Source organism: Crocodylus siamensis, chromosome 7, assembly GCF_052110815.1.
Source record: "Crocodylus siamensis isolate JL-2025a chromosome 7, ASM5211081v1, whole genome shotgun sequence".
NCBI lineage: Eukaryota > Metazoa > Chordata > Crocodylia > Crocodylidae > Crocodylus > Crocodylus siamensis.
Window position 1 is genome coordinate 81,533,492 of NC_143401.1, and position 71,406 is coordinate 81,604,897.

The window sequence follows — 71,406 nt, forward strand, 5'->3', positions numbered from 1 at the left end:
AAGGAGGTTGGCAGGGCTTCACGAGACACCGGCTTCCTGAAATTTATTCCCAATGTGGGCTGACATCACCCAAATCTAGTGACCTCTAGATGTTCAACATCTTCATCAGTGACTTGGACAAGGGGGTCACCCTGTTCAAATTCTCAGATGACACCAAGATGTGGGGAGAAGCAGGAACGCTAGAAAGGAGGGACAGGCTGCAATTGGACCCAGACAATTATAGGGGTGGGCAGATGAGAATAGGATGGGTTTCAACACTGACTAGTGCAAGGTGCTGCACCTGGGGAGGAAGAACCAGCACCATACCTACAGGCTGGGGAACTCCCTTCTCGTCAGTGCAGAGGCAGAAAAGGATCTTGGAGTCATCACTGATGCCAAGAAGAACATGGGCCGGCAGTGTGGGGAGGCAGTCAGGAAAGCCAACCGCACCTTGTCCTGCATCCACAGATGCATCTCGAGCAGGTCCAAGGAGGTGATCCTCCCCCTCTATGCGGCACTGGTCAGGCCGCAGCTGGAGCACTGCATCCAGTTCTGGGCGCCGCACTTCAAGAGGGATGTGGACAGCATGGAGAGGGTCCAGAGGCGGCCACCCGCATGATCAGGGGACAGCAGGGCAGGCCCTACGAGGAGAGGCTGCGGGACCTGAACCTGTTCAGCCTCCAAAAGAGAAGGCTGAGGGGGGATCTAGTGGCCTGTTACAAACTAGTCAGAGGGGACCAGCAGGCACTGGGGGAGTCCCCGTTCCCCCAAGCACTACCAGGAGTGACAAGAAATAACGGTCACAAGCTGGCAGAGGGTAGATTCAGATTAGACATCAGGGCTGTCAGGGCGGCTCGGGTCTGGAACCAGCTTCCAAGAGAAGTGGTGCAGGCTCCTACCCTGGGGGTGTTTAAGACGAGGCTGGATGAACACCTTGCTGGGGTCGTTTGACCCCAGTACTCTTTCCTGCCATGGCAGGGGGTCGGACTTGATGATCTGCTCAGGTCCCTTCTGACCCAACTAACTATGAAACTATAAGAGAGGATTCAAAACGATAAATGGCTGGAAAGGCATGTTTAAGTGAATAGTGGACTGAGACACTGCCTGGGTTATGTTAATGCAATTATAGCTTTATCAGAGTTTCAGCAGATCTTAGCGTGTCTAGAGCCTCAAATAAGCATCTCCTAGTTATTTAAATCAAAATAAATCTTGGGACAATCAATCAGTCCTACCACAGATTAACACTTATTTTTTTAAAGAATTCCAGGCTTTTTCTATCTGAAGTAACTGCAGTTCAGCACAGATTTCCAGGTTACAGAATACAAAGGTGGCTGATTATAGGCAATAATTTGTACTAGTAGCATGAAGAAGACTCCACGTTCAGTTAAAAGCCTTCTCTGTGTTATACATTACCTTTTCCCTTTGATGTCATCAATAGGTAGCTAACATAGCCATGCCAGTGTTAATGAGTGCACGGCTAACATTGGAAGAATTTAAAAACTTAGCTCTTCCTATTAACATTAAAAAAACAACAAAAAAAACAGCTCTCTGGAAGTAAGGAGACAAGACTGCCACAAAGACCATTTTACCTTTCAGGTTTAATTCACCTGGGATTCTAGCACTGAATGCTTTGGAAGAATGATAGGAAAAATAGCTAGCTAACTAGATAAAGCGGGAAAGCTTGCAACTAATGCTGCGACTCAGATCTTGATTCAGTTCCTGGGTCTTCCACCAGTAATGTGATCTAAAGCAAGTCACTTAAAACCAGATACAATAAATTCCTCCTTAGTCCCACTTTAGATGTGTCAGTCCAAATTTAGACTATCTAGCTGCCACCAAAATCTTGAAGATGTCTAAATCCCTTCTGGGATCTGGCCCTTTATCTCTCAGTTAACTCAGGCCTCATGTAAACAACTGGGGAAATTATAGTCCCCTTCTCCTGTCCTTTGTCAGTCTCATCTCTTTAGCTTGCAAGTTCTTCAGGCAGGTGTTGTCTCCATGTGTTTGTACAGCACTAAGCACCACAGAGCCTTCTGCAATGGGACACATGGAAAGCTTTGATTATTGACTCTAAGGCTGCTGATACATGTTCAGTTATAGGCATGATGCAGTCTGATCCACAATCCAAACAATTGCACTGGGGAAAAAAAATACATGCATGGAAGGACATGCAATTTTGGGATCAGGGATCAGACTCCAATCGCACCATACTTGCCAATACAGGGGGAACCTGGGCCCCTTCTGCGTCAGAAAAGGTGTCTGAAAAATCAGATGATTGACACCTGGCTCCAAGGACCTACTGGGCCAGTTTGAGCCCCTAGAGTCAGCCACCAATCAGCTCCTTGGTGGCTGGCAGGGACAGCACCAAGACCCATTCAAGCCCCACTACAGTCCACCCAGTTACACATTCATTTTAAAATGCAATGGAAACCAGCCACAAAATTATTACACATTTTTGTGTAATCATTTAATAACTGGTTTCACTTTTTGTCAAATCATTAACTGACTGAGTGCATGGCTGAGTTACACTTAAGACGCAGTTAACCAGCTAATCATGTCTTTAAGTGTAATGTCTGCCAGGGGCTTAATTTGATGTTTCCTTATGAATTTCTGTATTCTAGTTCACACAAAAGGGTGTTGCTGCCTATCTAAATATAACTTGGAGTTCATCACTGCAGTCTCTGGTAAAATAATGATGCTCATAAAAAGTTCTTATTCAACTGGAGTCACATTTAAGATTAAATCATTATATGGCCAGTTCCCATTTGTGAACATTTTTTTGATGAAGATGAGTATTGCTGCAAATTGAATGCAGTATCACACAGGAGGCTTAAGTCACAGTATGGATCTGTCATCCTTCTTCTAATATCTTATCCTGTAGTAGCATCTGAGCTACTTGGCCAACTGTCTTTCATTCATTTTTATTTCATGTGAACTGGGTTCTTTAGAATTGTATGCTAAATTGCAGATGTAAAGAAAAGAGGATTTCAAGAACAGTGTGTGTTAAAAAAAAAAAAAACCAGGGGCCTCTTATTTCTCTGCACTTTGAGTACTGTATACTGCAAAATTGAGAAAGACAGAATTTTGAGTTTGAGGGAAAGGTAGGGTAAGAAATTGGAGAAAATCTAATTTAACTGCTCTCTCAATTTTGGAGATTGCAATTTGACAGCAACCCAGTGGACTAGGAAATAAACTTTTATATTTTTGCCTCCAAAGTCACTAGACTGGTGTCATATTGCTTAAGATGAAATAAAGATTGAGATGCAATCATATTTTTCCAGCTCCATTCTCTTGAATTGGGGTCACAGTATTTGGGATCAAGAAGTTATTTATGAAGTTTATTCTCCACAGCACTTCAGCCTCTTCTTACTTTAGCCAGGTAAATGTAGGATTAGATTCAGGACCCTTGCTGTACAAATCTATGCTCCAGTCATTAATACAGTATTGTGATGTTGTAAGGCCTTGATAACTCTGATGCTGATCCTGCAAATCATCTAAATGATGTACTTCAAGTATGCCTATAGTGCCTTTGACTCCAAAGTGTATAAGTCAAGGACATTTCCCAGTTTTGATATTCATGTCTTCATTAGATTGTGGCTGAAATCACATCCTGAGAAGGGTGGAATTTCCTTAATGATAAACCTATTCCAGTGGTCCTCCATAAAAAAGCATTTATTCCTACCATGCACCTCTAGTTCTCCTGGTACTGTGGGAAACAAAGAACAAATCTCAAGAATAAGTGTCCCCAACTGATATTAGAAAGCATCCCCTCAGCATGAAAAGCACAAAAAAAGGGGGGGGGGTGTCATTTTTTCTTTTTTCCTCCTTGAAAGACCCTCAACCACCTACCATACAGTAACAGAAGCGCTACCTCCAAGGACATCCTCCATGACTAGTAGATTTTGAGCTCAGTTTGCCTCCTGCTATAACCTGTGTGGACACACAGTAAAAATTAGTTTCCATTCAGGAGTTGAAGTCACTTGCATTTGATGCAAGAGTAAAAGCTTTATAACAATGCGGAGAAGAATCTATCATCTACCTCCAATATAACGGAGATTATAAAGTGCTTTCCAAAAGAGGCCAGGATCACATTCCTGATTTTTTCAGGAAACTGAGGCACCAAGAAGTGAAGTGACTTGCCCAGGGGTCACCCAGCAAGCAGAGCTGAGAATAGGACCCAAGTCTGAAAACTCTGAGCTCCAAACCATAGCGGAAGTGGAGTTCGTTCAAACAATAGATGTACTGCACTTCACAGTCACCCAGGGAGCTCCTGATCTTTATAAGTTTTTTCTATAAAACTCTTCTTGCTACGTTCTCTAGGAACAATAACGTTTCTGTAGCCCAGGAGACTTTTTGGTACGTGGAGAGACATGCTGCAGAAAATAAACAAAACCACTGATGGAAATAGGAGTCACATGGAAAAACTGCACACGTACAGAATATTTGGTGCCATTCGTGTGCATCATGAAATATGTTAGGAAGAAAGCCTGAGACACCTACGCAGATCACTAACACAGCTATCCAAAATACAGTGGTACAGCTCGCCTTCCTTTAGTCTAAGATTTAAAGTGACCAGTGATTTCCTTGGGCACTTAACAGGTTAAAAAAAAAAAACCAACAAAAAAAACTCTACACGTGTTTTGCCCAAAGGAACAGAATGGTTTGCACAAGGAAAATTTTTCAAAAAAGCACCTAAGTGATTTTCAAGAGGCCTTAGCTTCCTAAGTGCTTAAGACACTTTTGAAAATGAGTCTAAGCTAACGCACTCTGATGCTTTGGAAAATTTTGTCCATGTTTTTCATCACAACCAATATTCTTTTCATAATTTTGCCCAACATTGTTTAATTTAAAAACTATAAGGAAATTAAAATGAAAACCTTATCTGCATAATATTAAAGCCATGATGCAGACAAAAGACAGGAAATTCAAAGTTAAAGCCAATGTTCTCTTTAATTAATGCCACTCTGCATGCTTGTGTTTTTATTTTACTTCATTTTAACGACAGAAAGTGTTCAATATAGTGTCAGTGTTAACTTTGAATTTCCTGGCTTTTATTAGTTCGTTCCACTACTTTAAATGTTATTCAAATTTCAGGGAGGGGGCTCCCTAAATAGCATTTAATTGTATTACAGTATACAAAAAAAAAATAGCCATCTATATGGAAGGGGGGAAGTGTTACTTAACTTCATAAAGATAATTATTTGATATAAAAGCAGCTGACAAGAACATTCTATACTGCACATTATCCAGAAAAATTAAACCTATCTTGCTGCTTCAATACCACCTAATACTAGGAATTGGCAGAAAAGCATCTATTCTATGAATAATAGCCCAACAGTCCCAAAAGACATCAGTACATGAATAAGAAGGAAAAAAATATCAAGCCTTTTCCAAAATGGTGCTAATGCTCCACTGAAACTTAATTTTATAATTTACTGGCAGTCAAGATGGCAGGAAATAAAATAATTTGCTATATTCTGCACAACAAACCCCCTGCTTTTCCTGGGAAGGGTAATTATCCCTAAAAAATATAGAAAAAAAAAAACCGACATCTCATATTAAGCTAAAGTCTCATCAAGAAGAGAAAGAGTGCCTCATTACATGTAATTACCAGAGAATTAGAAACATCATTTAACTAAATGAGCGAATAATGCTCAGGATATTGAAGAAACTTGCCTGCACTTCTGCAGAGCACTCTAAGTCCCATTACAAAAATTGCACCTCTTTAATGGAATAATTTTAGGCCTTGTCTGCCTTGCTTTAAAAATAAAGAGCCTCAGAGAGGCAGAAAGAGGCTGAAACTACCATAAACAACTGTTGAAAAGAGCTGCAGAGTAGGAGTACTCTACTGGATACCATGATTTAAAATGACTCATAATCTAACATAATCATGAAAATTAAACCTGAGGATTTGAGAGGGGAGGTGGGGGAGGAGAGTGAAACGAATTACCCTTTTTAATTGTACATACTCAAAACCACAATGTATTTACAATTCCAGATTACAGTAAAAGATTAAAAATTCTAGGTTAATGGTAAATCTTATAGACTGGGATAACAAAAGCTGCTGCATCAGAAGTTAGCTTAAAAGCAAAACAAATGTTCCTTGCCTGCAGATTGATGTTTACTGCTGTATAATGCAATCATTTTCTAAGTGCACAGAAGTTACCAGGGACTTTAACATTGACTATGGTTTAAGGCAATCCATTAAGTAACTGTCCACCATCATAGACCTGTGATCTTTATTTTAACAGCATTTCATTAATCAGCTAAGCTGACTGTGATGTCATGAAGGTGGCATAATGGACCACATTAGGAAAGGAACATCTGGGAAATATTTTCTGCAGCACTGACAAACGCATCTGTGTGGTACCAGAAGAATCAGGGTTCTCCTTAACGTATATGAAACCTGGTGACAGGAACAGTGTCAAAGGCCAGTTCAAAGGCTGTTGAAATTCAATAAGCAGAGTCCAGTGGGCCTTGGGTCAGGTCCTCAATTCTAGGCCCATGTCACTCTGTGGGGATACAGTCCACTGAAAAGAAAGAAAGCTATCAACTTCATGTACTGAGCAATGCTGTCCAGCTGACACACAGAACAAACGTTTGCTTTTGAGAAGTGCTATCTTGCCAGAGGCAAATGGAAAACAAGGGAAAGGAGAAAAGAAATAAGGAAAGAGACACTGGAGGAGAAAAGATATACATACAAGAGATGAAAAAAATATATACATTTTAGTCAATATCACATTTTCATAACATTTCATTTCCTTTCTTCACTCGATTCAGATTTCTTGATATCTTTCTTCATAAGCAGCCAAAGACTCACAGCACAAAGGAGGCTGGAGTGGTGTGAGCGCTGAAGGGCACAACTGACAGCCCAGAGGTTGCACGCTTGAGGCCACGGCAGACGCACTCGCCATCCGGCCCTGTCAGATTCCCGTGAATCTGTGAAATCTACATTTTAAATGTCTTGTCACATAAGGACATGAAAAAGGAAAAGACAGCACAAAAAGGCTTACACTTACAGGAATAAAAGGAAGGGGCAATGTTTCAGTTCCATAAAAGTTTCTACAAGGTAAATACATAAAAGATGGAAATAAGAGAAATGGGACAAAAGGAAAGGCTAGAAGAAAAGGGAAACCATACCAAGCTATTTCAGCTGGGAAGAAAATGAAAATCATATCCCAGAGATCTGGAACATTAAGACATGAGCAAAATTTTAAGATCTTTATTTTCCCAAAAATCACGTATGTGACTTTTAGAACATTTGTCATTTATTTAGGATTTGCTCTTTGATTTTCAACCAAGATTATGAAAAACCTCTTTATGTCCTGTACAGGACCCAGTCCAGTATGGGTGTTGCGGCAGTTTTACTGGCTTTTTCCATTTCTGAATGTCTGTGTCAATCAAGGGTATTTTCATGAATGTAACATGTATTTGAAAGCTTTTTGATCTCAGAAACATTCACCTTTTATCTCTAGGTGTGAATGGCAATTCTAAGACAAGCAGTTAGATATGAAATGGTGGGGCATCGAGTTTCTATTACTGCTTTGATAACAATGATGATGATTGTTGATGTTGTTGTTAAGGCTATTAGACAGACTTGGACCCAATAAGAAATCAGACATCTAGAAGCTGGGAGAGAAACAAGTACAGCTGTTGATGACTTGAGATTGGGGTATGCATTAAAGTTGGAACAGGATGCAGCTTGAATGGCAAATCATCAGTGAAGCAAGGGTTGCTTTCCTCCCTGCTGGAATAACTGGGTATGGTTTACCTTTTCTTCTCCTTGCCTTTCCTTTTGTACCTTTCCTCTTATTTCCATCTTTTGTGTATTTACATCATGGAAAAATTTTATGATTATGTTTGTTGATGTTGTTGCTGTGATAGCTATTAGACTGACTTGGAAGCAATAAGAAACCAGACCTCTTTAGAAATTGGAAGAGCAGGTGGAACTGCTGGTGACTTGAGATTGGGATATGCATTACATGTTGGAACAGGAAGCAGCTTGAACAGGAAATCACCAGTGAAGGAAGGGTTGGTAGAAGCAAACATCTGAATAAAGGGAAAGGCGTCAGGCTTCTACTACTATCCACATCCAAGTTAAGTCATCTTATTTTGCAATCTTCTGTCTTCACAGAATCATAGAAGTTGGGTCGGAAAGGACCTTGTAGATCTTCAAGTCCGACCCCCTGCCAGGGCAGGAGAAAAAACTGGGCTCAAAGGATCCCAGCTAGGTAAGCATCAAGCCTCCTCTTAAAGACCCGCAGACCCCCCCAGTAAAGACCTACATCTTCACTGATGTAGTCGTTAGATGATTGTTTGCCATTTTAATTGTGGTAACTGAAATACTAAAAACTTGAGAGTGGTGTTTGGTAATTATCAGTCATCAATGTACTACCGTATCAGACTTTATCCTAAGATAAAAGATGGGATATGAATGAAGTGATTGAGTGACATGAAGTAATCTCTAAAGGTAAATATTGTTTTTGTCAAAATGCGTTAAGGAGGAAAATAGCACTTCTTCATTTGAAAAAGAAAAATGAAATTTGCCACAAGATTAAATTGTGCCATTGAATGCCACAGACACCTCCTTCATTTAAACAAATCTTGTCCATCCTCAATATTGCAAACATGGTAAAACCCAAAGTTAGGCCAAGACGGTCCAACTTCAAAGCAGCTGGGGGCCTCACACCACACAGGCAGCTGCAGCAGGGGCAGCATGCCCCGGAGCTGCAGTAGTGCAAGGCCCCTGGACCACTGTATCCCTCAACCACTGCACTGTACATGGGGGCAGTCATGAATGATGCATGCCCCCAGAGGCTGGGGGGGCACAGCGACCGCCCGCAGGTGGTGGTGGTGTGGGGAGCTTCCACAGGTGGCCATGGCAGTGTCGGTGATGGAGGGAGGAAGGGAAGGGGAGAGCAAGAGCTGACCGGTGGTCAGCAACCACCTGCAGATGCCACCAGCAGCATCAGCAGTGCTTCTTTCAGGGGGTGCACTGCCCATCTCAGGGGGCCGCCAATGGGGCCAGTGCCCCCACATTAGCTCCCCAGTTGGAGACTTTCCTACTACATTGCGTCATGGGTTCCCCTAGTCCCGGGGGCTGCACCTCCTTGGCCCTAGGGCTGGAGTAGCAGCAAAAGACAGGGGAAAGGAGAGCCTAGAAAACTCAGCTGCAGAAGCAGCTGGAGTAAAAGGGTAAGCAACAGGGTAGCCCCCAGGTTGCACATTAACCCCTCGCAGGCCACATGCGACTATAAAAGCAATGGAAAGACAAAGACTAGGCAAAAGATAAGACAGTTAAGAGTATTTGATGCTAAAGAAATTACCTTTAATGTAACAGAAAACGGGCAATCAAAAAAAAAAAAAAACCGGAGTAACTGCCCTAGATATGGTCCCCTCCAGACAGATTTCATTTCCTAGGTCTGCTGCTGGCTGCTTCAAGTAAAGAAATACTAGGGGGAAATTAAATCAAAGAACTAAATGAATCAATATTGTTATTAACAAAAAAATGTTAGCTGAACAGTAAAAAGACCTGATAACAGCAACAAGCATTTGTACAGAAAAGCAGTTGTCCTTACTCAAGGTTATTGATTCCTCATGCAAAGAGAAAATCCTGCAGAAGGTAGTGCCTGTGTTACTGAAGATGCCACACAAGCATGCACAATAAAGTGTGGTGCCAGAAGGTCCTTGCCGCTATCTCAGATAACAAAAACGAACTGAAAAAGAGAAGCAAGACTCTTAGTGCAATCATCCTAAACTTCTGGCATAGGGGTGTTCAAGCATACTATTTAAATGTCACTGAGGCAAAAGTAATGGCTAACACAGTGCTAAAGCACACTGTGAGCGTTCAAAATGTCTGCAATCACTCATCCTTATAGCCGCCCGATGGTAAAGGGAAGGTTGATAAGCCAGCTTCAAAATGACCCAAAGGAACTTTCAAAAAGATTGTGGGTGAAGTTCTGGCCCCACTGACCAGCAGGATTGTAGCCATGCTATAGCTTACAGTAACACCATGGGACTTTTCATATACCACCTCTACAATTTGCATTCAGCTCTCATACATATGTCATGTTTTGCCCTGGGTATAAGAATTAATCAAAACATTTTATGCAACAAGAAACTCTGTAGGGAAGGCATTATCCTTACAAAAGTAATTGAGAGAGGCAAAGGCGCTTGGCTTTTTTACCAGCTTTTTCATTATCTGGGCAAATCTATTTTTTTCCAGTCGGGGTTGCACCAGGCAAACTACACAAGAAGGGAAGGAAGAAGAAAAATGAGTGGTGACCCTAGGACTATGAAAGGAATTTGCTGTTAACCTCACTTTGTTTTGCTGTCTCTGGTCTCATGGTCCTCCGTATAAAAGATTTAAAAAAAAACGTAAATCATAATTTTTTCTGGCCCTTTAATCTTACTTTTAATTCCAGTATCCCCTTAATTAGATTTGGGGTGCTTAAAAGTGTTAGTCACATCTTTTGGGAGAGTCTACATTTTAAATCACAATTACATGCTGAATATTTCATGTTATATATCTTTTGTGCATAATAAGGAATAAAAAATTTAGTCCCAAAAAGATGTTTAATAATTTAAACTACCAAGGATATGATTAAAGGCAGGCAGAGATTGGGAGGGAAAGGATTTAATTGTGGCCAAGGGATAAATCCAAAAAGATCAAATACTAGTTTTTATTTTTGAACTGAGTACTATGATAAAAAAACAAAAAATCAGAAAAATTCAAAACAGATCCAGGACTTTTTCCAGGTAAATCACATCCATTCATTCATGAAACAGCGCGTCGAGTTTTGCAGAACAGACCAGATGTTCTCCATTGCAACATCAGAGCCAGATTTTTTCCTGCTTTTCTGCTAAAATGAAGGAGTGGAGGATGGGAGGTAGGGGAGGCGTTTAAGGAAATCAACACATGCTCACACATCAAACTCCCCAGATACTTTTGGAAGTGGAACAGATCCTTTCACCCATCTGCGCTAATTATGTTCTGCTCAGGGACAGGGGGGTTCCTACTCAGCTACTAAAGATCCTGCCAACCTTCATTGGCCAAACTTCCTCAACTGCTGTTGGAAAACTTTCATCTTTCCAAGAAGAGAAATATTGAGGGGACTTGGATTTCTTCTTATTATTGACAGGCATCCTTAACTGATATTATTCTCCACACAGCCCCAAGTGAATGGCATGTGTATCTTTTCAGCAAATTTGCAGCCAAACACAAGCATCCTACAAAGCAAACAGCAGCAGCTACATCAGGGGTTCAAAGCCCAAGACAGCAACTCCAGTAACGCCAACTGACAGCTCTCAAGGCAAAATGTAAACCATTCACACTGTGCTCTGTGGGGTGGGCAAAAAACCATGAACTTCTCACAAGAGACTCCAGAGAACAAGTAACATGATAAGAAACTTCTAAATATTCCCCATCTTTCTGCTGCTTTCTTGTGTCTGCTGTACAGACTATGGCTGTGCAATTTTCTTCAGCTTTACAAAGTGGAATGCGTTGCTATTTAGGTTGAAATGCTCCAGTTAAGATTTTCATCTTAATAATGAGGGTGCTTCCCTGCCCCCCCCCCAATTCTTTGATGGCTTTGTTTTGCAGAGCCCAATATTAATTTCCACCCCCCAAATGGTACCGAATATAACTACACAAAAATAGAAAAGAAAGAACAACGTTTTTCACTTTTAAAAGGTACAGACACTAGGGGATGTTACACTTCGTATTCTCTTCCTTCCCCCACTCATTTCTACAGCAAGTAAACTATGGTAAGTCTTAATTTACTTGTGGTCTAAATGGTCTCTTTTGGTCGTTCTAGAAATACCAACATTGTATACCGACAACATGCATTTAACACAACACCGTCTAACCCAAAACCTCAAAGTGTTTCACAAACATTAAGATTTCAGCCTCATAAATAAGCCCTGTGAGATAAAGGAATTTTAGCATCTTCATTCTACAGATGGAAAAACTAAGGCACAGAGGGCACATCTAGATGCGTCCCTACAGCGCCATTGTTACTGCGCCATCATTTAGTCCTTCCTCTTGGACATACTAAATGACAGCGCAGTAACAGTCTGTACTGCGGAGTCCGCACAGGGCATAGTTATTTTTAGTCGCTGCGGCACTGTAGCGACATGCTATGCCGAGGGAGCGCACTGCTACGGCAGTGTAGCTGCAGCATCGTGGTTTTTACCTGCTGACGCTACATCGCCGTAGTGCGTTGCTACAGCGATATAGCAGCTCATGTAGATGGGTCCAGAAGCAGCATTGGGTCATATAGCAAGAATGAATCAAGATTGGAACCCATTGCATGAACTAACTGGGCCTATTGCATGATTCAGGACTTAGTTCCAGTTCCTGCCTTGGCAGAAAGCTCATGCAATTTTGTGAAACTTGCTCAATTTTTTCTCCATCTCCATTCCTCCATCTGTAAAATAAGATTTCTTTCCCCTTAGTTTGTCTATCCAGATTGTAAATTCTTCCAATCAAAAACTCTTACAATGCAGCCCTGTAATACCTAGCAAACAGGGCCCTGGCGACAGTTATTAGCTATAGGCACCACTGCACTACAAGTAATAAATAAGGTAGTAAAAGAAGGCTTCCAGTCTTTCATATTTTTTCCGTCATAGCTGTTTTGTTTTGGTTTTCTAATTGTCTTGAAAAGAAGAGAAAAACTAAAATTAATAATGTTAAAAAATAATTCAGCATGCCCAATTTTATTGTTTTCATTTAAAAAAGCTTTGGTTGATTTCCCTCTTTGGGCTGCAGGGATGAGCAGGGATTTTAAAAAGCATGCCAAAGGAACGATGAGAGCAAGCTGCAAAAATATGCCCATGTTAAATTCTAGCATAGCATTGCTAGGGCAAGTAGACAGTGTTTCTTCAAAGCCACAAGTAGAAGACCTATTATATTTTATGGGCTGCTTTCAAACGCTATGCATCATTATAGCATGTGTCCCCTTAGAAAAAAGTTATATATAATGTAGTAAAAAGAAAAAGCTACAGCGCATTTCTGTCTCAATCGCAACTATATATTCCACACTAGGTGTCTTAAATAGCGATGATAATTAAGACTGTGTTGAGTCCTTCAAGCATATATATTTGACTCTGGTTTCAAAAAATATATAACTGTGTATTATTAGGTATAATTAAAATACATTATTTTTATACCAAGAAAACCCATCATGTGCCATAGCAAATACCACACTGCATGGGGGTTAGAAGTTATCAAATACACACTGCCTAAACAAACAGTAATGCTGTGGATATAATAATATATTGAACATCACAGTTTAGTGTAAGAAAGGATGACTAGTAAGCAGGAGCAATAGTTTCTATTCTACTATTGACACATCACTTATGCAAAAATTTTCAAGTGTGTCCAGCAAGAGAAATTCCCCGGCTCCTGGGTGCCCAAGTTGAGACGTTTAGGAACTGAGTTTTAGATGTTATGAGGAAGTACACACTAGGCCTGCGCGAAGCAGAAAGTATTTGCTTTGGATTCAGCCGATTCAGAGGGACAGTGATTGAATCTGGTAATTCAAATCACTGTCCTGATTTGATTCGGCCAACTCGGATCTGGAGATTTGGCGCTGATTCAGAGATTCGGCCATAAACTATACAGGCAGCAGCTGGTAAGTCTGTTGTGGTGGGTTGAGAGGGGCCAAAAGAGGCGTGGGGGGCAGGGAGAGATCAACATCCCCACAACAAGGGAGGGATTGGGGCTGAGATTAGCTGCCCAACCGGGGCAGGGGGGCACAGGACTCGGGGTGGGGGGCTCCCACCACTGTGCATCGCCAGTCAAGGAGCTGCTTTTCTGGTGGCTCCTCCAGTGGCTCTTGCTACCAGTCCAGGAGGGCATCGGAGCGGGCATGTGCCCCCAGATCTGCATGGGGTCCGAACTGCGCGCCAAACTAGCAGCAGAAGGTGCTGGGAGTGGGGGCTGTGCCCCCCCGCTGCTCACTCAGCCGGGGCAGGGAGGTGCAGGATGGTGCCACTGTGCTGCCTCAGCCAAGAGGCGCACAGCAGAGGAAGCTGCTCGAGCCTCCCTGTGCTTCCCGGACAAGCCGCGGCTCCACCCTGCCCTGGCTGGGCAAGCAGCAGCAGGACATGGGGGCAGGCACACGCACCCAAATTGGGGTGGGGCCGGCAGCAACGGCTATGGGGAATTTTAGGGTAGCTGCACCCCTCCCCCCATATCCCTCCCTCCACTGTGCTCTGTGGGGTGGGCAGAGCCAGGGCTGCAGCTGGGGCTAGCCTCCCAGAGCGCAGCCTGGCCCAGCTCAGCCCACCATGCACACTAGTGGCACGCCCACTCCCATGCCCTCCCAGGCCGGTGGAGCCACCGAAAGAGCAGGTCCCAGACAGGCAGCGTGCAGTAGCAGAAGCTCCCTCCCCGAGTCCTGCACCTCTCCCTGCCCCGGCAGGACATCTTGTCCCAACCCCAATCCCTCCCTTGTTGTGGGAGCATTGATCTGCACCCCCACAACAGACTTACCAGCTGGAGGCAACTGTGTCCAGCGTGGTTGAGGACTGCTGCCTGTATAGTCTACAGCCGAGTCTCTGAATTGATTCAGACATTTTAATGGGTCTCCTGATTCGATCTGTATTCAGAGGTTCGGCCGCCGAATTGGGCCGAATCTCCTCCAAATTGAAACAGCTACTGAAGCTTCGCACAGCCCTAGTACTCAGCTCCTCCAAATGTAGTCAATCCTTAGCTATTTCACACTGGGAACTCTGAATTAGTGGGCACTTAAAAATTAGAACTTTCTTATGCTACACTTAGGTAAGATGGGGGTAACATCCTTACCTCCCCACCCCCTCGTCCAGCACGTTAATACCACAGCTCTTTCAATGGTATACCAAGCCATCCAGTGTGATGATTTTTCACATTTGAGTTTACAATAGGGATTGTTTTTCCATGCAAGACGCATATCAATACAAACCAAAGCCAGTTTTGTAGACACATTTTATAATTGCAAAAAAGTAGCAAGACAGACCATCGCACATTTGAGAAACAGCAGATCTGCAGGTCTGCACATAGTAACTATACAGTTATTATCCTCAAGCACTAACCAGGAGAAAAAGTACACTTAACAATGTGCTGTTGTAACATTCAGAGCACAGATGCCACTTGGCTTCTAATACCATGGTGTTATGAGACTCTTGTGAGAGACAACCTGTGATATTTTTTCCTGCAAGCAGTCAATGAAGATAGATGATTCTATCACAGTGACGGCTATGACTCCATGTTTTCTGTAAGGCCCTCAACATTCAGCAAGAGGCAATGACTTAAGGAGCTCTCTTAGATTTTAGTTCCTCTGATCAGGAGTCAGTATATTCTCTGCTCAGCTGTTTCTCATATAGGTCAGAGAAGGATTGTTTCATATGATTTCTTTGGCTTCCAAACCTTTACCTTTATCTATATTTCTAGGAGAGAGCTAATAAAAAGAAGATTAATCTCCTCTTTATAAAAGAAATGTCTGTATTCTAACTACATTTTTTCCTGGCTGACACACTGACACAGCTGTTGCCCTGTCCAACTAATGTTTCTCTTCCCTTTCTATGCCAAGTTGCCTTGCTATATTTTCTATGTGCTGCCTTTTTGGGTTTCAAATACCTACATAAAACTTCACCACTTACCTGTTAACAGCTGTTGCCCTACTGTTTTGGAAGTCAACCACAAAATACCATTACAAAATTTCAATTCATAAACAAGTCACTTAAATTCCTCTCATATTTTCTCATCTGCCTCCCATTTCCCCCCACCCCCTCTCCCCAGCTCTTATTTCATTTCTCTTTCTTCACCTATTCATATGTTTTGCACTCTATCTCCCTATTCTTTTGCCTTCCCTTGTTTCTTCTCCATTCCTTTTCCTGCTGGATACTTCCCCCTCCCACGTACCTTTCCCTTTCTTTACACCTCCACTCATGCCTTTTCTCAATCTACCCTGCCCTCTCATTCTAATTAATGTTCCTGTTCACCTCCCTTTTAACGGTCTCCTTTAGTTCTTCATGCTAGGGCCAGTTTTACCTTTTCTGTGGATACATGGCCTAATAGGTTTTTACTGTGGAAACCTCTCTATCCTCCTCTCCTTTATTCTACTCTCTAATGCTGAGAAGAAATGGAGAAACAGAGTAGATATCTGAGTTTGGTTGACAGAGAACAGTCATGTATATAACCACATGGTGGTCAGAAATAGTGAGATCACATGGCTGATATGCCTTTCTGTAGCTGTACACACCACGATTGTGCCATTATAAAACATTGAGGGCAGCACGAATCCTGAGCAAATAGACATCCTTGCCTCTTGTTGCACCATAAATGCCCCAAACTATAAGTGCAATGATTCCTATTAATAGCCTGTGTTGCCTTCTGTGGCAGATGTCTGATCATTTATGCCATGAGAATGCAGGCAGCTGTTCCTGGGACTTGGGCCCAATCCTGTGGGACAACAGTCCTGGATGAAGCCCAGCTAGAAGGCAAACTGGTCATTGACACACACCATCCCAAAGCATATGCCCTTGAGTAGTGGCTCATTACAAAAATTTGTTATGCTAGTATATCACAGGCCTTGTTGGAAGGATGTTCTTTGTCTTTCCTGCTTTGGTACAAAGAGGAAAAACAGGTGCCCTGTGTTTTGGGGAAAGGTAAGCTTTATTTCATCACTGCTGAAACCCGATTTCTGGTGCTTCTGATAGCATCCAAAAGGCACTGACAGGGATTGCTTGCATGAGTCTGCAGGGCTGTGGGCAAACTCCTTGATATTACTTGCTCACCTCCTAGGATCATTCACAACCAGCAGCAACAAAACTGCACTGTCCTGATATGCTGGCAGGAAGAGGAATTATGTCTCTCCTTAAGGAGGAACTGCAGCACCAGATGATGGAAAGAGAAGAGCTCTGGAGGACCAGGAGTGGGCACCCCTCTTCTGAGAACAGGAAACAGTGATGTGGGAGAACCACCAGCAAACCCTCCAGGACTTGTTTGTTGCTGTACTCCCCAAAGGGATACAACTACAGCAGACCCTGAAACTGCGTAAATCTCCAATGTGAACACTAGAAGTGGGTGCTAGTGCATCTTCATCCCTTACAAGAAGACTGCATAGCCTGAGGCATACAACCGCAGGCCTGGGAATGCACAAGTCATTCACTCAAGTCATTTATTCAGGGGATGGATAGCCTTTCTTCTGGGCCTTCACTGCCTTTCATTCCCAACACAGGCACCACCAGAAGTGGAAACAAATCCCTCAATTCTAACCCAAGCTATTCAAAACCTTTTGCTTAAAAGGCCAGCAGGGAGCAGAGCAGAAAAGCTGGTATTACCACCATTAATGCTGCCTGACCCCGACTCCCTGCAACCAGCATCCTACCACCAACCCTGTTCTTTCATTTCCCTGCTGCTCTGAAGTTTATCCACGTTAAATCTCACACCCTTCCTTTTATAGTGCCCTGCTCTACCTGTCTTCAAGGAATCACTTTAACCTTTATATTCCCTGTATATGGTTACCATCTAGCCCCAACAACATACACATACCTTCAACTTGTTTATTTTCTTCATCCGGTCAGTTTATCTTTTCTGCAAATTAATCGTTGCCTGTTTTCATGGTTGTATAATACCTCTTTCAGCCATGTAATGCATCATGCAATGGTGGTCTCACCCCCAAAACCCTTCAAACCAGGTGGCCTGTAACAGTGCATTACTTAAAGCTATAAGCAGACACCACAGGTCAAATACTTTGAGGGAAAGGAAAGCCATCACGGGAAGCACAAACCCTCCCATCATTGGGACACCCTTCCCCCTTCTGCTGCTTAGGGAAGGAAGCAGCACTCACCTTGGATCACATCCCATAACATCAAGGTTTTTTTAATTCAAAGGGGCCTTCATAACCAGAATTGAACATTTCAGAAGCAGTTCAGGGACAAAGTATTTATAGTTTCACAACAGACAAAATGAGTACACCAGATCATTCCTTCCCTCCTCCTGTGACCCAGATATTGGGCAAGGGGCCAAAGATCTCCTGTACCAATTGAGGTATTTTCCAAGGATATCAAAGCTAAAGGGGATCATCTTTAAGAAACAATTGACAAGACTGAATGGTTCAACTTTCAAATTCTAAAGTATGAAATGGACAAGAGGGTGGTTTTGCAATAGCATGAAAATAGCAGAACACTTATCTGGACTTACCTCAGTGAAAATTACAAAACACGTTGCCTATTACGTCCTCATGCAAGGACATGCTCCAAAAACATCTGTAAATGTGGCATCTTTAATTTCCCTGGTTTCCACTAAGCCGGGGCATGAACCATTCATTAGGGTGCCTTCTAGATACATATTTGGTAGTCCAGAGGTCATGGGCCCTGTCATTATAGAATGGCTCACCTCTGACTTCACATGCATTGTGCAGGGCATAGCAGGAGAGAGTGTGCACAAAACAGCGAATGCTGGCATCCAAACAGTTTGCAGGTAGGGCCACCTCCCCTTCCAAATGCACACTCAATGCTCAGAGTCTAAATTAAAGGATCTGTACATCCCCAAAATGTCTGGGTACAGAGATCAAGTCTGGTGGGGCTCCTCATAATACTGGGAGGAACATATGCCCCCCTGACTACCATGTCATTGTAGTGGAGGGGGAATATGGTTGTAGCTTGGCCAATCATGCAACTTCCTCATCATCTTGAAATTCTGGCATCATTCAATCTGGTTTGTTTGGCCAATGTCCATATGCATAAACCTTTCCCTGTCATCTAAACTCTGCAAAACAAGGGAGTAGTATCCATGTGGTTAGTTGGTCACTGTAAATAACCAAGTATGACAATACATGCATACCCAATAGCCCTACAAGAAAAGCCAGCTATAATTTCAGCTATGTTCATTATGCCACCAATATGTGGATAAAGAAACCTCAAAATGACACCACACAACAATCACTCCTACCAGTTGTGTCTTTAATAAGGAACTAATTAGCCACAGACCTGTAGCAATTGGGAGTTACCAGCTTCTAAACTGCAATGAACTATTCAATTCTGTATCGGTATGGGCTTTTTCATTTCACTGCCATCAGTGCAAGCTCCTCATCCCAGTCCATGGTAGCCTGCCCCTTCATGCACCGGAGCCACTGCCGGTTATCCTACCATGACAAACTACATTGTTTCAACAATCAGTGTTGTTTTCCTGGACTTAAACAGGTGATTAACAGCAGACATTTAATTGACAATGACAAGCTAGCCTCAGATGCAACTTGAAACATTTTTTAAAACCTGAAAATAGATTTGATGAGAAAAAACAAATATTCAAATCCATGCTGCTATTTTTTTTTTTTTAACAAAGTTGCTTCTCAGACAGAAAATGTATTTTCACAATACAGTTTTCTCTACAGGAAACATTTGTTTGGTTTAGCAGCTGAAGCAAGAAGTCAGACTGCAGATTACATTACTGAATGAGAAGTGGCAGCAAAACAAGTTTGAAGTTAGGAGGGATTGGACCCTACCTTCTCCTGAGAGGTGTACAATTTTCTTTGGCAAAAGGGAGTCCCCTGCTCTCATAAGTTTCTTCTTCCACCATTACCTCGGTGTTGCTCTTTGTTGGCTGGCTCAAACTAAGACCAAACACATGCCACCTTATATCACAGTCAAAGTATCAGACCTTCTAATTTGTACTGCTCTGTTCTCAATTCTTCCAAATCATGATTGATCTCAAGATTCTCTACAGGCATGATGCAAGTGAAATAACTAACAGCTTGAATTTCAAGTGTTACATAAAGCCCTACCTTCCCCTTGCAAATGATCAATGATTCCTCAATGGTTTGAGTCATCAATACTGCCTAGACATGTCTTAAATCAGGAGTGTCAAGCATACAGACAGCTAAGCCATTTCACTAGGCTCATGGGACTCTCAGAGGGGCCACTGATTTGGGGTGGGATCCGCTGCCAAAATCCAGGGCACTGGGCATGCATGCCAGCAGCAGGCTGACGGGGCAAATGACAGCTGCATTAACCCCTGCCACTGTCACTTGCTCAGATCTGGATCCAGCCCAGGAGTCTCATGCAACCTGGCTCCGGCCCATGGGAAGCCCTGTTGTCTGGATCTGGCCCAGGGTTACAGATGTGTTTGACACCTCCGCTTTAAATGCTTATGCTTTCAAAACAGTATATGAATACTAAGTCAGTGGTTCTCAACCTTTTTAGACTCAACAAACCCCTCCATAAGTTTTGTGAATCGATTGGCACCCCATTTCAAATAAGTGAATTTATTACAGTGCTTACACCTCCCTGTAGAGGGGTTTGGGGAGCAGCCAGGCAGAGCAAGCCTAAGCCTGTGCTTATCTGCTCACACATACCTGGCTTACCTCTTTACACTTCTGGGCACTCTTCAAAGAAGCTAATAGCATCCTGGGGTGCTGTGGCACCCTGGCTGAGAATCACTGGACTAGGTTAACACCCTTGATGAGGTGTCTTCCCATTTATTGGGCTAGAAAAAAAAAAGACAGCTGAGTCAGTGACTCGCCATGAGCCATATCAAGAACCCACAAGCTCCAAACATTCAACCTAAGGACCAGTCTTAGAGACTCATTTCATACAGCACGACACACATGCAGTTAAGGTTTTCAAAGTGATTTATTGAGCAGTTCTGAAACTACCGGAAGCTTCCAGAACAAAAATGCAGTAAGTGGTTTTAACACAGTTTGCTTACAGGAAAGACTCATTTTACTTTTAAGACTGCAATTAAACAAAACATGGATGCACTGATGCTCTAAATCAAAAAAAAAAAGAAATAACACTAGAGTGAAGTATACAAAAGGTACAGAAATACACAAGTTTCTTAGTTAAAAGGCAGATCAATAAAAAAAAAAAGTTCTTTCCACTTCTATCTTTTAATCACCATTACAGGCTAGTCTTGTTAGGAGCAGGTAAACAAGCCTTTCATAAAGAAGAGCTGAAGCTTCCTGCCAGATTTTTAAGTAGACCTGAAATAAAGAAAGTAATGTTTCAACAAGTAGGTTTCAGACTTTTTATAAATTCATTAAAAAAACTTCATTGGAAACTTTTGGGGAAAAAAAAAAAACAAATAAAAAGACTATCAACTCTGAACTGCACAGAACAGAAAACTTTTGCTTCTTCCAAAAGCATTCAATGTAGTAATTTGGTTGTCAGCAAATCAAAACCCTTCCAAATGCCCATATTATTAAAAAGGCATTGTTCCAACCACAAGTTTAAAAGACAGGATATACAAACACAAGATAGTTCAACTAACCTAAAAAAGAGTCACATCATAAAAAAGCACTATTAACTAGATATTAGGCAGAAAGCAAAGAAAAAGCATGCTATTTGAAGGTACCTTGATATGACTACACAGCATATTCCCCCCAACAAACCCCCACTCTTATTCACCATAAGACTGGTGTCCTAAGGCTGGCACAAGCAACTTATAAATGTCAGAAAAGCATATAAACCTTGTTAATGTTTTCAGAAATTCATTTAAAGATAGAAACAGGTCCAAAAAGATGCCTGTCTAAATGCATTGCAATTACGTTACAATTATTTTCCAAATACACAGATATGCTCTGTCTTTTCTCAGCTCATTACTGACTCAAACAATTTGCCCTTCTGGGATCAATTGTTTGCTAATAAATAATTGTTTACAGTCACAAAATAATATTAAGGAGTATTCTTATTAGTTTTCCTTCTACAGTCTAATAAGATTCAAAACTAGCTGATTCCCAAGAGTCTAACCTTAACCTCGCTGTATTTAACAGCCCAGGAAATGATGAACCATCTGTTTCAGAAAATAATGGAGGGCCAAGAGGAAATATTGTTTAATTGTAGATTAACCTCCTCATACAGCAGAACAAGGCATCTACAGAACTAGCAACTATAACCAACAATGGATAGAAATAATTGAAAATAGGCCCTAACACTGTAAGCCCAGTAACAATAAGTATTAACTTACAGTTACTCATACAAAAAATGTAATTGCAATATGGATATAATTTCTGGGTAATATTTTGACACTTTCTTTTTACATAATGCCAGAAAAAGAGAATAGATCACTTTAAAAGTGTAAGTCCACAAGCATTTACACAATTTTGTATTTTACCAATATTACTCTCAATATAACCACAAAATAAATGATTCAAAACAGGCAGATTGACACTACAGAGAGGTGCCTTAAAAAATAAAATGATATTGGAGTACAACTTAAAAAGTGAGATGCAACTTCTCATTTAAAACAAACTACAATTTTTTTTTGGTAAAGGTAAGTAGTATTACAGCAGGTAATTGGTCTTATACAGTAGATAAAGTAATAAATCCCATAACCAAATAGTTAAAATACTGGGCAGTTTGATTAAATGCATAAGAACCTTTAAAAAACAACAGAATTATTCTGTTCAACCTACTGCTAAGTTGATGCAAATAACAGAGGTTATACCAGTGTGCAATTCTATACCATGCCAGATCTTCCATTTAGCTTTCTTTAGCCTGAGCATTAGCAGAGGCCTTCTCTATCTAACAATAAAGGATGTTCCCTTTACCAGTAGTGGTGGCACCAAGTCTGGTGTCAAAGGGTAAAAAGCACACTCCAAATAAAAAGATAATTCTCCAAAATGCAGACAGTGGGAATGCTTACATGATTTTGATGCAGTCTCCCTAGAATCAGTTCAATGCTTTTCCACAGTGGAAAGTTAGGTCTCTAATCTGCATATACAAATTTCACCTAATTCTAACTCTTACAGATCCAACAGAATAAAACTTGCTCAGATGAATAATGCCTGAATTCTTCAACTTGATTTTGAAGCAATGAGCTAACAATAACTCCACAGCCTAGAATAACAGCGACTATTCAAAGAGAATAAGAGTTTGACATTCTCCTACTAAACAACTAGGTGCAATTTTATCCATCACACGTCTATCAACCTACGGATATTGAAAGCTTGGGAGAACAAGATAAAATCAAGTCCAACCCTACTGTCAAGCTGCACTATCTACTAGCTATCAATAATGCTATTCATGAATTTAGGAAAATTAATAAATCCTGGGATGAATGCTCAAAAAGGCTCAAATACAAGTGAAGCACACTCACTTGGGTTTTGTTTCTGCATCTGTCACTTGGCGAATGAAGATACCATCTTCAGGATGTTCAATGTCATCCATTTCATACATGTATGACGAAGCTATTGCAAGGGTGGTTCCATCATTACTGAAGGCGAGTGATGCTATGCTTGTGGGATACCGATGGAATTGACATAGTCGCTTTTTATTAAACGGATCCCAAATGTTTACAAATCCATCAGAACCACCTGCAAATTGGTTTTAAAAAATAAATAAATAAAGATCTTTAGATGTTAGGCTGTCATAAGTGAACAAACAACAACTGTTTCAGCATTTAATGCAACTAATCCTAGTGAAAACAAGAAAGTGAAATAAAATTTGTTATAGTGTTTTATCATCAGCTGAACAGGCCATAACATAAAGCAGCTTTGTAATGCAGTGGAGTCTGCAAGTACCTGTTAAAGAAATACATCTATACAATTTTAAATATTTACTTACCTGTAGCAAACGTGTTGTGGATGTTGTGGAAAGAAATAGCATTAACCGGATAAATCTGCTCAATATTATTCTCCTTCAATCTATGACACTTGAATGCATATTTCTTCTTCTGTATTTCTGGACTTGGATCCAAGTACTCTACTGCAACACGACCTTCAATAGAGCTTAAAACGTAACCCTAGGCAAAAAAAGAAAAGAAAATGTACCAGTTAGATATTCAAGTGCTGCAACTATGATTAGTTGCATACCTTTTCTAAAGCCAGCTGCACAAGAAACACCTTACAGGAAAACTTAAGAATGTTTACTTAAAAACTTAAGAATAGTTACAAACGCTTTCTAGTTGCACAGCTCATGTCACACATACATGATTCAGTAACAAAAAGTACATGGAGGGGAAACTTGCCTGAAAGTTCAACGAAGCTAAGTAAAAGTTTGGTGAGACCTGCGATACATTTGCAGATCCAGAAACACTACCAATGTCACACAAATTGCAGAAAACAAATTAAATCCCCCATGTCTGGTCACAATCCTTACACCCTACTGATCTCAACTATTGAGACACCTCAGGTGTCAATAGGCAACATTTTTAGTCTTCTATTAAAACTAGTTCAGGATAAAGTATGGGTAACTAAATACTCAAATCAGATCAGAATATTTTCCATTACATAAGTGTCTGCCTCTACTTAATTCACAGCACTAACACTTAGCAATCTACTGTTGCCGTCTCTCTGCCACGAGTGTAATGCTTACGTTTCTCAGAAATAAAATGATACCAATGCTTACCTACATCAAATCCAGATTGCAGGACCATATGAAGTACCAACCTAACACTAACTCCAGTTTTAGGTGAAAAACATCATACTATTTACTCATTCTAACACCAGAAAGAACATCTCTCACTGCATGAAGTATCCAAGCTCTCACTACTGAGCCCTGGAACAGTCCATTCCCAAGTGTTACCTACTTCCCACTCCAGAATAAGGCAAAGCAACAGAAACACTAAACTATAATGTGAGGAATGAATAATGGAAAGAAAGGTAACCTTATTCTTATGCAATCCCCTGTAACCAAAACAACATAACTGAGGCGTAAGACCAGCCAAGCAAGAACTCAGTAAGGCTGTAGTATGAAAGAAGCCTACAACAGTTTTTAGTTAAACGCTGCACCAATATTTTGCATACTACTCCATATATTTTCCTACAACTTAGGCTACATGTTGCAGAAGGCAAAGTCTGAGGAATTTGTAGTTTATATCCATAAAAGTTATCTAGCAATAGCAAGTTATCTTTTCCCTCTCTTCCTCCATTTGTCAGTTCTGTGATGCACTGACCAGCATCTTTTAAAACGAGATTGAGCAGAAAAGAAACAGATGAAGACTGAGAAAGCAAAAGAAAACTAACTGAAAGCCTTTTGCAAAGGCCACTGTAATTTAAAATGTTTGCTAATGACCACCTGAAACAGGAAGTCTCAACATCGTTCATTTATTTTTAAAAAGGACTGAGTTATGAATTCTTAAAGTTTAAACATACTTTTTAAACTACTGTAAATTTTTTCAACAAGGTAGCAGATGTCACAAGTCACACCACAAATTATTTTTCCCTACAAAAGATTCAACTGTCTTTACTAGAAACGTCTTAGTAAAGAGTTACTGCACAGCAACCATACCTGTTTGTTTGGAAATGCTCTGATGCAACGGGTCTGATACTTCAAACTTGACTCTCTTCTCTGCTGGACATAACCCATATTCCGTAGATCCCAGACCAAGACTCTCCGACCTGCAGTCCCCACAATTAATCTATCTCCAGACACAGAGAGCGTATACACCTTTTTAAAAAAAGTTTACAAAAACATTATCAAAAGCCACTCTAATGGGCTGATAATTCTTATTTTATTCTGACATGAAGAATGAACTAACAACACTCTGTAATTAAAAAGCAGATGACCTCTAATTAAATACAGCTATTGATTTTCCCCCTTTTTATTCAGTGTGCAACTTTAATATTAGTGACTGCAGTAGAAGCATTTTTGATCTTGCAGTATGTGGTTTAAGGTTGTATGGCAGGATACATTTGCACATTAGACTAGCCAGAGTAGCTATCCATCTCAAGCTTTTGTGGGCTGCCTCATCTTAAACACTGCATTCCAATTCACACCTTAAACATGTTCTAACACCATAATATGAAGTCCTTACGAAGGCCTGAACACACAAAGTTAACAAGAGGCAAAGGAGGGTGGGACTTTACAGAACAGCAGCTGCTCCACAGTAACTGCCTGCGTACACAGGTATTCTGAGGAAAAATGAAAGTAAACTCATACTTCTGTTGCATCGAGGACTTACCTGCTATTGGTTAACTTTTATTTTCCACAGGACGAGAGCACGTACACAGGCAGTTCTGTACGGTAGCTGACAGTTCCCCACTTAACTCTCATAAAAAGCAATCTAATGTTAAATCAAACTGCATGTTGTGAGCATCGTGCTATTAAAATGAAAAAAATTAAACATGCAATTCTTTGCAATGCTTAATGCTATTCAATTTTTGATATCTCTGCTTGCAATGAAATGGATCAGCCCATTTGTTTTTGTTCTCTCACATTCCCCATGATCCTGTGGTTTGATTGGCATTGTAAGGAAATAAATAAAACAAACTCTTTTCACTTAATAAATTTACAAGTAAGTTTGCTTTTGTAAAGAACATTAACATAAAAACCTTAGGACAAACTACTGGACAGTGATCTCTGACATACTGTGCTGCCTTCATCTTTGAGCCTTGTCATTTACTTTGCCATCTTGAAAAATATTAACACATTCTTGAATTTCTGATTTTTTTCCTCTTTTTTTAATAAGTTGACTCACTAAAGCTCAGTGGAATTGAGAGCTTCATAAGGCGGCAAGTAAGATTCTTGCATTCATTTCTGTCTAAACTTGTCCACTCAGCAATAGAAGCCATGAAAGAATGCTTTCATTCTTTCTTACCTTCATAAGAAGTGATACTATCAATGCAGCCTGGTATCATTTATCAAAAGGAACTATACACTTAAAATGATTATTTTTAACTGCTATATAAAGTGTGATGAAAATCTAAACAGAAATTACACTCAAACAATATAAATTTTCACATACACATATGAACAACCACAAAAAAGCTGTTAAAATATCCTAAATCTTCTTTACAAACTGATGTCACACCTGTATGGTAAGTATTCTTTCTACACCAGACAAGCATAAATCAAATGAAACCACTGTCATGCAGTTGACTAGGTGTATGCATTTATCAAAGACAGTATTAAAAAAGTGACATAATGAGCCTTTCTGAACCAATAAGCAGCTTGATTCAGTGTGGTTGTCCATTATATGTCAGCAATTTATCACAGTTCTTTACATGCTACATACAACTATAAATCAAAACTAGAAACAATGCAATTATTTTATTCTGAACAAAGGACTTGCCAGAAGTAGATTCAGCTATGTTGTGACAAAAATAATAGCTATTTAGATGCAATATGGAACATTCTGATGGCTCATAACTCTGATTGGACAATATGTTTAGACAGAAATGAATGAAACCCTGGAGTGGCAAACTGAAAATATTCATATTTATCCAACATCCATTTAGGAAGACAGAACAAAGTACTAATGAAAATAGCCTTTCTACATGTCCACTAACAGTGAAAAGATCAGTATTTTATGCAACTATGAAAAGCAGCCTACGATGTCACAGTTAATTTATCCTTTTCCCTTTAAAGATTTGTCAGTAGCACATAACTGCTCAGTAACAGGAAAAGAACTGTGCCTAGGTGCTGTGGTATAATACCTCCTAAAATTCAATTTATCGTGTAAATGATTTAGTTTGGTCTTTTATGCACACAGCTTGAAGCAGGAGATTTGGGCTTTATTCTCTGCAGTCCCAGAACCTGAACAGTAGTTGTGCTTTCGGTGGATTACCAATTAGACTGGCAAAATCGTCTGAGGAAGCTAGCTTAACTCATCCATCTCACTCAAACCACTGTTACTAGCATCTCACTTTTACACACACAAACTTTTCTTCAATCTGTGTTAGAACCTGTAAAAGGTTCACAAAAAGAGAATATAAAAAAAATTTCAGAACCAAGTTTTGTTTTTCCTAATGATGAGAACTAGAGTCTTTGCACAACCTAAAATTTCCAGCTAAGGATTAATACCGTCTGCAAAACACTTTTATTGTAGGCTTAACACGAAAGTAAAAATCACTAAATACTTTACAATCTCATGGGTCATGACAGAATTTACATACAAGAAAGGTGCTGCCACTTAACAGTCACTGGATATGTAACATAACTTTATATGTAATACTGTAATATTACTTGAGTACAAACCTTCTCGGGTTGAGAGAAGGTTCCTGCATTACAAGGAGTCCTGGGATCCCACAATTTAACTGTCTGATCCCAACTTCCAGTCACCATTACATTCACCTCTGGACAATATTCGACACATCGGATAGGAGCATCATGGGTGCCAACAAGGTTTTCTATCACAGGAAACACAAAGTTACATGTAGTTTTATAGAGTCTTATTAACATCCACAATTTCTGGAATGAAGAATACAAGAGAATCATATAGCAGTAACACACTGACATTTATTAATGCATTAGCATGCTGCAACACCTTTTAAAGAATATTTGGTCTTCTAACCATTTCAACAAAAAATATACATTGTTGACCTTGCTATGTCATGACATATCAGACAATAAATGCACTCCTACTGCAGAACTCAATATTGCCCATGCCCTGCACCGCAGCAGTTTCCAAAACAGAAATGGGAAGGAAACATCTCTGGTACACTGCTGTAAAAAGAGTTTGCAAGTGCTCAGTTATTTGAAATGTTCTGTTAAAACTCATTAGTGAGTCAGTCCACGTTAAATAATAAATGCCGTTTTAGCACATGGATCTCACCACCACACTTATTAAAAAATATAAAAGACATTTCAGGTGCAAATATAGGTATAAGATTACAGAAGAAAATGATGGCTATGCTGGGTGGGGTTGGTGGCAGTATCAATACCAAGGGAGCTTAACAATGACAGTTATTTATAATTCTCAGTTCATAATTATTTAAAGTTTTCCAACTTTCAATCTGGTAGAAATCTGACATATGATACATATTCCTCACTTTTTTGGGTTTTTCCATTCAATATTAGATTAAATAGTTCGCCTGTTTCCAATAATGAGACTGCTTGAGCACAGCTACACCTCTGGAGCAGGAACTACAAATTTGGCCAGTATGTCAGGGCCTATGTCAACCCTGTGAAAGTCTGGGTAAATATGCCTAACGTACAAGCCTAAGAAAAATTCAGTTAGCACATGGCTTGGAGATTTGCTAGACCTTACCTAATTCCCCAAAAACAATATCCACACCAAACTCTAGACTGGGGCTGAACCAAATGTTCCTCATATATAAAGTTCCCTGCTGCATCACAATACTGGGTCCAGGACACGGGAGTAAAAGCAAGGAAGCCATGTCCTTCTGCCCTCAACACCCCACCTCAGCATTTGCTGAGGGATCAGGCACTTTGTCCCACAGATCTAATGCTAGTCCACATGGATGGTAACAACTAGAGCTCCATGAACTAGTACATTTTAAGGCTCCTGCCTTCCTAATAAATTATTAGGATGTGCCAAGCTGAGTACATGAAATATTTTCAGCTTGCTTTTTAAAAACTCAATGATATGGTAAAGAAATAATGAGATTACAAATTCAGGTTGTCTATATATATATATATATATATATATATATATATATATATATATATATATATATATATATATATATATATATATATATAAAAAATAAAAATTTAGCCCCATGTACAGATATATTAATGTATTAAATTATATGATCACACACTAAATCTAGCCATAAAAATCCTGCATTTATGCATAGGATAGACCTATTTTGGGGATAAGTCAAGGTTTTGCTGGCAGAGAAGACTGAGTCCCAGCACCCTTAATGTATATAACTGACCAAAGAATATGTAATATACACTGAAAAATCAGGTTCTACCTTTGTCAAACAAAGCATGCAAACTTAATTGACACTTAGCTATAATCCCTTTGTGCCTCAATTTCCAACTAAAATGGAAATACTACCGTGCCCTCACCTGACCAGGGTGTCATGTAGGGTGTGTTCATCATTTATGAAATACAGAAATATGGTGCACAAAAAAATGAATAAATTAAACATTCTGCCTTCAGAACTAGGTCTGAATAACTAACAGTCATAAAATTATGATGGCACACACTGAACAGTGAGGAGAAAATACAAAAAGATGGCTTATTAAGTAAGCACAGCACATCCTGTACAAAGAATAAGGCAGTAACCCTGTGGGGAAAAAAAACAGTTGATTATAGACCAAATCATAATACATTTGCTTAGGATGATGTCAAGGCTGTCCAAACAACCTTATTCGTAGCATTTCCTAACATTTGAGGATTGTTTGCAAACCTCAGAGATGTTCTTTTAATGAAGATTTGTGGGTGCACAAATACCTCTCTCACTACAGAACATGTTTATGATATGACACTGGTGGCTAAAGTATTATACACAGTTCTCTCAAGGCCATAGTTTTCACTATACCACTTTTCATTCTGCTTCTGGCTATCCATGGCTAATTAATAGGTTCCTGTAGGTAATACATGAGAGTAAATGGACCTTCTCTTATTATACCCATGACTGCTCACTTAAACTTTTTTCTGTGACACTAAATGTGTCTATGAAAAGGTTCATGAATTGTAAACTGCATTTATCCTGTACTCACCCTATCAAAACAAAAATATGTATCTGTAGACACTTACTGTTTTTGTATTCAATTCAGTTATAATCCTGAAATACAACTAAGCATTCCGCTGTTCATTTGTTCACTTAATGTGCTCTCTTACAATATTCAGTCAGCTTACCTTGATCTGTGTTCAAGTCATGCATTTTCAACTGCTGATCTAATCCTCCACTCCAGGCATGTGTAGGATCCTGCAAAGTAAGAAACTGACTTATTGTATGCATTCATTTCTCCTTTAAAAATAGATCAACATATCTATGCAAATTATCTGGAATCAAAAGGTGAGACTATTTTAGGATGAAGAGCGGTGATATCACTGGAAGAAATACTTTGAGGTTTATGGAATAACCTTATAACTGTAAAACAGAAATTAGAAAATGTGGTTTGATATATCATGTAAGAAAAATCAAGAAGTTTGGTTATTGATCAGTCATGATGCAAGCAAAACTTGTTTGAAACTAATGGACTGTTCAAATTACAGTTTGGGAACTCAAAGACTTGCCAGACAAATGTTCATGTGCTGAATTTGATTAAAGCCAAAGAAACATTATAAAAAGTCTGAAGTTCAAGTGTTATAAGATGATGATCTTCCAATAACATTGCAGCAACAAGTGAATGAAGAATACATTTGTGTTTACTGTAGGAAATTCCAAGCAGTACTTAACCTTCATTGTATTCTGTAACACCAAAAAAATATATTTAAGTATTTTTCTTAAATAAAATCATAGCTAGTCACAACAATTGAACAGACCTGTTCATGAATACTGAAACCATTGTTCATATTTTTAGTTTTTAGATGTACAATTATTTTGGAATAAAGGAATCTACATGAGATCTGTGTTGATACAGAATGTTGCATTTGATGGGCCAACTGACCAGTACCAGAAAAAGACACAATGGAAAACTTACAATCGTCAGTTGTGCATGGGAAAGTTTCTTTTCAACCTCCACTAATTAAAAATTGGCTTCTAGGTTTATAACCCCCTCCCCTGCCTTTTTTTAACCTGATCCCTCTGCGATTCTGCTAAGTAAATTACAGAATCTTATAGCAAGGAGTCTCAAAAACTAGTTGAGCATTATATGAAAAGTATTTTTTTTAAATGCGATACCTTCTGGTACTCCGAATATCCCTTAGTTGTTTCATTTTGAAAACGCAAGTCAAAATGCCTGTTCCATCATGTAATTACTTCCATATTATTATATCATATTAGTTCATTGAAACTACTTATTTTAAGGACTACTGCAAACAAAAACAGCAAAACTGTACAATTATGAAAGTACTATAAATGCTCTACAATACAACTTCTGTTTTTCCCAGAACATTTATTAAGAAACATATACTGAATCAAAGATTTGTCATCTACAAGTGCCTGTTTCCTTAAAAATATTCATTCCTAAACCAGGACAAAATTTAAAGATACACTTTGAATATATGATATGTTTATTGACTACAGCTGTCCATACAGAACTAACTTTTCACAAATGTATTATTGTCGGCTTTTAGATTTAAATTTTTTCCAAGATATGGACAACAAAAAGATTAGACACTTATAGTACAAATAATATAATTAAGGACACTGACCTAAAACTATGGCTGAGGGACACAACAACTCACAGGGTATAGAGAGGAAAACGATGCAATCTCCCAACAAACTGGAGTAACCTTATCCAAACCATGAATTATCCCTCTGGATTCTTGTTTCCCATGGAATACTAGAATCTCAGAAGCTCCCCATATTTGTCCCCTTCCTCAACTTCATCCTATCCCCTGCAAAAAGGCAGCTTCTATATACTGAAGCAATATAGAAACTCTGCTGCATACATAAGTGATCTCATTATGATCTGATAGCTTTATGGTTGCTTTCCACTATCAGAGCAGTTTGAAGTAGCTCTTGAAGATCAGAACTGAAAAGTTTATTGGCAGATGTTAAAACTGATTTTTTTTTTAAAGCAGTGGGGGCAAACTTTTCAACAACCATGCTACAAATCCACTTTGCACCCTCCTCAAGTCACTCCAATTTCCTTAGCAAGCCCGATCTGCTGCTTTTCTGCTCCTTGCCCAATCCCCATCTGTGCTGCCTGTTCCCTCCCTGGTCTGCCACGTGCCACACAGAGGCTACCCGAGCCACTTGTGCTTGCCACACATTGACCACTCCTGAATTAAATTGTTTAAAATGATTAAATAGCAAGATACTTGTACAAAAATAATTCTAAGTTTTAGATATATTATACCCTTCAAAATTATAGCAAAAACACTGCCCCAGTCAAATCATACAGCCTTGACACTAAGGGTGCACCAATAGAGATTTTTTGGGCTGATACCAATGGCCAATTTTTAACAAGCCGTATTGACAGTTACCAATCCATCTGCCGATATGCAGCTGGGCAGCATGGAAAGCAGCATCCGGTTGATAAGTGTGCTGTGGGGGATGGGAGGAGGGGGAAGGGGCATGTGGGGGCAGATTGAGGCCCCTGCAGTAAGAGAGGGAGTGGAGCTGGCACTGCACAATTGAGGCAGGGTAGGGCGCAGGACAGAGCTGCAGCTCGCCCGGGGGAGAGGCATCTGCTGTTGAATGCACCCCAGGAGGGTAGCGGGGGGCATGTGCCCCCCAGATCTGTAGCCAGGGCAAGAAGAGGTTGCTGTGGGCTGGGGCCAGGGGCAGCACCAGGCTCTTCCTGGTGGGGGGTCTGGGCCAGGCTATGCTCAGAGTAGGCAGTGGCAGCACTGATACAACTTGCTGGCTTTGGCATCTGAGGTTACTTTCTGTACACTCCATTTCACTCAAGTCAATTACCATATTAATGTGGATCTTTAGCAAAATAATAAATAGTATAAATTACTGTTATACCAGCATAAAATAGTATAAATACACGTTATACTAGAAATGTGATTATAGAAATTAGAGGCAAATGTAGTACCTAAAACTATGTTTACCCTTTGTAAAAAATTGAGCAGATTTCAAATAGCCACTCCTTTGACTGAATTACTTTGAATTACTCCCTAGGTACCTTTAGTACTATACTCTGAATTGAACAGAAACAAAACAACATGCTTACATAAAAAGCACAGTCAAGAACAGCTCCTGAATGTTGATATTTGAGTCTCATAGTGTTGGCAGGTACATCGTAGAGTCGGACCGAAGTATCCCATGATGAAACGAGCAGAAACTGAGATGTGTTTGGACTAAATTTCACTGATGAAATACCATCTTCTGGAGGCTGGTTTAATTTAAATTCATTTGATCCAGTCATCTGAAAATAAAACACAGAAAAATTATTAATAACAAACACAAGTTAAATACCACAGATTTGTTGGACAGTCGCTACATTTAAAAATTAACAAAAGAAGAGTATAATAAATAAATCTGATATTTTATAGTCCCTGGCAAGTTGCTAGATACAATAAAGAAACCAAGACATGCTCCCGGCTCCTAAATGCCTACAATTCACATGCATTTCCAACGAATACATCAATGTACCTAAGTGTTCTGTAGATCAAACATGACATAAGGTCAGAAGGGGTTTAAACACACAAAGGGCACAGTGGCATAATTAAGTTTAAGTATGGGCACAAATGTTATTTCTGGTAAAGCTTTTCTGTAGCCCTTCACCCCCAACTCCCATTTCGGATTTGTTATCACAAGAGAGGCAACATTTGTCTGGTTAACTAGGTAAGATGTAAGGCTGCCTTACTGGACCACAACAGAAAGAACATTCCACACAGGCACAAGAAGTCTCATGAAAAGCAGTCCAGTAAAAGCTCTGTTATCCAGCATCCCCCAGGAATGGGGGATGCCAGATAACAAAATATGCTGGTTAACTGAGCAGCCCCCGGCCGCCACTTCTCCGGCCACATCTGGGGCATCCCTCTGCCCCTCCCGCCACATCACCGCCCCTCCTGCAGGCTCTGCGGGCCCCACAGGACAGGGAGGCAGGCCCCGTATGGCCCCAGGCAGCCTGTTATGCCCCCGGGCCATGGGGGCTCAGCAGCACAGGCTACTCTGCCCTGGGCTGTGGGGGCTCGGAGAAACCAGAAGTGCCACTGTGGGCACTTCCGGTTTCATTTTATCTTACAAGCCGGCATGCCAGTTAGTGGAGCATGCCAATTTGTAAGATGCCGGATAGCACAGCTTTTACTGTACAAATATCTCAAGAAAATGAAGACTAGTATTACTGGAGGATGGAAGGCAGAAGTAACAGTTGTGTCCATTTGAAGAAACCTACACCAAACATTTACATGGGCTGGAGACCATACTGTCAGAAACCAGTACCATTCCTGTTAAGCTTCAAGGTTTATGTAAATATAAAATTAGCTCTAGCTGGAAGAAGCTTATGTACACATACAGTTCTAATGAGTTTTTAGAAATCATTCCGGTGAATCAGTTCCAAGACCTTTTCAATTTTTTCATAATTTCCCCAAGCACAAACAAGATCAGATAAGAAGCAGAGGAGTGGGATGGGGGCACTGATGAGGAGATCAAAGAGTTTAAATTTGATGAACTGGAGAAGAAAGGAATCAGAGATATAACGTCAGATCAAAACAGGTGCTGACTGATTCTGGTTTAAGCAGCCATATTTTGAACACACTGAACCAAGTGTGTGCAGGCATCAGGGAAGCCAGAGGTGAAGAAACTGCAATAAACAAAACTGAGAGAGGAAGGTACAGAAAACAACACTGAGATATATATATATATGCAAGGGCACAGAAGTAAAAACTGATCTTTCACATGCAAGGAGTCTTAATATTACACACACTTAACTTTCAAAAATAAAGAAACTGTCTTTGTTTTAAAAACAAGAACAGAGAAGAAGTAAAACAAATCTCTAATTTCAAATGGGTGCTCCAGAAAATCTACAGCCCATGGCAGAAGCCATACTTGATCTCATAAACCAAAACAACACAATGAGAACTAGGACAGGGTTCAAATTCAGCTTGTGAACATGGGAATTCAAGATCTGCAAACTGACATACACAACTAAGAGCACTAAAAAGAGAGTGTATTTCACATTTCTATTGACCCTGGAGACTAGATGTACACAGCAGACCATCCCTGTGCCTGAAGAAGGGTGCTTATGCCTGAAAACCTGGAAAGAACCATTTCTCCAACTATTCGGTTGATCTAACAAAAGAAATCACATTTACCCAAACACCCTCATTTTCCTCATTTAGGAAATATGCATAGTTTTTGGTAAAACACTGGGCATTTCTTTTATTTTAAGAGTAATAAAACAACTTTAAAATCTTTCTTCCCGAGGAAGAAAAATGCATAGGAAAGGAAAGGAAAGGAAAGGAAACACTCCGAGCTAAAACATATTCCCTCCACTACTAGCCAAGAAACAGGCCAGAGTGCCCAACATACCCACCAACCCAGCATCAGGGGAAAAGGTACATTAGAGGCTACACACAGGTCAAATAAATATGGGGCAACAGAGCAAAAATACTAGGCATAGCCGGAAGGGCTGCTGGTTTTAGCCATGCCGGTCTAAGAACACAGGCAGATAAGGCTTTTTAGGTAAATGTGATATCTTTTATCAGACCAACTAAATACTTGGAAAAATTGCTCTCTGACAGCTTTCAGGTACAGGGCCCTGCCATTCTTACAAGCCAGGCAGCCCAGCTGGCCCCACAACTTGTGGTCAACAGCTCAAATGAGCTCCCCCAAGGGTCTTGCTCCTACACAGGGGATACAAAAGCAGGCAGGAGCCAGAGCCTGCCCCAGACAGAGCCTCCCTCCTGAGGAACTAAGCATCAGACTAGAGCCACCTCCTTGGGCCCCAGAGCCAAGGGGACAAGCTGCTGCAGCCTCCCATCTCCTGGCTGGGGCTGAGGGTCAGCCCCACATGTGTGGCACAAAGCGCAGCATGAGGATTGGGGGGGGGGGGAAGGGTTCGCAGAGAAAGAGTGAGAGCATTCCTGGGCCCTGTGTATGTACATGTGCAGTGGGGGGGTCCCTGGGCCATGAGAGAGATGAAAGATTCCTGGGCTGTATGTATACACGTGTGACTGGGGGGGTGGGGGAGGTCCCTGGGCCTTGTGTGTGTGCGTGCGTGCACGCGCAATGGGAAGGAGGGTCGTCTCTGTGCTGTGTGCGTGTCCAAGTGCGATGGGGTATTCCTGAGCCATGTCTGTGCACGTGCATGTATGTGATGGGGGGGGGGGCCCTGGGCTCTGTGTGTGTGCATGTGTGAGACAGATGGGGGATTCCTGGGCCGTGTGTGTCGCGTAATGAGGGGGGGTCCCCGGGCCGTGAGAGAGAGAAGGGGGCGGTCCCTGGCCCCCCTGTCTGTGGGAGGAGGAGGGTGGGGGGCTGGGCCCGGTGTGTGTTTGCGGGGGGGAGATTATGGGGGGTCCCTGGGCCCGCTCTGTGTGTGTTTGGAGGGGGGGGTGGGCGAGGGAGAAAAGGAAGCGCTGGTCCCCGGGCCCGGATGAGGCTCACAGATCGGGCCTAGGCTTAGGCCTGAGCCGTACCGGGCAACCGTCGGAACCGTACCCCTCCCCACCGCCCCCGGGGGACGCGGGAGCCCGCCCAGCCTCCATGCCGTGCCCTGGCCCGCGCAGGCCCAGCCCTACCTTGCCGCGCCCGTTATAATACCGCCGGCCCGCTCCAACCGCCGCCGCCGCCACGCGCGCCCGCCCTGCTCCCGCCGGCCCCGCCCCGCGCCGTACCGCGCCGCCCGCCGATTGGCTGGTTCGAATGATGGAACTACAAGTCCCAGCGCGCCCCGCGCTTCCGGGGCTAGCGTGAGGCAACTGCCCCTCCCAGCATGCCGTGCGGGAGAGCCGCCTGCCGCGAGGACTACGAGGACCAGCATACCACAGGAGTGCTCAGACGAGGCCACCGCCCTCACGCTGCAGCGTGGACTGCTGGGAGTTGTAGTCTCGGTGTCGGGGCCGCTCTCCCAGTCCAGGGTCGCTTTGCCTGGGTTCCCTGCTTCGGGGTGATGCAGCCCCCGCCGCGTTCCCACTGAAAGAGGGTGGGATGCCCCCCGGGGATATGTCCGTGCCTCACCCGCACCGTTCTGTCCCGGCTGGGAGCAGGGGGCCCCCAAAAGCAGGAGCAAGAGGACTCGCTCCTGTGCGGTGCAATGCAAAGGGCAGGGCAGAGACGCCCCTTTACACACTCAGTGCACGAGCGCAGAAATGTTTGCAATCAACATCCATGAACCTAGGACAGATGGTGTCCTGCGGGGCCCGAGTTAAAAAAGAAACAGCAACAACAGAAATGAAAACACTTCATGTGCCCGCTTCTCTTTCGGTCGGGATTTTTCCTTCTGATGCCTTGATACTTTTCAGATCGTTTTATTTCGGGAGCAAAATCAGTCGCACTAGAAGCGGACTAGCGGGAGTCTTCCCCCGCCCCCTGGGACTGTAGGTTTCCCCAGTCAAAAGGACATCTCCCCCTTTCTCTCCTCCGCTCTGATACTGTCTAATGCCACCGACAGACTTCAGTGTAACTTTCCAGCAGGACGCATCCAACCCGCTCCCTAAAAGCTGTGCTCTGCTCGGCCCCTTTACTGATACCCGAAAGCTTGCAAAGGAGAATTTTTGCAACTCTTTGAGTTGGTCTAATAAAAGAGATCAGATTTACCACCCCTCCCCCAAAAAACACTTTGCCTGCCTATGTCCTTACACTAGCACGGCTACAACCCGTCAAAGCTTTCCTTTCTCTCCTGCTCAAAGCTCCTCCTAACTGCTTTGCATAATCTCCTATCTCATTGGGTTCCACTAATGAGAACTACAAAGGACAATTAGCCTCCGAGAGAAGAGTCAAATTTGTTTTAATTGGGAATGAATTAAAAACGCCCGCTCTTAAAAGTAAGACGGGGCTGTTATGTAAAATAGTTTAATTACCCTGAGCCTCTACCCATTGCTCGCCTGTGGCTTAATCAGCACGGAGGAGCAAACGTTTCAGGATGGAAAGGGGAGGGGGAGAGAAGGGCCAAAGGCTCCCTCCGGCGCCAAGGCGCCCCTTCTTCCCGGGGCAGAGGCTGCTCTCCGGAGGAGCAGTTGCACCCCGACACACAGCCTTGCTGATGCAAAGGTGCTGTAGCACTACACGCAAACTGCTTGGCACCGGGCTATTTGCTATGTGCAATGGCGAAAACTTCCTTTAGTTGTTCTCTGACCGCTTCAGAGTATTTGGGCTGATTCTGAAACGCGGTCGGTCCACAGAGACCTGGAACATTTTCGATAAAAGCGAGCCTCCGATTTGATTTTGCTTTACATTTTCCTTGGCACCACGCAATAGATCAGAGGAGTTGGGAAGGAGTGCGTCTGTGCACGCGCGGGGGTGGGGGGGGGGGTCTGCATGCTAGAGCCGGGAGCAGAAAACGCTGGGCTTTACGGCAACTGCATCTGCATATCAACCACCTGCTTACGGTGTATTTTAGCAAGTCCTAATTTTAGATATTTTACAAAATACATCGGAATTAGGCAAGGAAAAAAAAAAGAGCAAGCCACAGAGTGCAAATCCGAAACACATGGCATATTTTTTTTCTGACGCCCCGATGCAGAACGAATAAAGCTTCAAATGCGTTTGAATGGTCCTAAAGCAGAACACCCTTGAATTAGATTTTCACTTGAGCACTTGAACATCTTCACCAGAGGCGTTTCGCTGCAGTGTGTTTCATTCGAGATTTCAGAATACTTAAACAAGCGGGCTCCGGTGGGCTCACCATCTTAAAATCGCTTATTTGACAGGGCAGGAACCGCTCAGAAACGCTGCATGTCCGAGGATGACACCACTACAGGTCTCGAGCTCTATGTTGTTTTAATCGTAACTATAAAGTCAGGCGAGTTACATTTCGTTATTGCTTCTTTAAACACCTTCCTCTATTAAGATCCGGCGTTAACCAAGGAACAGGTGGCTGTGATAAAACATGCAGCGCTGCCTGCGATTTCAATAACACTCGAGGAAGTATTTACTTTTTGTTTAAACGATTCACTTCATCCTCCGGCTCGATCCGAGGCTGCAGGTGTTTCTGGTGCTGCGGAGAGATGCTGCTGAACGCTGAAATCAATCACAGCTCCCAATGTCACATTTCTATTAAAAGGAGCTGGCGAGCACTTTACATGTGATCCTGGCATTTAGGAGAATACACCGCCAACTATAAAAACAGCCCTCATTTCCGGAAACACTTCTCCGGGCCGATCGCTTAATAAAGAGCGTTCATCTTAATCCCGAATCAAGACGCCAAAGCTGCTGCGATCTAAACGCAATTGACATTTGCAAGGTTTTAGGATTGCAATCTACACTTCCTGTTCATTATACCTGCGGGGAGAGAGAGAAAGAAATACTTCTGCACCTGCATCGTCCAGCTATGCTGGTCTAGTGAGAAGATGGGGATAAACAGGATGTAGAAAGATCTCCTTTAACATTAGGCGAACAATGCTGAGTAGGGTTGCCGGGGGGGGGGTATATATATATATATATGCCACTAGATGCTCCGAATTAGCAGGTAAACCGTTTTTGCAGCATTTCGACTCATTCCCCAAGCTAAAAGTCCCTGGTGTTGATCACGGTGATGAAGTTTTCCTTGAGGAGTCTGTATAAATAATAACCATAACTGCGGGGTTTACAGTAACTTGCGGAGATTGAGATTTTATTTCCCCCCCCAACCCTATTTCTTTCTAGTCAACTGCCCAATTCACTCCACTTCGAGTGAGCCGATCATCCCAGCCCCGTTTTAAGCAACGCCGAGGTCCTGCTGGATTGACCGGAGTGAAATGCCCCTGTCCGGGGGGAGGGGGGCGTCAGGCTGGTGGAGCCGCTGCAGAGCGGATCGCGCCCTCCCCCCAGGGCTCGTGGGAGCGTCTCGTCTGAACAGACGCACAAGCCCGGAGGTGCCTATCCCCCTGCCCATCACAACCCCCGCCCCGGCTAAACCCGAGCCGCCCCCGCCCCCCCCCCCAGTGTGCTTGGCTCATTGTCCTCAAACAGGCAAGCGACTTGGCAGAAGTTAGAAACGCTGTTTAAAATGTTTTATTTTCCTTTAAAAATATTTACAGATTTGAAATACTTTTTTTTTTGTAATTATTATTATTATTATTTTATTTTCGAGGGAGGGCAGAATATTAAGGAAAGGAGACAGGAAGTGGATGATACAAGTGCGGAGTCAAAGAACCAAGCTCCCTGTGGGTTTTTCGTTTCGTTTCCTACCTGCGGGTGCAGACAGACATGATTAAAATGCGCGGCTAAAGTCCCGTGGCGCTCGGGGAGTCTGAGATGTCTGCCGGGCTAGTGCGTGGCGATCGGATACAAAAACTCCCTATGCCAGCCTAGAAAATAAAGAAACCGGGAGGAGCCCATAAATAAAAAAATAATGAATACACACGGTGTATTTCTTAACATGGGAAGAAGCACGTTTGCTTTCGTATGAGAAGAGACGGGAGAGGTCGTGCCGGCTGTCTGCGCGCTATACAGAGAGGGAGCCGGGGCCAGCGGCTGCTAGAGTCAGTAGTCGATCTTGTTGTAGAGGTTATAGAGAGGTAAGGCCGAGAGGTTGCTGCCTGGGTAGTACAAAGGGGCTGGGAAGGCGATGGACCTGGGGACCGGCACTCTCAGGAGGGAATTGTCTCTGAAAACCAGGGGCATCCCCACGAGAGTCTGGGCCGAGGCGTGGGCCATGTTGGCCGCCTCCAGCTCTGCCGAGAGCTGCCTTTTCCACTTGTTCCTGCGGTTCTGGAACCAGGTTTTCACCTGGGTCTCTGTTAGCTGCAGGCTGGAGGCCAAGCAGGCCCGCTCCGAGCTGCTCAGGTAGCGCTTCATGTCGAAGGTGGACTCCAGCTGGTACACTTGGCTCCGGGAGAAAACCGTGCGCGTCTTCTTTTTGGCCGAATTCGCCTGCCTGTCCCCTGCGTCCCTTTGCCTGTCCGCGGAGGAGGGGGAGCTGGGGGCGAAGTGTTTCTCCTTCTCCTCCTTAAAGTCCTGCTGGGCTGGAGAGAGGAACGGCGTCCTCTCCGTGCCGCCCGTCCCGGCCGCGCCGCTGCCCTTCGGGTTGCCTTGAACAGAGCAAACAGAGATTTCACATCAGACCCCTCCGGCTCCGGCTCCGGCTCCGGCCCCGCACCGCCCCGCACCGCCCCGGCCCCGCGGGCGAGGGAGCCGCCGCCTGTGCCGCGGTCCTTTCTCCGGGGAAGGCAGATGAGCCCCGCGGTGGGGCCGCGGGGAGGGGGGTGTTGGGTTTGTTTGTTTGTTTTTTTAAAAAAAAAGGGGTTTCTTTTCTGCAGGAGAAGAGCTGGCGGGTCTCACTTGATAGCACAGCCCGTTTATTCCGAAATAAAGCTACGACCCGCTTGTCTCCCCTTCCCCGAGCGCTGGAAACGGGAGCAAGCTCGGGAAGCCCCCGTTATCGATCACATTCAAGGGGTAATCGCTGGCGGGGCAGAGGAAGGGGAATGCAAGCCTAAGGACCCGGGCGTCGCCCTTCCCTTCGTGCCAAATCCAGCCCAGAACCGGCACCAGGTCGCTCGGGCCGAAAACGAGGGGAAGGGGCAGCGAGACCCGCCCGGCACCCCCCGCCCCCCGGCTCGGGCAGAGCTGCTCCCGGGCACTGGAGCTCGTCCCTCGCCTCGCACACCCCTCGAGCCGGTCCAGGGTCCCTCGCTCGGGGCTGCGAGAGCCCGGCTGAAGTGGGAGCGTGGAGAGCCGGGTCCTGCAGAGGTAAGTCGGTCCGGTACTTACTGAGACACGTGAAACTGATGGGCTGGTGTTTGTGGCACGTTTCTTTGGGGCCAGGCGACGCGGGACAGAAGCAGCCGTGGTGCTTCCAGCCTTCCTCCGGCTCCTCTTCCTCGGAGGACACGGACAGACTTCTCTTCCTGCCGGGCCAGGCTGCGGCCGCCTTTGCCCCGGGCTCCCTGCCCCCTTCCGAGGGGCCGCTGCCCAGGATGGACTGGATGGTGAAACTGGAGATCGGAGCGGCCGCGGGGCAACACTTGCTCGGGTCTTCTTTGTTGCTCATCCTGGGTTCATAAGAAATAAGAGGAAGGAAGCTCTCCCTTTAGAGACCCTCTGGGAGAAGGGGGGTGGGAGCGTGTGTGCGGCGGAGGGGGGGGGCTGCCGGGGGGGGGCTTGGGTTTCTTGTCGGGTGTTTTGGGTTTTGTTTTGGCGTGTGTTTTTGGCGTGCCTTTGCAGGGTTTCCCTGAGCTTGCCCAGCCTGAATGCATGCTCCCTTCTCTCTCAGATCTCTATTGATCTCCCGGCGGCGGGGTGGCGTGGCTTCATTTGCATGGAGGTTACATCTGCCAGGGCCAATCACAGCCTGCCGGCAGCCCCGCAAAGTTTCAAAATTGCAGGACCCCGCAAGGCCGCTGCCTGCGGCGCCGGGGGTGGGGGCTCGCGGCCGAGGGTGGCGGGCAGCCAGGGCTGCCCCGCCGCCCCCTCGCCTGGGTGGAAACCGGGTGAACTGACGTGGTCTGAAGCTCTTATTTTAAACCGTGCGGATGGGCGTGTTGAATAAACGCAGTATGCACATCCCTGGGTCTTTGCCCCTTTTGTACCTCCAGCCTACCCCCCCCACCCCGGAGATATTTGAATAGAAAGATTTCCAGCGGGGGGGAGGGGAGGAGGGGGGGGTTATGCTGCTGGTGGGAAATGTTCACTCCTGCGTGCGCTCACGCCTCTTTCCCCCCCGATGCATTTTCAGGCATTTCCAGGCAAACTTTCCCGGACAGCCCCGACCCCAGGGCTGTCCCGTCCCCCCCCCGGCTTAGCTCGCTACGGTGGGTTTCAAAACAGGCGCAACTATGAGCTGGAGGGGAGGGATGGGGGGCGGGGGGTAATAATTTGCAACGACTTCAAGTGAAAACGGGCGGATCAAATCTCCGGGATAAAGTGGGTTCTGGGCACGAAGTTGAGAAGAGTGGTTTGATGAATCCGTTTTGCAACCCTCACTCCAGCCCACGAAACAACTGCTTAGTGATTCCCCATCAACGTCCTAATTAAGAGCGGGGTCGCTTCACCAGGGCACCAAAAACTCCTTGCCTAGCACCAGCCATCTGAAAAGGCCTCGTGAAGGAATTAACCCCATCCCCATTTTAGCTGCTGGTTTTCCAGGCACGGAGCGAGCCCGGAGTCCCCCGAGTAACACTGGATCCGGGGCCTGAATCCTTGTCTCTGCAAGAGCAGAGCTGCTGCAGGTGCAGGGGCTAGGAGGCTGCGGGAGGATTCAAGGGTCTGGGCCAGGAAGCCTGGGCACCGCCCGGCGGTGGGGCCCCAGCCATAGGAGGCCATCCAGGTTGGGAAGTGTAGGACCGATCCCCAAATGATGCCGCCTTGCCCCTGACTTGCCCCATAGGAAGTCATACATCTTTGCGGTGCAAGGGACAGACATCTATTTGGAAATCCCTGCTTATAGGGCATTTCAGCTGCGATTTCCAGAGTCCTCCGCAATCACTGCGCACCCCAGCATCGCTTCCGTTCCTCTGGGGTTGTCCATCCTTCATCCAGACAGGAAAACTACGGCTTGCAAAGTCTGCCCAGAGTTTCCTCTAGAGGAACATCGCAGTGGCGATGCCCTTGCCCCCTGCCAGGTGCCCTAGGGGCCGGAGAGGGGGGCGGTCTTATTTTTGCTGATGGTCCCTGCGACCCGGAGCTGGGGCAGATCCGCAGCGAGCCGAAAGCCCCGTGCGCTCCCCAGGGGTTGACGAAGGCCGCTCGGTCAGGATGGACACAGGTGCCCCGTGTGCACTGCGACACCTGTTCAGCATTTGCTTTATCCAGCGGTGCAGAGCAGCCTGCAAACGACCAAGGGCCGGGGCTTGAAAATGAGCCAGAAAGCTCCCCCAAACTTGGACAAAGAGTCGGACGGGGCCCGATGTTGCTTCCCCCACTCCCCGTGATGCCCGTCACTCAGGCAAGGGTGAATCACGGCTCGTCTTTTCAAGGCCTCCCAGCCCCGGGGCTCAGTGCGCGGGTGGCGCGGGCAGCACAGGCCGCCCCCGGGGATCAGGTGGAAGCGAGCAGACGGCGCCGCGATCTCGGGGAAGTGTCCAGCCCTGGAGGACACCTTTCAGGAGTAGGGCTGAGCCACCCCAGGCCCAAGCGAAGCGAGCCTGACCCCCCCACCACCGTGCTGCGGGTCTCATTCGTTTTCGGGGGCAGGGATGAGCCTGCGATGGGGCTCCCAGCCCTCCCTCCCCGTCCGACCGCAGCTCCCCAAGGCCATCGCCCCTCGGGAAAAGCCTCCCTGGTCGCACAGGACACGGGGCAGCTCCTGCCTCGACGTGCCGGTCCGGCTTCCGAGCAGCCCCCCTCCCAAATCAGGATACCAGCAGGACGCGGCGAGCGGGGGGAGGCGATGGAAATACACAAATCAATATAGACAAATGTCAAGACTTTTTTAAATGACATTTTCATTAACTCCGAGTCCCCCTCTTCTGCCCGGGATATTGAATAAAGTGCTCGGAATATAATTAGGCAGGGCGATGACGACTGTGACCCAGAGCAGCAGCGTCATCTCTTTAACTGCTTAACTACTTGATAGACTCATTCCCGGGCTAATTGATAAGGCGACGTGGCCCGGCCCCTCCTCTCCCGAGAAGGGGCAGGTGCTGGCCTCTTTCGCCGCATTTTCAGGGCTTTTCAACAGGGGCGCGCGCGACACATTACAAATGGTCAGCTTTAATCACGGTGTCAGCTCATTAACCCGGAAAGACCCCGCGCTGAAATACAATCTAAGAAATCCTCCTTCCCCCCCTCCCTCCCGCGGCCCGGGCCACGTGCCCGCCCCTTCGGGGCAAGTGCCCCCCCAGCCGCCCGGCGGGAAGGCGCCTCCAGCTGTGGGGTCCCTGGGGTGCCACTCTCCTGGGTGACGGGGGGACGACAAGGGAGTGCGGAGGGGTGGGTTTGGATTTGGAAGGGCCCTGGCCTGCCACAGTCACACCTAGACACTAGTGGTGGGATCTTGCAGTGAGGGTCCCGGATTGCAACCCCCCCCCGTTGCCTTCCCCAGCACCCAGCTCCCCCCCCCCACACACACACACACTGGCATAGTTTAAAAACAAAACAAAACAAAAAAACCTGCAGAGCTGTTTCCCTTGAAGCCCCCCTTTCATTCAGACCCAGTGAATGGCACAGCTGGCCATTGCTTTTATTTTGCAAGGGGCTGTTGTCCCCCAGATCTTTGCAGAGAGAGGGGAGAAGAGCTGCTTCCGTCCCCTCTCCAAAGCGAGCCCGCAGAGGCGAGGGCGCCCGGCAGCCCCGCAGCCCGGCCGGGGAGAGCGGGGCGGCCCCATTGTTCTTCCCGGGGGCGGCGGAGCCCCTGCGCTGCTGTTCCCGAGCATATGCTCGCGCAGGGCAGAGTCCTCTGTGAAACCGTGATGTATTGGGACTCCTGACTGGAGCAGAGTTGGAGCAGAATTTACAACCGATGCAGACAGGGCGTGAAATCTGCCCTGTCATAGCTAAATGGGCAGATTTTATACACCCATTTCAGTCGAAACTTGTTAAATGACCACATCTGTCAGGAGAAAGATAAGCTAAAAATGCTTTTTGGGGGGGGGGCGGTTTTCCTTCTCACTTCCGGAATTAATAACCAACGCCAACCTTTATTATTTTTATTTTATTTTATTTTATTTTTATTTTTTGCAGGGGGAAGAGGGGGAGAATAATTCCGAGTGCCCCACATTGCCCATGCAGAGCGCCCCTGGGAGTGGGTTTTATTTTGGTACTTCTCCTTCAGGTGGTGGAAGCATCCCAGCTATAGTTTCATTACCATGCGATCAAATATTTAGCAGGGCAGAAGCCAGCGATTGCAGCAAGGAAATATGTGGAACAGACTCTCCTTTCCCCCGGTTCTGCGTATTTAGATACTCGCGTTTCTGGGAAGGCAGCTCAGCTCCTCGCACGTATGATATGATCAAATGGCTACAGTAAGATGCACTTTTCCAAGACAGAAGGAACGCTTAAAGTTTAGATCTCCAGATTATTACAATGCTCAATATTAAAGTGGCCCTGAGCAAGCTTTCAAGGAGCCTAATAAAAATTGATCTCCACTGCTTTTGCAGCAGTTGGAAAATAGGGTTGTTGAGCGGCTGTAATATTGGGAGAAGGTTCCCTCTGAAATGACAGATGAAGTCATAAACAAGTTTGATCTTGGAATCAAGCTTCGATAAATATTAAACACAGTCCCCTTTACACGTGTGGATTATGATATATGGCGCGTCCAAACTTTAAAATAAGGAAATACCAGAGAAAATGATCTCAATAAATTGTCTAAGTATAAACGTTGATTATGTTTCGATTTTCATTCAAGAGCCTCTGCTGCTCGTTTTTTGGTGCAAATGACATCTCGCAATAGGCTTTTGGGGAAAAGAGCTCCCTATTTGAAAAAGAGAGCCCTAGAGGTGTACAATTTATGTAATCTGGGGCTGGAAAATGAATTGTGTAATTTATTGGAAAACAGAAAGTCGTGAAGATTGGATCAGCATAGCCTATCCAAGGCCCCCTATCCATCAAGTTCCAATTAACAACCTAACCAGAGAGCTTTAATGTGTTTCCAATCTAGTGGCCTGATAGACTCATCAATTCCTCTGGGAGAAATTAAGAAAATCGACCGCCCCTTGGCGTTGTAGTGTCATTCCTTTCTGCAACTATATGTCAAATTAAAAACACAATTAAAATTTAAACTGTTTCAATCAGAGGGTGCCCTGCAACCTATGTTTCACTTAATAGAACTTTGATGAAAATCTGATGGTTCCACTCCATCATGAAAGCGAATAGAGCTGAGGAGAGCAGGAGATCCTTTATATTTATTTAAAATATTAGCGCTCAGGAGAAGCCAAGCAGGTGACCAAACCTTAGAGAAGCAGAGGGGTTTTGTTTTGGTGGGGGGCGTTTTTTGTTTTTGTCTTTCCTATCAAGCCGCCGCTTTCCGAGTCAGCGGGATGGCCAGGCTGATGGCACAGCGTGGGCATCCCGCGTGAACCGCTCTGCTTTCAAAGAGGGAGTGTAAATCAGAGTCGCGCCCAAAGAAGTTATGTTGCTCTGCAGGGAAACTTGCGATTGGTTGGATTTGGGCTTTGAAATATGCATGAGTGACTGGGAGCGGTCAGAAAGGTGTAAGCTGAAGTCCCCACCCGCAAGACTTTGTCGCCTGCAGCCTTGTAGCGCCAGGGAAGTGCCATGTTTGGAGAGCCACTGGGGCAAAACTCAGGGGGAGGGTTGCAGAGGTTTGGACGCATCACTTCCCCTCCCCTCTCTACTTGTTATTTATTTAAACATTTAAGACCCTTAGCTTGGGTAATTTTCTGGCATAGGTGTAAAAGGCAGTGGTCAGAAACTGCGAGATAACGTTTAGCTGTTGAATTTATTCAGTAAAGGTTGGGAATATATCCCTGGGTAGGTGTTGAGTGGAGGATGCTTTTGTTGAACTAGTCAATATATTTCTTAGGCACACACAGGGAGAGAGAAACAAATAAGAATACATATAGTTGCCTTTTTCTTATCCCCTCCTATTTACACTCCTCCGATCTCTGATTAGGTGAGTACTATAGAGAGGTTTAATTGCTATACTGGCAACGTTGCCTTTTAAACCATGCATTGCATAAAACGCTGCTGGTTTTAGGCATCCTGCAGATCCCGTGAAGGGAAGCACCAGGGTGGGTGTCTGAAAGGGAGAACAGGACTGGAGAGACGTGGGCTGGTATGTGGGGATTTAGGTTATGACTTCGCCAAGGGCAGAGCTGATAGAAGAAATGCAGGAATTGTAATGAGCTCATTAACTAGGGGCTCTCGCAGAAACTACGGCCGACTCGGTAGATCTGAGCGATCACCACGGGCTATTTCTTGGCCGGACACGGGGCTCCTGTCCTTTGCCGCCTGTCCTGTGCCCCCACGCAAGGCTCGCAAAGTTGCTAATCAGATGGAGCCGGGGAAGGATAATTCGGCTGTTTGAGAACAAATCAAGGTCATCAGCGCTCACTAAAGAGCACATGAACAATAGATTCATTTGAAACAATATTTTACAGACGTTTGACGATCAATATGAACTGAAGCATTATGCTGTACCAATCTGTTAATGCTCTTAATGGTCTTCTCATTCCGTTTGCACACTATACCGAGTCGATAGAGTAAAGTGATGATTACAGGGACACTTGCAGCATATTTGAAAAACACGGATCCCCACCACTCTTTCAAAGCTGAATTGTTTCCTCTGAACCGAGAACAGATGCATTTGTTTGCACTCCTCTTCCCCTCGCATCTACTTCAGCTCTCTGACCTGGGCACGTTCACTGCATCCCCTTCACGGCATGCGTGCTCCAAGCAGAAAGCAACACTTCCAACTCCCATGCATTAGATCATTTTCAAACCACAGGGTTCAGGGGGAAAAAAAATACCAACCTCCCAAACTTCTTCACTAGGAGTCCGCGGCGGCTGGGCGGTGGGCACTGATCAATCGCTGCCTCCACTGGGGCTAATCTCAACTTCAGCCCTCCAGAGGCAAAAGGCTTCTGAAGCCCCAAATCTGGTGGCCGGGAAGTTTATATCTTACTCTCTGCTGTTTGCTATACACAGCCAGCTTCTATTTACTACCAAATAAAAGAAACACATGTATGTTTTGAGTGCAAACACCGCAGCTAGTTCTGTTCAGCCAAGCTCAAAACAGAGGAAAGGAAGAACTGTGCATCTCTTGACTGGCAAACAAAGGCACAGATTTTGCACAGCGCGGTTAAAGCAGTCAACAGAAGCGGTGCGAGAGTTGCTACAGATTAAAGACACGAAGCAACTTTCTTTGAATTGCGTAAACCGTGAGGCCAAACAGCCCTGCCTCTGACCAGCGGCCAGAGATGGTTTTCCAGAACACCGAGTGATTGCTTTAAATCTTTTGAAATACCTTCCTTGATTGTGCTTCGCAGAAACTTTCTCCCACTGCCAAACAAGGCGCTTCCTCTAAGGAACTTGGCCCTGCTTCTTACTCGCCTTCGTCGCCTGCAAAGCAGATCGGCTGCGGGTTTCACTGCGGGCCTCTCAGCCACTCGGCCCCAGCGGGAAATGCGATTTTAAGGAAATGTTTTGGTCCCTTCCAGGTCATCGCGACCTTGGGGTAAATGGCCGTGGGGGCGTAAAAGTTAGTTTGAAACGACTGTCGTGTAAAAAAGCCCAACCAGCCGGGGGGGGGGGGGGGCAGAGCAGAAATGCCTCCTGGCGTCTGCCGACGGGCTCGGGGGACAGGGCAAGCTGCCGGCCGGCAAGGTGCGCTGCTGGCATCTCCTGGCGATGGCGGGGTTGGAAGGGAAGAGCCTGGGCAGCCTGCCCGGCCCCGTGGCTGGGTCTCGGCTGGTCTCTCGGGAGGGGTCACCGAGCAGGGAGGGGCAAGGAAATGGAGACTTCAGGGCTTACAAGCTAATTTCGGGACCGAAGGAGCTCGCCCAAACCTTTCCTGGGAACCGTGTGCGTCCCCTGATGGTGCCACGAGTCTGGAGACGGGTACCTCTAGAAAAGCGCTCGCTGTTTGCATCGGGACCTGGGGAGCCCCCAAGGGCGGGGAGAAATACCTGCCCCGAGGCCTCCCGCGATTTGCTGCGGAGCATTTGGGACTGTGGATTGTCCACGCTCGGCCCCTGCCCTGTGCTGCCCCGCGGGGGCATGCAGGCAGCAGGTGGCCCAGGAGGAGGCAGGGGACGAGCTGTGCTTGAAGCAAACTGGTCGTGTCTCGACTCGGGAAAGCCCGAGTCAGTCAAGAACCGTTTTCTAGGCACTGACCACAAATAAAGAAGTATTTTCATGGCGTTTGATAACATCGTGCCACCGCGCTGCACCGTCCAGGGCAGTATTTGCTATTACAACATTATTTTTAATGGGCTGCCAGAGACTTGTCCCGAAGTTAGTATTGCAAACAGCAAAAGGCATCACTCTGTTTGTAGCCTACACAGGGCACAACATATTTTGACTCCGAATTTCTGTTTATTTTCCAGCCAGGACCTGCGCCAGGGGGGTTTAGCCCAAACGGAGAGAAAATAAAGGACTATCTCCTCGCAGCGGTCGTTTTGCGAAATCCTGCCTGTACACACACATTGATTCGGGGCAATTTTCTATAAACTGAGAACAATCCTATCGGTAAAATCCTGGGAGGGCGGGGGCGGGGGGGGGGATAATGATAGCCAGCTGCCAGGCAAGAGCAGGGGAGGAAACTGAACTTTTAGGGCAGCTGTTGAGGAGGCAAGGCCAGGCAGGACCCTCTGCCATCCGGGCACAAAGCGGCTGCTGAAGCGCTGCAGACCTGCCGGCATCTGGCGATCACGGGCGGAGCCGGCCCCGGGCTGCCCGCGGAGCCGCCGCGGCCGCAGCCGCCGGGGGACCCGCTCGGCGCGGCCCGGCGCGGCGCGGCGCGGCGCGGCGCGGGGCTGCGAGCGGGCGGCAGCGGCGAGCCCCGCACCCGGGCCAGGGCTGCCGGCGAGTGCGCGCGTGTCCGTGGCGCCTCTCCGGGCCGGCGGGAAAGCGGGGGCTGGTTGCGATCCTCTCCGCAAGGCAGCAGCGACCCAGGCCGAGTTACCTTCCCCCTACCAAGGCAGCAGGAAAGGGGGAGCCGCCTTCTCCCACCCCCGCATCTCGGTGCCCGGGCAGCGCCGGGCGTTGACTCCCACGGGAAAACTTTTAATTCACCGAGCGCTCCCCCGCCCCCCTCCCCCGCCCTCTGGGTACGGCGCTGCGCTGGCCCATTCGTGGGGAGGCACCTGCATGCGCCGGGTCCCCCGGGAGGAGGTCATGCCCCCGCGCCAGGCCGCTGGAAAGGGCTCGGTCGGCTTTCTAGGGGCCCCTGCAGCGCAAGGCCACGTCCAGGACAGCGCCGCTGCCGCTGCCGCCCACGTTTGCAGAGCCAGCCCGCCCCGCGGCCGCGGCCCGGGGATAAGCGCCGTGCTTGTTCGCCCGGCGGAACAATGCGCCTCTGTCCCGGCAGGGCCTGGGGCGGGAGGCCCGTGTGCGCGGCTGACAATGGCCGGGGCCAGGGCAGGCTTCAGGACACCTGTTCGGGGGGGTTCCCAAAGCCACGCTCACCAAACGATAAGGAACGGGTTTTATTTATTTGTTTCAACCACAACATTCAGTTATAACAATATTGGTTGTTCTAAAAATAGGACCAATCCCTGGCAGATGGGGGGTGGGAGGGAGAAGGAAAGAGAGAGAGAGACAGAGAGGGAGCGAGAAAGAGAGACGGAGATCCCCTTGGGATGACAGTCAACAATGTTCAGACAACAGGTGAGCACAGGCAGAAAGGCAGAGAGAGGGGGGGAGAGAAAGAGAATGGAGGTGGCCACTCAGCACTTGATTTCGGTCTATTAAAATCCACATACTCCATGGACTTTACAAGAAACTGTACATTTTATCAAATAAATTAAAATTCTTCTAAGATTGATTGTCCTTCACTTAAAGCGCCCCGCACACCGACCCTCCTTGATTTATGTGTATAGGCATGACTCGTGTTTGTGCCCCCGCCCTGCTCTTCTCACTTCCCTTCCCCTTTTTTTTTAAATTCACTTCGTTTGTTCACTGCATGAAGGAGCCCAGTTTTACAATGATTAAAAAAAAAAAAAAAGAAAAAGAAAAAACAAAACAACCAAACAAACAAACTCCAGTGCCCCTTCCTCCCCCTGCAACCAAAAGCAGCGCTCAGGAACACCCGTACAATATTGCACAGTTCAGACGTACAGTGGTTTTTTGTTTTTACAGAAGAAAGCAGGAAGGGTACAGGGGGGGCGGTCTTTTCCAATAACGAGATACCTTTGCAAAGAAAAATCAAGCAAAGAAAATAATAATCCACGGTCTTAAAAAAAAAAAAAGGATCTAGAGAAAGGATAATAAATAAAGGAGCACGTGAAGAGTGTACACATTTCACCGGTTACTTTTTGGCTGCATTTCTTGCTCAGTCCCATCTCAGGACCCGAAAAGGTACAAAACCTGGAGGCGGGGGAGGGGGGAAGCGACGAGGCAGAAATTTGTACAAAGAGTGAACAGCCGAGGTTGGCGGAGTCTTTTGCGTTGTCCTACCATCGCCAGCACGAGCCGTGGGGAGAGGGGAGGAAAGGCAGAAAAGTCCCATTCTTTCCCCCCCCCCCTCTTTTTTTTTTCTCCTTTTTTACAAAAATAAAACTAACGCCCCCAAAGCTTTTCTTCCCGGCTCCGGAAGGCGCCGCGCCCCCAGGATCCCCTCCGACTTCTTTCCACTCCCATCTCCATCGCTTTTCCTTCCTTTATTTTTTTTTTCCTTCCCTCTCTTTTCTCTTCTGTGTTTTTTTTTTTTTTTTTTTTGTGCCGCCCTAAGACCAACCCGCATCATCACCATCACCATCATCATCACGGAGACGAATTAATGAATGTCAGAATAAAGAGAGCATCGACTACCTGGCGGGACGAGTTGCACGACTCACAAAACCAAATCAAATCGCGGGTCACTGCCAGCTGCTCCGCGTCCTCGGGGCTGCTCTGCTGCCCTGCAGGGCCGGGGTGGGGAGGGGGAGGCCGCCCGCCGCCTGGCTGCGGGGCGAGGGGCGCCCTCAGACCGGCCGCAGGAGCGGCACGGACGTGACCACGGGGTGGGAGTAGTAGACGGGGTGCGGGAAGGTGAGCAGGGGCTGGCTCACGGGCGCGCTGCCCGCCGCGCTGCCGGCCTCGGCGCCGGAGTTCTCGTGGTAGAGGATGGGCACGCGGACGATGCGCTGCGCCGCGGCGTGGCTCAGGTTGGCCGCCTCCAGCTCGGCCGCCAGCTGCCGCTTCCACTTGTTGCGCCGGTTCTGGAACCAGATCTTGACCTGGGTCTCTGTGAGGTGCAGCGAGGCGGCCAGGCCGGCGCGCTCCGAGCTGCTCAGGTAGCGCTTCATGTCAAAGGTGGACTCGAGCTGGAAGACCTGGCTGCGGGAGAAGACGGTGCGCGTCTTCTTCTTGCGGCACGGCTTCTTCTCGGGGCTGCCCTCGCGCTTCTTCCACTCCTCGCCGCCCTCCTCCTTCTTGGCCTCCTCCGCGTCGCTCTCCTCCAGCACGATCTCGTCGGGGCTCTTGGCGTCCAGCTCCTTGTGCTCCGCCGCCGCCTTCAGCAGCGGCTCGGGCGAGTCGCGGTCCGTGCCCGAGGCGGGGGACGAGTCCCGCAGGAGCGACTTCTCTGCGGCTGCGGGGGCAGGAGCGGGGCAACAAAAGGAGGGGAGGGGGAGAGAAAAAGCACCTTGGTCACTCGAGCGGCTCCGCTGGGCCCGGAGCCCTGCTGGGACACACACACACACACACACCCCCACCGCGCGGGGCACATCGCAGGTGCGCACACACACGCGCTCACGCGCACACAGCGGCGGTACCTTCGGGCCTGGGCAGGTGCCCGCCGGCCGGCGCCAGGGCGTAGGGGTACCACCAGGTCTGCGAGCGCTCCAGGCAGTGCGCCGTGAGGGCGAAGCGCGGCGCGGGGATGTCGAAGCGCGGGAAGGCCAGCTCGCCCACCTGCGACAGCGCGAAGCCGGCGCCGTCCAGGCTGCCCTTGGCGGCGGGCGCGAAGAGGGCGCGGGGCTGCTTGGGGGGCGCCTTGGGCGGGTGGTCGCCGTTGAGCAGGTTCTTGATGTAGAAGGACTCCTTGGGCGGCGGCGGCGGCGGCGGCGGCGGGGGCTGCGCGGGCGGCGGCGCCGGGCCGCTCGGGCTCTCCCGTCCCGTCTCGGGCATGCTGGCGGCTCAGCGCGCGGCGGCGCGGGGCGCGGGGCGCGGGGGCCGGGCGGGGCTGGGCGCGGCGGCGGCGGCGGCCGCTCGCATGGAGGGGCTGCGCGGAGCCGCGGAGCTGCTGCGTGCAGCCGGCGCCGGATGCTAATGATGAAATCAAAATGTCACCGGGTTCAGCGCGGGGAGGGTCCGGCCCTTGGGCGCGCGCGGCGGCAAATGGCAGGAGGCGGCGGCGGCGCCAGCGCAGGGCTCCGCGCAGCCCCAGCCCCGCGCAGCGGCAGCAGGAGCAGCGGGAGCGGCCGCCGCCCCTCCCCCTCCCCCGGCCGCGGCTGCTGGCGGCTGGAGCCCGCCTGTTATTGGCTTGATAGAGGCCAATTAGGCAGCAAATGAGCGCGGGGCTATTAGCGCCCGAGCCGGCGGCCGCTGCGCGCTCGCCCCCTCGGGACGCCCCCGCGCGGGGGGCGGGGCGGGGCGGCTCTGCTCCCCGCCCCCAGGCAAGTGCCCCCCGCTTCCCGCGGTCCCGGGGGCGCGCCGCGGCCCGGCCCGCGCGACTTGAGCGGGGCCGGGACAGGAGCAGGAGCAGGAGGTGCGGCTCCAGCTGCGCCGCGCGTGGGCCGAGGCGGCTGCTCCCCGTGTCCTCCCCCCGCCGGCGACGTGTCCGCAGGGCCCCGCTCTTCTCCTTCCCCAGCAGCCTCCGTGCCCGCAGGCGTCTAGCGGAGGCTTGTGCGCCCCAACAGCGGTGCCACCCCGCTTGCAAGCGATGTCGCACGCGGCCTGCGGGGACGCACGTTACAGCCGGGACGCGCGCTGCTCCGGAGTAACTCCCGCGAGCTCCTGCCTTTCCCCGCCCGCCTGCCCTCCCCTGCCCCCGCGGACAGGCGCCGAGACGCACCCAGGCTTATTCCAACCCCGGGCTCGATTTCCGAAAGTTTCCCAGGCTTTTCATGGAAAACTTCGTGTGAAAATGCAGCCCGCAGCCAGCCCCAGCTCCCGTAGCCACGGACGGGTGGGCGCGGGCGCCTCCGCGTTTCCCCTCTTGCCCGGACTGTGCCCAGAACAACGCCCCCTCCCCCATTAGGGTCCGTGCCTGGGTATTGTGTCCACGTACTGCTCATGCACGCGCGCACAAACACACACTGCCCCGTGTTCACATGGATGCTTTTGCAACACGCTTTCACGCTCGCAGGAGCGGAGGCAGGGCCGGGAGGCGGCCGTTTATCCGCCCCCAAAGGGATGTTTTCCTCCCTCCCCCGCTCTGGATGTTAGGCCCGCGATGCCTGTGGCACGGGCCGGAGCCGAAGCGGACAAGCAGGACAAGCTCCGCGTGGTTAGTCGCAGGGTGCGGGGGCAAAGGCAACCCGCAACGACTGCAGGCCGGGAGCAGGCGGTTCCCAAGGGGGAGGGCGCCGCTGGCCGAGTCCTGCCCCGCTCCCGATGCTTGCTTCTGGGGCTGGAGCAGGTGCGGGGCAGGGTGGTGGACGGCAGCCGGGGCAGTGGCTCCCCCGCGGGTCCCGGGAAGAGATCCGAGACAAAACGTGCCAGTTGTCCGCGCAAATCACCCCCGTGTTCCCGTCACCTCGCACCGCTTCCTCTCGCTTTACATGACATTTCAGGTCGAAAAGCCGCTTCTTTAAACAAAAAACCGCCTGGCAGCGCAGCCGGGCCAGGGCTTGCCCCGCAATGCCGCCAGGCTCGAGCGCGCGGCGCCCTCTGCCGGCAGCACCGTGTTTCTCGGCCCAGCACCCGCATGCGTCCCCACCGGGGGTAGGAGATCAGAAGAAGAAAGGCCCGCTCACACGACGCATCTTAGTCCCGCACGTCTACAACCGGTACAGGGGTTGCAGCAGGAAACAGGACAGCTGCAGTAGAGCTACCTCCTTCAAGCTAAGTGTCCAACCCCCAGCTCTCCCTATGGCTGAAGAAGGGTGTTTGTGCCCCCAAACTGGCAAAGAACAATTCCCCCAACTATTTTGCTGATCTAACTAAAGAGATCACATTTCCCAAAGAGAGATCTGCTAGAGAGCATCGCTATACCTGAGGAAGCTGATTTCAGCCTAAGTCATTTGATCAGAAGAGGAAGACCCCGCTTTCAGGGGCAGTGATTTGTCTCCTTTTTAAAGAAACAAACAAAACCCTATGCGTGCGCTGGGTGAGATGAGTCGGGTAGGCATCTCCGTCCCTTTGTTAATAACCAGAGTCATCTTGGAAACATGTTATGTTACAAAAAATACAGGCCTCGTAGGTGGAGTGCCCAGCCCGCTGTGACACATCAGTATAGAAGTCAGATGGTCTTAAATTGGTTTCATAATCTGAAAAAACTAAATAAATCAAGGCTTTTCAAGAAGCATCGTGTGCATTTCTGTGCAATTCTTTTGAAAAGCTTTAATGATACACAGCCATCAGTGATTTATAACTCTGGAACAGGGTATTCCATGAAGAAAAGACACGATATCGTGCAAGGGGGGAGGGCAGGAATGGTATTTAGTTCTTTTGCAACAGGCATAAAAATTGTGGAAATGGAGGTTGAGAAGTGGGGAATAAGTAGAGAAATAGACAGCCATGCACGTAGGTTGGGGTAAGAAATATGTAGGGAGATATGCATATATAGAATAAGCAGTAGCTATGTAGAGGGATACACCTCTTTGTAAAGTCTATAAGGGAATACATCCTGCTTTACACTCTAAATGTGAAACAACATGGTACAAGGATAAGGGAAGAGAAATATTTCATTTTAAAAGGAATTAAATCAAATTCTGCATCAATTTTGCCATTACACTGAATCTATCAATCCAATGTAGGAGATCCCCATAGTCTGTGCCTGCTCTTACTGACACATGCCTTGAAAACAGTAACTGTCCAGTTTGTGAGCTGCCAAGCAGCCAAGAAACTGACCACACCTTCTCTCAGAGCATCAAGATATTATAATGATAGACACATTAACAGTGATGCTAAATTAAAGCAGATATTTAAAAATAGGAAGGCTAGAGATAGGTTAGCTTTTGAGGAGTGCCTTTCCAGTGGACGAAGCAGTAGGACTTCTCACTTGAATTTCTCATCAAGACGTAGGGCAATGGTTTGCTGATGGGCCTGAGCTGAAGTCACTATTTAAGCTGCCAGAATCAGATTTTGGTCTCTGAATTTCCCATGGCACTTGGACATAAAATATTACCTATATTTTTGGGTCATGATTGAAATAATTGCATACATGGCAACACAGATATCCCCTCCTTGCACTTTAGATTGCTACAACAATTTGGTGGTCAGATCAGAACTGAATCACTAATTGGGATTAGCCTCCCAAAGGAAAAAAGGAAGTGTTCAATCCATTGGACTCAAATGGGCTTCAGGATGGGATTTCTTTCCTTTATTACATGCATTTTAAGAGCCATTCTGTACAACTCCAAGCCTCCTTCTTCTGCTTATGGAAAGTAAATGGAATAAATGCACCGCAACATCCTTATCCAATAGAGAGCTGTCTAGCAACATGAGTTTTTAACATCTTTCCCTTGAATCAAAAGTTTTAAGTCAGGGACTTCTTGAGGATTGGGGCTTATACATCTATGAACAGATGTACTTGTCAGTGAATGTCATATATTCATTTGCAACAGATATACCCTTAAACATCCATTTTTCACTGTATATACCTTCTTCAGAACATGATCAACAATATAATGAATCAGAATAGAAACTGCTTATAAAGAGCGTTGCTCTTATTGCTTAGGTATATTGTATTCCCAGGCTATATGATTGTAATAGTCATGATAAAGCTACCAGAACTGAAAGTAAATCATATGCATCTATTTTAGAGTTTTGTACTGTGACCTATCACATCTCTCTGAAAATCTTCCACATTAATTAACAATGAAGACCCTAGTGGAAACATATATTATGTTTCCCAGTTACTTATGGAATAGATTTATAGCTGGGTGCCCAGTTATTATTTTCCCAATTTAGAAATTCCTTTGCAGAGCTCAAAACTGGTAAGCCTGGATAGAAGTAACCAGAGAAGTAGAAGGAGTTTCAGCACTTGGGTCTTAGTAATTTATAAAATTTTTCCGTTACCAAGAGCATCTTTTTCACTTAAAGGCAACTGGAAGAGAAACAGAGGGAGAAGGAGAGAGAGAGAAAAATGTTGCCCCCATCACAACAGCTATAGGGACTGGGGAACTCATTTGGTACATGGTAGGCCCATATTCAAATCCCTGCTCTGTTGGAAGGCTCTTCAGTGAAAGGCCCAAGTGTTGAGTCCTTAAAGAAGGTACCTCTTCAAAAAAGGCCATATTAAATGTATCTATCTCATCTTAGTCAAGTTTACTCTATCAGTTATTGCTGATAATAGTATTATACTATTAGCTTTTCTATTTTCCATCGAGCCTTCTAGGGTAGAAGAGTGAGGAAAAAAAACCCCGTTGGTGCATTATGAAAACCTCCATTCTACAATCTTTTTTACTCTTACATAAGGAAAAAGGGGGGAAAAAGACAATAATTTTCCTCTTTTCATGCTTCTGATATAACAAAGAACACACCATTATCATTTTTATCTCCTCCAGAGCAGTGTCTGAACTATGGGCCAGATTCTCAGCTGGTGTCAATTGGCATAGCTACATGACCCATTTGATATGGCTGCAGACAGGCTGTGCCTCTTATTTTTAGGAAGTCTGTGCATCTAGAAGTGCACTGATATCATTCTGGTTTAAACGTATAATAATTATTTCATTAATGTTTCAATTCAGAATTAATTGGCTAATTTACACATGGATCAATTGTGTAAATGTGATGTTTGTGATAGGTACTTGATGTGATTTAAAGTAATTGTTTGTGTTTAGGGTTTGCCTTTCATTATATTGCAAAGTAATTTATCTGATGATTTATCCCGTCTGAATGCATGCTTTCTTTTTCGCAATTTTTTTAAATAAAGAAGCACATTTTTGTCAAGCTGTGGAGTATGCTTGTACCATATGGTTCTAAGAGTAAATATTATATCGTCTTTGCTCCATGATACATCAGTATAAACAGTACTGCTGTTATATATTGGCAATGTGCAGTAAAGCGCTCCTTTTCTGTGGCAGAAAGTAACATGCTTGTGTTTGGAGGTGTTATTCTGTCCAGATCTTTGTATCAGTCTCATCACTGACCTATCTTAATTTTTACCTACATTAAGAGATGTGACAAACATGTCATGTGTATTTCATTCCCTCTCTCTCAAGATCTCCACAGGGAAGAAACCTTGTGTTCAGTGAAGTGTTGGGAGTATCTGCCTGATTAAAAATATATATATTCACAGTCAACAGTAACTTCTAAATTGGGTGACCATTCATCCTGGTTTGGCTGGGACACTCCAGGATCCCATAGCTCTGCTCCAGCCAGTTGATCAGAAGTCCTGGGCCAGAGTCTGGTGGGGAGGTGGAGCAGCACGGTTTGCCAGGCAGACAGCTTGGCGGCACTGCTGCTCTTGTGTGGGAACAAGGACATTTCACGTGCAGACGGGGTGGCCCTTGCTCCAGTCTACCCACCTGCAGCAATGATGCCTGCCTGGCCACCCCCCTGGTGCATCCTGCTGCTCTACTTTCCTGCTGGACTCTGGCTTGGGTCTTTTGGCCAACTGGCTGGGACCGGGCTATGGTATCTAGGAGTGTCCTGGACATACTGAGATGTATGGTCACCCTACTTATAAAGAACACAAATCTTCATTTTGGTAGCATTAAATGCATGCCCCACCCATTGCAAGCACAGTAGTACAAGAAGGGCAAATTCTGGCTAACGGACGAGGCAAATCCTTTATCTTATACAGAGTATCAGGGGATCATTACTATCCATGCAGAATAGAAAGGAGAAAACCTTTCAGGGTTTCAACCAAATGTAAGTTTCATGGTAATTCAAATTTACCTGTCTCAAAAAGGGGACGGACAGAATCATCTCTGCTGCTGTTAGAACCTGGGACTTGAATCTACCTATATCCCAAGCCTAAAGCTTATACACCAAGCCATCACCTCCAGACTAATGTATGGGTCCTGAGAAAGCATCTCAGCTTATGCCAGCATCAGCAGTGGTAAAAGATGGAAAAAACAAATAGACTTCTGTGTTGCCACAGAGAACTCATTTACTAAAACACACTAGCATATTGGGAGCTTTTGGGGACTTCTCATTTAACCCTTTCCAGAGGGTATCCAGTGGTATCCAGGCATTTTACTTAACTGGAAAAATAATTGATATAATATACGCTCAACAATTTGTGTAGTCAAGACCCTGACAAATGTACATTATCTGTATTCAGCCCAATGAGAACAGAATTGACCCAGTACCCAGTATATGTGCATAGAGATGCTAAATTATCTGCAGTTTTAAGAGTTCCTAAATAATCATTGATTTCAAAGTTGTTACGGCCCATTGAATCAAAAATCAGTTATTTAAAAAGACTCTCACATTAGATTTATATCACGCACCCTGGGAATTTCATAAAAACTGTAATGGATATCAGCTAAATGTTACACTTTCAGAAAAGATCCTGTGATAACTAACACTTGTCCCCCCCAAAACTTTGAGATAAAAGGACCCTAAATATAGTAACCACCACTACAAAAATTATTTATGACTCTGCAAAATAAAACAATTGTATTTGCATAGTAACTTCTATGCAGGGAAGTCATTGGGCTTTACAGACATAAGGCCTTTATCATGCTTATGTCATAGTGCAGGGAAAAACAACAACTCAGGGGTGGGCCTGTAAAATCCCATTCTCTACAACTAAATTATAAATAGTCTTCATTTGCTCATCTCATGCCTTATAACATACACTGCATATTTATATGGCACAGATTGATTTTTGCACACTTTGTACACAAACACACATACGATGTGTATATGACAAAACCATCAATCTCTCTGTGTCTCTGACACATCATCACATACATACGTAAAATATTTTTTTCATGTATTTTAATTTAACGTTAGGACACCCTGGACGTTCCTTAATAGTAAACTAAAAATTATGTCACAGGTCTGCCCTAAGTCCACACAGGCTTGGAAATGTAGAGCTAAAACTAACCAAGCAGCTGAACAATCCTTAATTTATCACCTTGTGTATGCTGGTCCCAGCAGTCTAGTAGGAGTCTAAGTAAATATTCACACATCTCCAATGCCTTTTTCACTGTATTACTCAAACATAACACTTAACATTTGTTGCTAATATCTTACTCACAAGCTTTATTGCAAATAGTCATCAGAGCAGTCCATTAAGAGAAAGGTTAGTTTTTCTGGGCAGTGCCTTCATGCTGGGGAGGGATACGATAAAGAAAAACCTTATTCATCTCTGATTAAGAACCAGTGTTAACAAGACAAAAAGAAGGCACTGATTATTTAGTTATAGCATGGCACATTATTTTGTTGCTATGGCTGATTTTATAATTCACATAAATTGATCAAGAATTGCAGAATCCCGCTCAACATTTCTGGATGTCATTGGTAATGTGCTTCACAGTCATAAGCAAGTTTTTAAATAATAATATATTGATCAGAGTGTGTCGCTGCAGTATAATTCAGATAACATTATTGACAAGTAGCTCTGAATTTTCAGGTGACAAATATAAAGGATCAGTAAATCATGAGTAGAAGGTTTATGCAGTAATAGTTTGAAGGGAAACCTGAGCTGTGACTGTCTGAGGAAAGGCCGGCCACCCAATTTGGTACATAAATAGTCAGCTCAGTGACTTCTCCTGCGTTCCACAGGGCGATAGCAAGGTTTCAGTAAAACAGCCTGCTCCCCCCGCTGAGCCAGACACTGCCATGTCTGCCTTAGGAATTGAACATGCACCATTGAAGTCAACTGCAAACTCCCATTAGTTTGGGGTACAGAGAAACCGGTCCTCTTCTGTGCTGCCTCCTTGGCCTACAGTTTCTCAGCCTTCCTCAAGAAACATGTGAATGACGCTTGCCTCACTTTCAGCACCTTGGACATGGGCGCTTCAACTCCAACCTCTCTTGCGTGCTTGAATTCATTCATACACAAGTATGCACTGGCAAAAACAAACTAGAGATCATTCATGGTATAAACTGCTAGTCCATCTTCAACACAAAATACATCCAATAACTTATTTTTGGAACTGAAGGAAATTTCAGACATAAAAATTCAACCCAGTGTACACAACGGCGCAATCCTTCAAAGAGCAGAATTTTGTCCAGGAGGTCATACTTTGCTGTCTTTGGGTCCAATACTATAACATTTATACTCACAGAGCTGCCACTGACTTCAGCAGGAGTCAGGCATGTATAAACTTTGAAATCACATGTCCTGAATGAGAGAATTTCAAGAATTACACTTGTGTTCCGAGAATTTCCTAAAGGAGACATGGGAAATGTTTCCCTTTCCCACAGAGTTGGCTTACTGCCCTGTTTACTCTCCAGATGGCATTTTTTGGTACTTTTTAGAGAGATCTATCAAAGTTTTTACAGTATGTGTAACTTCAAGGAGATGGAAAAGACATTGACACTATTAATTGTTTAATAAATACTGTCAGATAAGATATGCTTTTTATTTCCTTGGGTTAAGCCTTGTTATTGAAAAACCAATAACTTGCCATTTGTTTATACTTTTCTTGGCATACAAGCCAGATATATTATAGCAAGTGAAGCTAATAAAAGGTTACAGGCAGCATTCTTCTCACTCAACTTTCAGGCTTGGCCTCTTTTTCGAAAGAAAACTGTAATTTATTTTTAGAACATTATAACCATTTCATCGGGCTGTAAAAATGTAGAAAGCACCACTATTTACAAAGGACCAGACTGTAGCCATCCTTAATCCTAGGGGAAGCAGTTACCCATGCGAATAATCCCATTGACTTCAGTGAGACTACTTGCATAAAACTAAGGTGATAGCCCTAAAAGATGCTCTATCTATTACAAATGAGTAGAGGAACAGGACATTAGCTAGTAGGTTATAAGTTATGTTGTCCTTGAACAAACCTTCCTTCACTTACCAGTGCTACTGAAGTCAAAGGACTTGTCATCTAAACTGTACCATTCAAATCACCGGAGTTCCTTGTGTGACTTATTCAGTGTGACTAAGTGTATCAGAGTCTGACCCCAAAAAGTTGTGCATGACTCATCAACTGAAAGAAAGGAAACGTTGCTCAAAATCCAAGTTTGTCCCTTGATCAAAACTCTCTTGAAATCAATGGGAATCTGTCCAATTATTACAGTGGATGGTAAATCTGTTCCTTTGTGTACAGGCAATGGCAGGATATATCCTAAAGTTAACTTCTCTTCTTTACAAGTGCTTCTCTCACAAATAATGCGGTTCTCAAATCTATGATTCAACATAAGCTGCTTTTGCTCATTTGGTTTCACTTTTCAAAGTACTTTTGTAGGGCTCCATCTGGTGTTAAAAGTAAAAAAATACTACAGCTTGCACTATGCTTGCCAACATTTGAAATAATAGTTTCAGCTTTATCTTGCCCATTTCACATAATTTTATTACAATGGGAAAATATATGATGCTGTAAAAGTTGAGATCTTGAATGCACTAAAGGCAAGAGAGGAAGAAAAAAAGAAAGTTGTTGCTATTTAAAATTAATAGAAATAGCAGCAAGATTTATGTGCGTCAATCAGTTAAAGCTAATTCCACTGCAGTCTTGCAAGATGACTGCAAGATGCACAGAAGTCCCAAATTTAAGCATAGAAAGAAGCTCACATTCCACATACAGAATATGTGCCGAATATCTACTTATGTCCTAATTCTACACACTCTTGTGCCTGGGCAGACACCCATCACTGGAATGGGGCTCTGAGCACTCAGAAGGTCTGCTCATGTAGAATACCTTGCAGAATGACAGTCTAAGGGTAAAATACATTGCTGTGCAGAGGACTCACACAAGGGCATCAACTAATGAGCCTCTTGTTACTTGCTTCCCGATCAGTAGCTGAGGAAGGTCAACCAGTTTTACTATCTTGACTAGAGGCAAGGCTTTTTGTGGGTGACATGCTTTACTGGACCTACTGCATAGTTGGGCTAGACTTAGACAAGCTTTTGAACACAAAACATTCTTCACTGAGTGTGAAGGGAGAAGCCGGTGCAGGGATGATTTAAAAGAGTATCTTGACTGTTTACTTTATCCATTCACTGTTGCTTTAATTGCTTTTAGAGTAAATCAGACACATTTACTTAATATGTATTGTGTTCAGTTATTTTCTAGGACATGTTGCGGAAGAACTGAGAAGGGATTAATGATAGTTTGGCTGCCCTGAGGCCTCCTGAGATGTATGAAAAGTGTGAAGAGGAAAAACACTAGAGATGAGGTAGTGATCGAGGCAAAAGGACAACAGGTTTCAAAACCAACTGGCAATCTGATAATCCTGCTTCTGACTCCCATGCAATATAAATGATGTGGGCATGATCGGTATACCTTGCAGACTGATTAGGCCTGGTTTTCAGTCTGTCTTTCCTAAACCCCAGAACTTTGGAAAAATCAGGCTCATTATCTGATGTACATTGACAGCTGTGCCTTTGGAAATTTAGCTCTGATATAATAGGATCACAGAAAAGTAGGGTTGGACAGGACCTCACAAGATCATCTAGCCCAGCCTCTGCTCAAGGCAGGGTCTTCCCTGACTGAACCATCCCAGACAAATGCCTTTCAAACTGCTCATGGAAATTTCCAAGGGTGGAGATTCCACATTTTGTCTAGGTAGCCTGTTCCAATGCTTGACCTCCACCCCACAGTCAGAAAGTTCCTCCTAATCTCCAACCTAAATTTCTCTTGCTGCAACTTGAAGCCATTGCTTCTAATCCTGCTCCCCCAGCCACAGAGAAAAGCTCATTTTCATCCTACCTCAAACAGGTACTACCTTTGTAGCATCACTATGAGGAAGAAGATTAAAAACACCCAACTAACTTCAGTGGGTTCAAGAGTTCATAAAGGAATAGCTGATACAGCCATCCAAAAACAGAGCCTTCTGTAGTCTTTTCTACCTTACTCCCAATAATGGGGAAAGAAACACCATTAAAACAACTGACATCAGGTTATAAATACCCATGATAATGGAAGGCTTGTATATAATATGCCGGTGAGAATTCCTTTTTATCTGTCAGTGTAGAGACAACTATTGACAAATAGAGATCCCATTGTAAAAGCATTTATCTTATCAGTCATATTCTAGGGAAAACAAATGTATGCAATTAATTACAAGCCTAATCCTGCAATAGCCCTTGCTAATCACTACAACTGCAAAAAGTTTTAACTGGTTAAATCTAATCTAAAATACTTAAACACAATTCCATTTACCTGGGACACATTTGTTTGCCTTTCCTCCCTGCCACCAATTTAAATGACTCAGAATTAACTGACAGCCTCTCCCATTCACGGTATCTCCATGCCCATCCTCCCACTGAGGCTGCAATTTCAATTTTGCACTATTACATTTTCATGGTGGCAGATTGTTATGTCAGTTGGCAGGATTATGAGTCATCATGTACTGTAGGAAGTAATGATAATCCAAAAAAGCAAATGGAGATGGGTAGTGAAGGAGAAATCACTTATGCAAATAGAAATATTTTCAATAATGATCAACAGTGTGAGAAGGAATATAGAAAAATTACATTATACAGATGAGCCTCATTTTTAAAATATTCCCTAAGTGCTCGAGATCTTCCCGTCCTCATTTTTTCCCTTTAAACTCTGTCATTTGTACAGCCTATTAACCTTTAACTTTATGACTATCCTAACGTGAAATACTGGCAGCATTTAAGTCTGAGAATACTAGAGCCCTACCTTCTTGGTTAGCAACAGAGGTGAAGCACTTTCTTTTAAATCAGTCATTCTTAATATCAGTCATATACACACAGCATCAGGAAGACTATTTTTAGACTCACATGCTGATGTTATTTATAATAAATGCTTTACTGATTCCAGCCATCTCCCTTCAGCAGAGTTAGTACTTTACCTCCGCCCCCCCCACTGTAACCTTATATTTCTATTTAACTATAATAAAGTAAATCAAATTAAATCACCTGCTTAATAAAACACCCTCTCTTTTTTTTCTTAAAAGATGACACATTATTCCTTATTTGTATTATTCTGGAGCCTCCAATCAAGACCAGGCCCCCTTATGCCAGGAAGTATACGCACAGAGTAAGAAAACATCCTTGCTTTGAAAAGTTTACAAATACATGGGCAATAGAAACAAAGCATAGGGGAAAGCAAGAGAGGTAGTGACTTAGCAAAGATCACCCAAGGTCAGCGGAAGAGCCGGGAGTAAAACCTAGGTTGCTCCAGTATAAATCCAGCATCATATCCATTAGACCGCACTGTCTCATCTACTGATAATGCTTTAATGTGGCCTTAAGCCAAGAGGTTTCCCATCATAAAGCAAAGTAAGTAAAAGAGCCTTTCCTATTCCCAGGCTAGTGCTAGAGATGGCTCTGAGCAACAAAATTCTGATCTAGATTTTAGTTATCTTGAGACTGAAAAATACATAATCTCTCTGCCTTCTGCCGCTCTACTGCCTCCCAGATGTTTGTGTCTGGATCTAATCCTGAATTTCAGCCAAACTGACACAGTCAGATCTGTAGAGTCTGCACTCCAGATCTTGAAAACTAACATCTAGCATTTCCAACCACTCAAGTTGGTTCCACCTGCTGGCCCTCCACGACAGCATCATAACATGGGTAAACAGTTTGTGGGATATCAGATTGCAAATACACTTTTCTTTCTTTAGCAGTTGGTGTGGGAATGGGATGATGCTTGGTCAAAGAACACACTTGAGCCGCCTGTTTTAAGACACTGCCAATTATAATTGCTGCAGAGAGCTTTGCTGATTATTGCTAATCATAACAACTGTAGAGATTTTCCAGGGCTTGGGATGGGAACTTCAATTAGTTTGTTCTTTATAAATCTGAAATAGGTATATGCAGGTCTCCAGTCCCCATGTGCTATGGACAAGTGTGGAAAAGCTATTGGATCCTTTTGATTCCGTAAAAGCTAATGCTTTTATTCTAGAAACAGCCTGCTCTATGGGAAAAAAAGGAGATGCTTCATCACTCTTAGATCTCAACAAAGAAACTCTGGAGACAGCCTTCAAAATACCTGCTCTTATAGAAGTCACTGGGCCATTTAATTGGAATTGAAATGAGAGCAAAATCTGCCTATGAGCTAGAGCAATACTTTGCTCAACAGGTAACTTCTCAGTGCAAGGCTGGAAGAACTGAGTTTGTGTCCATCCTGCAGTTCTTAACCAGGAACAATTACCACTCAGTGATGGTGCCATCAAAGTACAGAACTGCCAGATAATATATTTCATTCTGTATAAAGTCTGCTCTCCTTTTGTTCCTGTCAACTTCTGCTACCTTTTGAGGAGCTAGTTGTTGGGCAGTGACCTCATAACATTAACAGTGACTTCATGCAGGCCTCTGCCTCTTCCAACCTTGACCTGGCCCTCAAACAATTTGTCCTCATGTAAAGAATAGACCAAAAAAAAAAAACCCCAAAAGAATAGACAAAAACTGAAGAATAACATCCTGTGGCACTGAGCATTGGATGCCTGGAAGGTGCTGCAAGGTATGTGGCTGTTCACAAAGTTGGTGTTTGTCAGTGGAGAGGTTTACAAATATGGCTAATTACTGAACTTAGAAAATGAGCAATTCCTAAAGTAGTTAATATACCAATTTTGAATCACTTCAGTCAGGTTGTGCCTTGCACTGCTCAATACAGAAGGGAGTAGGAGCACTGGAAGAGCCCCTTCCTCTGTGTAGCTGGGTACGTGGCTTAGGTACAACTCCCTGGGAAGCACAGAGGATGCTCATATACTAGTGCTGATGCTAATGGTAACTGCTGAGCAAAAAAGCTCTACCTCCCTCTCTTCTCCTCTCCTTCCAAGAGAGCTGGCTGGACTTGGAAGAGGAGCTTATGGTCCAGCCCAGCAGTGTCCAACCTTCGGCATGCATGAAAAAGTGGCACAGGCAGCTTCCTTGTGTGGCACACAGCAGAACAGGGAGAAGACAAGCAGCACAGCAGACAGGGAAGGAAGCAGAAAGCAGAGCAGCACATCTGGCAGAGGGATCAGAGAGATGCCGGAGGACAGTGCAAGGTTAGGCTGTGGCATGCCTGTCCTAAAAAAGGATGCCTCCACACGGGTCCAGCTTTCTCTTTTACTGATTGCTAATGCTGCTCACCCTTTCCACACACCTCCAAATTAAAAATAAAGAATCAAGCCCTTCACCTTAGTTGAGGATTATGCTTTTATCTATTTGAGGTATTTGCCCTGCAAGTACCCTGCTTCGTAAAATTCATTTAGTACCTAAACAATTCTGCCCACTCAGTCACACAGTGGTAACAAATAAGCCCATCCCCAAAGCAGCCCTTCTCAAAGCACCCTCCTTGGAAACTACCTATTCCCAGATAACTCTTACCTATGGGAGAACTGCCCTCTTATGAGAACACTTTTCCCCAGCATGCCTTGCTGGAGGCTGGCACTTTAAAGCTGGTAGAACCAAGCAGCTGTAGTGCTAAAGGGAGTAATTTACATTTGGTAACTGCTGGTTGTATCCTCATTTCCAGCTGTTAAGTACCTAATATGTTTTCTCTTTCTTATTGATGAAGAGGTGACACATTCTTAAAATATGTATGTATCCTGAATTATGGGTGTGTACATTTTCTACAGGTTTCTACTGGACTGTGAATACAGAAATATTCTGCTAAGTACAGAATGCATATTTATAAATAGGATATATCAGGTATATTTTTCAGCTATAAGAGTCGAGACCAGATGCGACTAGGAAGTATCGAATCAATACTTTGGCCTGATAGTTACTTCTATCTGTTCTCTGTTGGTATAATTCTATTTACTTCAGTGAAGTTGCTCCAGATTTATATACTGACAGAGCAGATTTTGTCATGTAGTATTTTACCATGCAGAGTCCTAGTAGGTGGGTAATAGCATGCTGTGGTGGAATATGAATGGTAGGACTCCCCCCACCCACTGACTTTACTAAAGTAATGGCTGACAAAACACAAGGATATTCAAAACTATATCAAAGATACACACAAGAAAACGAATATGTCACTGTTCATAAACACTGTGATCAAGGTGATGGTGTTTGGATCTACACTGGAGTTTGTATTTGTAGATAAACTTGCTCTGAGGTTTCCATTTGAGTTTGATGATATTTCACTCAAGTAGATTTATTTTCTGAAATGAATTCCCAAGCAGCGCCGATTAAAATAATGAGAACCTCATGAGATCACTTATTCCATTGAGAATTCTGGTGAATCTGAGATATACTCAGAAAGCTGGGTTCTTTCTGGTTTGCATCTGCCCCAGAACTATAACTTTTTGGATATGCAGGTCCAACTACAAATCATAACTTGAATGTCTGAAATTGAGTCAGGGCTTCAGCCTGGCTGTCTTGGCCCTGGAGCAAAGCTAGTTAGCACGAACAAGAGAAAAATCAATATATAAACCATTTTAAGGTTTTAATCAAACCCAACTAAGCAAGAAAAATGCAGAACGAAGGCTGCCATTTCCTCCTGAGCTGGGCCTTGTATATTTGATGCTCAAGAGCTCTGGTCCTTCCCCTCTACTCGACAAAGTTATATAGGATCTGGGACCTTGTTCACTCATGTACGTGAATGGAAATTAAGCACGTAGCTTGCTCAGGTGCTCCTTATGTGTGTGTGTATATCTTTGGGTGCCTAAATACCTTTGGATCTGGCTCTAAGTACATGCTTCATTTGGATAGGCTTTTAAGTCCCACTGATTTTAATGTGACATATTTAAAATTTAGTGTATATTCCAAGTGTTCTGTGGACTAGCAATAGATTTAAGACTATGCTTGACTTTCTTGGTCAACTGGGGTAAGGCTACTAGGCACAAGAGTGACTCGAGGACATGTTGGTAGCCCTAAACTTAAAATCAGACTGTCCAAGATTTTTGTGCCATTCTGAAACTAGTTATATTCTTCTAAATGGAAGGGAATAATAAATGGATTGGGAAAGGAAGCTGTGCAAGCTTCTAGTTCATTTAGCTCCTGTTTTCAGTGTTATTTCATTTTTAACATTTACCTAAAGTTTTCATCTTCCCAAGTCCTATTTTATGGTTAGTATAAGGCCAGCCTGAAAGATAATATATTGTGACTGTTATATTATTTATTTCAAAGCCAAGTTATTGATTATTGCATGCTGAAAATGACAAATGGCATCTGAGAAAGGCACGGTCAGCGAGTTCTATTAAAGAAATGATAGTATTGCTCATGGATTGTTAAAAGGTTCAGTTTAGGTACTTTATAGGTTTATATCCATCACTATTTAATGACCAAATGATGAAAAATATGAGTCACGGGAACAATTTCTTTCTGTTGGAGTTTTATGTTTAAGCAGTTAGCAAAATAAGAGAGACTTTTTTTGTGCAAAAGGTGTATGCATCTAGATAATGCAGACTAAAATAATTAGCAGTGGTGCTTCTAAAGGTATTTTAATATATAATAATTATCCTGTGACTGTACTGTAAACATGTAGGTAAACATAAACACCCAATCTGCACAGGTTTAGAAGTGCTGCTATATCAAGCTAATCCCTCATGTCATCTCTTGTGTTTGGCCCATAGACACTTATGGGAGAAGTGCATGCTATCAGCAAGGCAGGCTATTTCTACAGTACACATGAATGCACCAGGCAGCACAGTCAACTAAGGGATCAGCCTATGCACCAGGAGCCTGATCCAAAGCTCATTCAAATCAACAGAAAACTCTCCTTTGAGTCAGTGGGCTTTGGGGCAAAATCCAGTTCCCCACAGGATGCTAACCCAATGCCAGGGGGCAGATGCATTCCCCCACATAAACCATGTGTTTATTACCATTCATAGCAAGCTTTGGCCAACTGAGGCTAGCTGCTGTGGTTCAGAGGAACAACCACCACTGGTCCTCTCTCTGTGGGATCTTGTTCTGCTCCTGTAGCAGCTGTGCACCCCTTGGCAGGGAAGATCCTCTGCATTTTTTACTCCCTTTTGCTGCATTAGCTTGGATAGGATTGGTTCTACTTTGTACATGTTCTTAATTCCTGGAGGTTTAGCTGTAACAGAGCCCAAGCATTTTGTTATTCACAGATTGGAGAGGGTAGCTTTTCTCTCTCTCTCACTCTATTAGAGTGTTAAAACCACTTTCCTCATGAAAGCTTGTAACCTCTGCTTCCCAAATGATAGCTATCAGAGAGAGTTGCTAATAATGCTCCTGCCTGTGCTGAGAAACTCCATTTAATCATTATCAGCAATGTTGGTAAATATGAAACACCACCTGATTGGACAAGAGTGATAAAGCTCCCATGCCGGAGCGAATGAAGAGCGCAGCTGTAGTGTTTGCCACGGTGAATTGTAGCTGCAAGACCTGGAATCTGGCCTAAAGAGCTGATATAAATCCAGGAAAATAAATCCTTCACTATCGCCCATGGTCTCA

General features: G+C 44.9%; 3 protein-coding genes across 4 annotated transcripts; all 3 read right to left on the bottom strand.

Moving 5' to 3' along the window:
* Positions 1-20,576: 20,576 nt before the first annotated feature.
* BUB3 (BUB3 mitotic checkpoint protein) lies at positions 20,577-37,018 on the bottom strand. Of its 2 annotated transcripts, XM_090058211.1 has the most exons (8): positions 36,908-37,018; positions 33,394-33,588; positions 30,458-30,527; positions 27,880-28,031; positions 25,192-25,350; positions 23,527-23,704; positions 23,060-23,276; positions 20,577-20,945 (listed from the first exon to the last, which is right to left on the bottom strand). In XM_090058211.1, the coding sequence occupies exons 2-8, from the start codon at positions 33,586-33,588 to the stop codon at positions 20,936-20,938; spliced, it is 981 nt and encodes a 326-aa protein (XP_089914337.1). In that variant the 5' UTR covers positions 36,908-37,018; the 3' UTR covers positions 20,577-20,935. The 2 variants fall into 2 exon arrangements, with proteins under 2 accessions (XP_089914337.1, XP_089914338.1); XM_090058212.1 differs by lacking the exon at positions 20,577-20,945 and having other exon boundaries at positions 23,056-23,276.
* Positions 37,019-40,296: 3,278 nt separating this feature from the next.
* On the bottom strand, positions 40,297-48,779 carry HMX2 (H6 family homeobox 2). The gene is made up of 3 exons (XM_090057261.1): positions 48,681-48,779; positions 42,021-42,301; positions 40,297-41,338 (listed from the first exon to the last, which is right to left on the bottom strand). The coding sequence occupies exons 2-3, from the start codon at positions 42,298-42,300 to the stop codon at positions 40,791-40,793; spliced, it is 828 nt and encodes a 275-aa protein (XP_089913387.1). The 5' UTR covers position 42,301; positions 48,681-48,779; the 3' UTR covers positions 40,297-40,790.
* Positions 48,780-52,672: 3,893 nt separating this feature from the next.
* On the bottom strand, positions 52,673-53,978 carry HMX3 (H6 family homeobox 3). Its single transcript, XM_090057712.1, has 2 exons — positions 53,624-53,978; positions 52,673-53,439 (listed from the first exon to the last, which is right to left on the bottom strand). The coding sequence occupies exons 1-2, from the start codon at positions 53,976-53,978 to the stop codon at positions 52,832-52,834; spliced, it is 963 nt and encodes a 320-aa protein (XP_089913838.1). The 3' UTR covers positions 52,673-52,831.
* Between the last annotated feature and the right edge of the window lie 17,428 nt (positions 53,979-71,406).

What these genes read in the sequence shown, in the direction of transcription:
- HMX2 (XM_090057261.1), bottom strand. Translation starts at nt 42,300, where the DNA reads ATGAGCAACAAAGAAGACCCGAGCAAGTGTTGCCCCGCGGCCGCTCCG. An exon ending in CATCAGTTTCACGTGTCTCA is followed by an intron (nt 41,339 to 42,020) that starts GTAAGTACCGGA and finishes GCTCTGTTCAAG; the next exon opens with GCAACCCGAAGGGCAGCGGC.
- BUB3 (XM_090058211.1), bottom strand. Translation starts at nt 33,588, where the DNA reads ATGACTGGATCAAATGAATTTAAATTAAACCAGCCTCCAGAAGATGGT. An exon ending in TTCTTGACTGTGCTTTTTAT is followed by an intron (nt 30,528 to 33,393) that starts GTAAGCATGTTG and finishes CTTACTTTGCAG; the next exon opens with GATCCTACACATGCCTGGAG. An exon ending in GAGCATTTCCAAACAAACAG is followed by an intron (nt 23,705 to 25,191) that starts GTATGGTTGCTG and finishes TTTTTTGCCTAG; the next exon opens with GGTTACGTTTTAAGCTCTAT.
- HMX3 (XM_090057712.1), bottom strand. Translation starts at nt 53,978, where the DNA reads ATGCCCGAGACGGGACGGGAGAGCCCGAGCGGCCCGGCGCCGCCGCCC. An exon ending in GCACCTGCCCAGGCCCGAAG is followed by an intron (nt 53,440 to 53,623) that starts GTACCGCCGCTG and finishes CTGCCCCCGCAG; the next exon opens with CCGCAGAGAAGTCGCTCCTG.